At 48.0% G+C, this 71,481-nt stretch overlaps 1 protein-coding gene across 2 annotated transcripts; it reads left to right on the forward strand.

The window, feature by feature from the left end:
* Positions 1 to 4,382: 4,382 nt before the first annotated feature.
* Positions 4,383 to 49,634, forward strand: LOC128842704 (Krueppel-like factor 5). 2 transcript variants are annotated; one of them, XM_054038836.1, is made up of 5 exons: positions 4,383 to 4,693; positions 31,260 to 31,304; positions 35,347 to 36,241; positions 39,125 to 39,184; positions 43,755 to 49,634. In XM_054038836.1, the coding sequence occupies exons 1-5, from the start codon at positions 4,526 to 4,528 to the stop codon at positions 43,931 to 43,933; spliced, it is 1,347 nt and encodes a 448-aa protein (XP_053894811.1). In that variant the 5' UTR covers positions 4,383 to 4,525; the 3' UTR covers positions 43,934 to 49,634. The 2 variants fall into 2 exon arrangements, with proteins under 2 accessions (XP_053894811.1, XP_053894813.1); XM_054038838.1 differs by lacking the exon at positions 31,260 to 31,304.
* Positions 49,635 to 71,481: the final 21,847 nt, after the last annotated feature.

The raw sequence follows: 71,481 nt of genomic DNA on the forward strand, positions 1-71,481 counted from the left end.
TTTGCCACCAGCTTTCTTTTTGTGCACAGGACAGTTCTGGAGTTGTCAGACTAGGTCCATACTGAGTTTCCTAGGTGCTCTAGCAATACAAATAATAACTATTATTGATAACAATAATTGCAAATCCTGCAGTGGGAGGTTTGGATTAAAAATAAATGTTTTCATTGATATAAAAAAAGTCCTGAAAACATTTCTAATAGGTTTTATGCAACTTGCTGTATTTTTAAATGTTTTGATTCTGCCCAACGCTGTCTCTTTAATATTAGAACTTTGACTTATTCAACAAACTGGATTCAGAGCTGTTCTTTAAGAGCATATGAGTACATTGCTGAGTGTACTGAAGTCCAAAGTCTTGCATCTGATATAAGCTATTTGTTTTACATATTTGTTATGTGTTCTGCTGGCGAAAGCCTGGGGCGCTAATAAAGACTGACTGATTGCTTGCATTTTTTGGAAACATTTACGATCAGTGTTTGCATTAAAGGACTGATCTTGTGAGATGCTGAATGCTTTCAGCTCCCACTGAAGCTTTTGCCAGCAGCACGGAAGCAATTCCAGTCTGGGATCAGTCTTTCATCCATGTCAGATGCAAGGTAGCAAGGATTGTCTTCTACCTTCCCTTCCTAAGTCTGACCGCTGAAAACAGAGCTTTAGGGACTTGAGTCCCCTACTGAAATAACTTGGCCGATCCTCTGCTGGTGTCAATCAGTATAGCTCCATTGATTTCCAATGATGTTGATTTACACAGTCCAAAGCACCCTGAGTGGACTGGGGAGTCTGAGCCAGGGAATACAGGTAAAGCTGCCACCAATTCGTAATTGCAATGTGGAACAATATAATCACATTGTAATACTGTGCCTCTGGGTATGTTTACACTGTAATTTCCATCTTGGGTAGATATACCTGGGCTAACTCTGACTGAGTTAGTGCATTAGAAATAGGAGTGTATCTAAGGCTGCATGGATGGCAGGATCTAGGGTTTCAAGACGGGATTACACTTGGGGTGGTTAGCCCATCCCATCACTCACGCTGTAGGAGCTACACTGCTATTTTTAGTCCACTAGCTTCATCAAAGCTAGCGCAGGTATGTCCAGGGAAATGATGCCTCCAGCTCCAGTGTAGACAGACACACTGTGTCACAATGTCCCACCATGGCTATTTTTCCTTCATCTATGATGCTGGGGGACACACCTTGCAATATCACTGGGACGTGTTACATGATGCAACGTCAGAACACAACAGTGTGATGCAAGGCTTTATAAACCTCTAGTTTCCCAGCTTGTTGGTCAGGGCACAGAAGTGTGAAAATTGTGATCGTTCCCAAACATTTTGCTGGCTAGGGACGACTGAACCGCAAAGATTTGGAGAGGCAGTTCAGAGAAGTCGCCAGAAATGCTTGTGATGATCCAACTTTGTGGGTTCGCAAAGCTAGAAACCTTCTGAGAACAAGATTTCCTCTTTTCCTGTGGGAATTCGGATGCTTCTTGCTTCCACATGAGCCAGAAATAAAGGACAACAGCCTTTGCCCATGTGGTTAGTTTGGCCGTTCCTGCTTCTGCACCTAGAAACAGCAAAATAGGAAATGTTATTCAAATCAAAGACTTGGCTTCATCCTGAATGACTGTTATTATGGTAGTTTCAAGGATACTCAGTCATGGATCAGAGCCCCATGTACAAACACAACAAAAAGACTGCCCCAATTAGCTTACAGTTGAAGTATAAGACAAGAGACAGGTGTATGCAAACAGACCGATGGCAGAGCCCAAGGAAACAGTTGTGGGTAATAGTTTGTTCTTACTCTACCGGACCTGGTTGGCTTATATCTGCAATGGTGACCCGGTGAGTAGATCAGGGATGTTAGGAGCAGAACTGGTTGAAACTTTGGGTTTTCTCTATGAAAAGTTCAGAAACAAATGAACAGTTTTAGTTTGCAAGTTTTCACTTTCTTTACCCTGTTTTTTGATTTGGGAAATGAAATGTGTTGAAGCAACATAGAAAAACTCCTTTTAAATGGTTTTGTTTGGAAATGTTTCATTTTAGCTTTGGATTTTCTTTCCTCTGTCTTTCTCATTCTTTTGCTCCATTTTTTCCAGTGGAAAAGTGAGAGCTTTTCCCACACTTCTCCACTGGAAAAAAATTAAAAGTGCAAGAAAGAGTCCCCCACCCTTACTTTCACTTTTAAAACTTTTTTCCAACTTTTTCTGGTGGGGAAAAAATACGAGTGTTTTTTTTCTTCACTCTTTTTTTTTTTAAACCTTTTTCCTCTTTTTCCCCCCTCCAGTAGAAAAATCTAGGGAATAGTAAAAAATCTGGAAGTGGGAATTTTCCCATTATGTTAAAAAAAAAAATCTTTTTTTTTTTGGTAGGCTTTCATAGAATTTAAGGCCAGAACGGACCATCATGTTCATCTAATCTGACCTCCTGCACATCGCAGGCCACAGAACCTCACCCATCCACTCCTGTAATAGACCCAGAACCTCTGGCTGAGTTTCTGAAGTCCTCAGATCTTGATTTAAAGCCTTCACATTACACAGAATCCACTTTTTAAATTCTTGATTTAATGAAAATTTTCAATGAGATTTTTTTTGGAAAACAAAATATTTTCACCCCGCCCCCCAAAAATTCCTTTTCAATGAACCCCCATTTCTTGATTGAAAAAATGTTTAGTCAAAAATTGTTGACCACACTCTTAGTTAGTAGATTACTTTCCAAGATCTGCTATACTCTGAATCTCTCTAGGGCAGGATGGCCTGGCAGTCTAGACTCTAGAGCAGTGGTTCCCAAACTGGGGTTCGTGAACCCCTGGGGGTTCGCAAAATGTTACAGGGGGTTCTCGGGGAAAAAATTCCCTAATGGCGGACATAGCTGTCCCTAGGGACCCCGGGCAGCACGGGGCCAGCAGCCCGGAGCCCCTGGACTTCCAAGAGCTAAGCAGATCAAAGCAAGCAGATCTATCACACTGAGGAGATTTAAACTTCAAGACTCCTTATAAGAAATGGAAAGGGAGGTGAATATTTTTTGCTGTTTTTAAAATTAAATAGGCAGCTAGTATTGTTTTTAAAATTATTATGAAGAACAAGTTTAAGCTCTGTCTTAACGTGCGTTGTTTGCCTGGTCTGCTCAAGATCTGAATGCTTGTGTAGGAGGAACTCTTTAAGTTGGCTTCTTAAATACCTTCATGCTGTTTCACATCTGATACTCCTTGATGAAACGTAGGAGCCTTGTCTCATAACAGGCTTATTCAAAGTGATACAAGCTACGAAAGTGAGATCTTGGAAGAGTGTTGCCGTTTTCATAATGTAATAAAAATACTGTAATGATAAATAATAATTAATAATAAATAGTGTGTAGTAAGCATGTCATAAAAACAAATTTTATATTTCCAAGATCACTGCTTTTATAATTTATACTCAGGTAAAGGAGAAAATCCCTGGAAATATTCATTTTTAAGAGGGGGTTCACGAGACTTGACCTGCTGGTGAAAGGGGTTCACAGGCTGTTAAAGTTTGGGAACCACTGCTCTAGAGCGTTGCTCTGCAGGAAGCCAAGTGAAAGTCCCTGGGCTACGGTCTCAAGATCGCCAACCTGGTGGAACATTCAGTGCCCAAGAAGGGAGCACCGTACATGGCTCCTCTACCTCTGGTTGCTCAAGGAGTAGCACTTATAGGCTCCAAAATGAGTCCTATCTTGGCCAAAAGAGCAGAGCTGTGATGCTGGACCCAGCAGTGTGTATGTGAGGGTGTCAAACCAGTGTGAGCATCCAGGCCCTGACAGGGGACAACAGAACACAGCTAGGGTTTGTCTGCACTAGAAAGGGTTTGCTGTACTGCTATAGCTATACTGGCAAATCCCCTGGTGGAGAAGCAGCTTATACTGGCAAAAGAGGTTTTTTTGCTGGTATAGCTTATAGCAATTCTGTGAAATAAGCCGTACCAGTAAAAAGAGTTTTTTTGCTGGTATAGCTGCATGTATGCTAGGGGTTTTTGCTGATATAAAAATGTTGTGATGAATCACAGCCCAACCAACATGATTATACTGGCAAAAGTATTATACAGGCCTAGCCCTGGACTTAGATTCTCATGCAAGTCTGTCTGTAATTTTCTCTCCCCTTTTCTCTCTCTCTCTCTCTTTCTCTCTCTTACTAGGTAGACCTGCTGCAGGTAACATGGCTGGTAGAAAGAGTCACAGAAAGCAGGGCTCTTTACTCATTGTATCTTGTGTTGCCTTAAAGAGATGTCAGCTGTATTATTGGCCAGAGCAGCGTTAGCTCCGGTCCTGATTGGCTCAGCCGGCCTGTCACTGAAGTTTGCCAGGTTAGTGTGCCTCCTACTTCAGGACAGGTAAGACTTTTCTGTAACAGATCAGACTTCTTAAGGCTACAGTGCACCTGGATTCCTAAGGATTAGCAACGGGCTTGCTTCCGAGTTCTTGAATCCCTTCCAGCTTTGTCCAAAACCATTTTTTTTCTTTTTAGTTTTTGGTTTGTAACACGCTAAGAAGGGGGGGAAAGGGGACTGCAGGAGGGATGAGCAGCAGTGGGCTGGTTCTGAGCACCCCAAATCTTGAAGAAAGTACGGTGTTTACGCAATTAAAACCAGTCACAATGTCCGGGGAGTCTGCTGAAGACACCTCGGTGTTTGAAGACATCAAACCTGCTATAAGGATCTTGGAAAACCAACATGAGCTGGCGCAGGTAAGCGAAAGCCTTAACAGCTCTCCTCACACCTCAGTATCCTTATTGATGTGGAATAATGAGGTATTGGCTGTTGATTTTCAGAGGTTGGTTTTCATTATTTGACATTTTTGTGTGTTGTTTTTTTAAAATTGGTGCTATAAATGTTAAGAGAAAAGCCAGATCAGAATACTGCCAATGAACACAGCCCTTCCCCAGAAATTGCAGCTTGCAAAACAAGCCTAGCATGGGGAAACAAAAGGCCGGATCCTCAGCTGGTGCAAATTGGTGTAGCTCCATTGAAGTCCACGGAACTGCCCTGATATACACCAGATGAGGATCTGGCCCATCAGGGTATAGTTATGAAAATTCCCCTTCTGTGGGTGCTAGACTGGAAAGATTTCAAAGCATGTACTTTCGACAGAAAGAATCCATTGGTCACTAGATGATAAAGGTGTGGATCTGATTTTTAAAGGGAAAAAAATTGCAGTGGGATTTTGTTTTGTTTGGAGGAATTTTAGAAAGTGTTTTCTGCCAGGTGTGAAACAAATGGGTTGTGAACAATAGTTCCAGTCATTTGTTCCGTGCTAGGAAGAAGCCAGTGTGGAAACATTTACGTTCTATAGGAGTTTGTTGAAGTTTGATTTTCATCTTGGAGGAGCAATAGGAGAGTCCCTTTTGTAAAACAGAGATGATCACTAAGGAAAGGCTCCAGGAATGGATACTTTCCTGTAGTTCAGGCTCCTATTTTTCAAATCACACTAGTGGAGACAAGAATGGAATTCTCCTTGAAATTCCCCAGTGCTGCTGCTTCTGTGAACAGCAAGGCCAGAGATAAAGCAGTGGATAAGCTGCCTGGAAATCAGCCTCCAGCCCCCCTCCCCAGAGTCACAAGCAAAGATCCCAGACAGAGAAGATTGCTGAAAAGCTCTGGGAGCAGCAACCCCTCTCGCTCTAATTGCGGGGCCGGTTGTGAAACACGGGCAGTGTCCTGCCGCAAGCTAGGGAACCATTTTACAACGGTCGTTGTATTGCCGCCTTGCTTTTTTGAGATGAAATGCAGGATTCCCAGCGGCCAGCAGTTCCTTCACCTGCCTTTAAGGCAGGTTAGCATCACCCTTTCTTCCCCCTGTCCAATCCAAGTGGAAATGAGTGAGAGTTTTGGAAATGCTCCTTCAAGGAGTTCTTGAAAAGAAGTGAAACCCAGTGGAGCAAATCTCCCCTGATGTAACTTCCCTGATGTTGGTGGGGTTCTACCAAGGGTCAAGTTGTCCCTAAAGAATGAGTCTTCATGGGAAGGTGAAAGGAACTCTGGGATTTGAATGACTTTGGCTCATGGTTTTGAGGCTTGGATGGGTCACTTCTTGGAGCCATGTCTCCTGTTAGTGATTTGCCGCCGTCCCTTAGAGCAGCCTTCCTGGTTGCTCCCAGAAGTGGTGCAGAAAGCGAGGAGGTTGGCGTTGCTCTGTGGTGTCTTGCTAAGTCAGAGTGCTAAGCTGGCTAATGATTAACCCTGGGTGCGCGCCTACTCAGCGCCATCTTGTTGCAGGCGCTGGGAACTAGAATGGGTCTTTGTGCTGGGCCCTGGGAAGGGGGTGGCGGGAGGGGAGCAGGAAAGCTTTTCCTGGATTTGGAGGGCGATCGTGGTTCTTTTAGGACAGGGCGTGGTGCGCCATTGCCCTGGACCTGACTTTGTGTGGGCAGAGAAGGGAGAACCACCAAATAAAACAATTCTGGGTCAAGAGATCCCCCGAGAAGTTATGATTCTCACCTCCGGGTCATGCCAGAATTCTGTCTGGGGATCTGCTAGCTCAGGGCTGCTGGCATTAGAAAAGAGTATGACAGGAAGTTGCTAGGAGGAGTGGACACCACTCATGGCCTCTTTGCTGTGACCTGGTGCTCTGGGAACTCTGTTTTTAAAGTCTAGTGAGAGGGACCCTTCCCTGCAGCCTTTTCCCTGGGTGGCTTTGCGTGTTCTGCTGCCGGCTCTTGAACTGTGCCAGTGATTCTTCTGCTGTCCAGGTGGGAGTGGCATGCAGCCCATCCATTGGGTCTCTACTCTGCCAACCAGCCAGCAATCCAGCCCCACTTCCCTCTGTCTTTAGAGCCCCTGGTGAAGGTGGGGCTGGGGAAGTGTGAGACAATTCAGTGGGCACAGGAGGGAAGGTTGGTGGTGGAGGCTCCAGCTTTCCATACCACCACGACTGCCACCAGCAGTAGAACGTGTGCCATAGCAATGGGCTAGAGGCCAGAAAGCAAAGGGTGCATCTATGGAGCCGTTTAGACCCCAGCATAGCTGGGAGCGCAGAGGGCAGAGGCCAGGAGTGCCAGCCATGGGGTTGATTTCCCCCCCGCCCCCGAGGGTTACTGATGCAATTCCCTCAAATGGTTGGGTAAGGTTACAAATGGACTCAGCAATTTGCAGGCTGGCCTGCTGTCCCCATCCAGCAGCAGGATCGGGGTGGGGGTGCTGCTCCGTGTCCCCCTCCAGCAGTCGGACCAGAGGGGGACACAGCAAGTTGGTCTGATCTCCCACTCTGGCAACGGGATGGGTGGGGAAGCAACATCATCCCTCAGCAATAGGACAAGAGGGGTTGTCCTGGGGTGGCCCTGTATCCTTCTTTGGCCTGGGGATGCCCTGGGCAGGCATCAGGACACAGCACCAATGGGCAGGAAGACATGGTCTAGCACTGAGACGGCAGGGGGATGCAAGGCTGGCCCCGTCTCCCGCTCCAGGAGCAGAACCACAGGGAGGTGCTATCCCCATCCCTCCGCCACACCTCTGCAGCAGGCTGGGTCCTGCTAGATCCTAGGCTGCCCCTGCTCTCCCAACTGCAAACAGAACCACTGGCTGCTCCGAGTGCTGAGTCAGCCCAGTCTCTGTGATATCCCTCAGCAAACTCCCGGGGAGTTAATCTGAGGCAAGGGGCTCCCCTGGTGACCCCGAGACTCCCACAGACAGCTGGAGAGTACTTCAGAGCCAACGCCCTGGCTGGTTGTTAGCTACGACACACGCTTTCTTTAGTGCTCTGCCTGCTGAGGATTTGCACACGCATACCCTCCCCCAACACACATGCATGCGTGCGCACACACTCCCACCCTCACCTCCCACCCACAATGCACATGCATATACACACCTCTCCCAGACACAGCGTATGCATCACACACCCCGCCACTCTACCCACTCCTCTCCCACACAATGCGCATGCACATGCGTGCACACACTTCGAATATGGGGGGGGTGTCACATTCTAGTCATTCTCCCCACTCCCCCACTTGTTTTGTTGCCCCCTACCCCCCCGGTCAAAGCAGACGGGATTGCTGTGCTGGGGAGAATGAGTGAACTGCCCTTTATCTCCCCGCAGAGTTCTAGGGAAAGTTGTTTGGTTGCTTGTTGGGACTCCTGGCCCCACTGCCATCCAATGGGAGTTTTGGCATTGTCTGCAATGAGAACAGAATTTCACCCATGAAATCATAGCTTTGCACTGCTACACACACGGCGATTTCTGCCTTTCCATTCCTTGAAGAACTTTTTTGACTTTTACAGGGATGGGCTTGGGCCATGCAGTTCAGATCCCACGGTAAATGGATCTGGTGGGGAGATGGGTTCATGAATCAGGGTTCCAGTTTGGGGGTCTTGATAGCAATGGGCTAAGAAGTTTGGATCTTGGTTTTGTGCATGTCCCCTTCAGTCCGTGGAGGGGAGGTTGGTTTAGGCTTCATTCTGGGTTAGCTCCATCTCTGATCTGTACTGTTACATCTGATCCTGCATAGTACCAGACATCGCACTTTACCCAATGATTCCAATAGCTTCCGGTGAACTAGAGGACCTCTAACGGGAGAGACAGGTGGGTGTAGCGTGGGGAAGCCCCTTGGATTAAACCTGAGGCATGTTGAGACGAAGCAGGGCTGTGACTGTGCTGCCTCTGGTGAGTTTCGCCAGCTCCAAGTTCAGGAGAAGGAAGCCCCACCCTAGGTGTAAGCTCAGGAAATCCAGGCTCGGGGATGTGCAGGCGGGGGTTAGCCTTCTCCCCTCACGGCTCGGGGATGTCAGCAGGGACGTGTGCATATAGCAATGCTCATTCCGAAGGGTTTCATGAGTTGAGAAAAGAAAAGGCCAGGTTTGTGGGGCTCCTGTGGCAAGCTCTTGCGTTCAAGAACCGAACAAGGATGCGAAGCACAAGGCCCATCATGATTCTGGGGCAGGTTCTCATCTCAATGTGAGGCCAGAGACCAAGACTTTACAAAATGAGGTCCTACTTTAGGCTCCTTGATCCATAGTTGGGCACCCAAATTAGTGCTCTGATTTTCAGTTTCACTTCTCCCACTGACGTCTCTTAGGGTTTGCTGACATTGTGAGCTAGGGGGTGATTCCAGCTCGAGGAGACATACCTATGCCAGCTCATATCGATCTACCATTCTAAAAATAGCAACATAGCTGCAGTGGTACAAACAGCATCAGGGGCTAGCTGCCCAGAGTACTGTCCTGTCCAAAAGACAAGGCACATACTCTGGGCGGTCAGCTCCTCATGCTGCTTGCACCATCAGAGCTAGCGCGGGTATGTCTCCGCGAGCCAGGTATCACACCCCAGCTCCAAGTATAGACATACCCTTGGTTTCAGGAGCTGCTCCAGATCTGCACCAGCGTAAGTGCCACTTCTTCTTTTGATATGGGCTCTCTGGGGCTGATTCCTTCTGGCACTATCTCCCAATGCAGGGCCTGGGAAGGAGGTGGGATATTGGCAGTGATTGATTTGCTGTAGTGGAGGAATGAAGGGAAACCCCTCTCCCACACACAGCATTCCCCTCTCATCTATCTGTTCCCTGGCACTAAACATCATTAATGTCCTAGCCAGGGAATGTATGCCCTCCTACCCTCTGTGGGCTGGAGCTTGATACCTGTATATAAAACACCTTTTGGCACTTTCCTGAGTAAGGACAAAGCATGGGCTTCCTGTGATATTCATGGCACACACACAAGGAAGTTCGATAAAAACAGAAGTACTCTTGCTGGAATATTGGAACCTAACATTGCTTTATTTCTTAGAATTCAGAATGGTAACAATCTCCCAATACCCCCTCCCCCCAAAAAACCAGCGAGACACAAAGCAGGCTGCTCCCCTAAGGCAGAGAGGCATAACTCATCTGTCCTTGCTCTGGACTGGCTGATTCTGATCACATACTTCCTTACAGAGTCACCTGCCCACAAGCAGGACCAAGAAAACCCCAGAGAATTTAAAGTGACTGATCCCAGTTTTAACACCACACTTCCAACACCCCAAGTTTCCCAAGACCCTGGGGTTTGCCGACTGTAGGCCTGATCCAATGCCTGTTGAAGTCACTGGAAAGATGCCTGTTGACTTCAGCAGGCTATGTTACAGTGCCCTAGTTACCTCCCATGTCCATTTCGAGGGAGTGCCCTCAGAGAGTCCACCTCCAGCCTACCCCATCCTGGGAAGTCAGAGTCAGTCAGCTTGTGAAAATGCAGTTCTGCTGGGAGTTCAGGTGCCCTGTAGTTTCAAGCCCCCAGGAGCCACATGAATGTGCATACATGGCACCTTGTTAGCCCTTTGCTTTTCCGCTTGGTGCCCTGTAGGGACAGGGATGGTGCCACCCTGATGCCACAAGCCAAACCAGAGCCAACTGGGCTGACTTCAGATTTCCCAGCCTGGCTCACTTGCTGCCAAGAGCCAGCCAAGAGTTCATCAGTTTCACTGAGCAGAAGACAGGCTATGACTGTACCCCCCACCCCTGTGGCCTTTGGTTTTCATAGGCACTCAGCCATGGTCAGGGCAGGGTCCCAAGGGGCAATAGCAGCAGATGCATAGAGCTATAAAGACCAAGCTGATCCTGGATCTAGGAGGCATCCCAGGGGCTTTTCAGAGCCAAAAGGGGCCCTTTGCAGGAGGAGGCTCAGGTTGGCTGGAGGAGGGGAGGAATTTTGTGGGCTGGCACGTGAGTGAAGTAGCTCTGCCTGCTGTCTGTAGTGGTGGCAGCTCCTGTCCAGCCTGTCTATTATTCCAGGTCCGGCATTGCACAATTGGGAGCCTCTTTTAAAGCCAGGCTGGCAAACACAGGCATCAGCTCTTGATTAGTTTGTTCTTTGATCTCAATCAAGTGAGGAGTTTGCTTCCCTCCCTCCCCACATTGCTGTTCATTAAGTGGTCATAACCCAAGCATTAGGATGATTAGCCAGCTGGACTCAAGGTTACTAATCAAGGGAGCTACCAATGAACCACCAAGGCAAAGCGTCTCTGGCTTGTTTTAAATTGACTCTCATCACCCTCTCTCCTCAGCAGCATCTGGTATCAGCGGTGGCTGAGCAGTGCAGAATGGCTGCCACATCCCCTTTCACAACATCTTGCTCCTGATTGTTTCTTTCACTGTGGGGCTCTAGCCAATAAAATCTCAGTTCTGCCAGCCATCCGGGATGCTGCAGAACAATATAAATCTTGGATCATTTAGCCTATATTCCTGTCTCCGCTTTAACGGAAACATCGGATTTCCCATGCTGGGTCAGACACCTGGGCAATCAAACCCAGTGGATACATCTACACTGCAAAAAAAACCCCATCTTAGAGTCCAGGTTTGTAGGTGTTCCCGCTCAGACTGGACTTCAGCCTCTGAGACCCTCCCCCAGGTTTCAGAGCCCAACCTCCAGCCCAAATGGGAACGGTGGATTTTTTTATACCTAATATCTCTTCCCCAATGATCCAGAGGTATGTGAGAGGCAGAAAGGGTGGCCTAGTAGATAGGGCACCACACAAGCATATAGAAGCTGTGGGTTCAGTTCCAGTGTGACTTTGGACTCATCACTTCAGCTCCATGGGCCTCGGTTTCCCCATCTATAAAATAGGGATCATGCTTCCCTTCATCAAAGGGATGTTTTGAAGATAAAAACCATTAATGCGTGTTAGTTGCTCAGACACTATGGCCTTATGAGGGCCAGAGAAGTACCTAGATTTACAAATTCCTAGTTAACCATGTGATACTGTGTATGTGGAGAGAAGGGCCATGGGCATGAATTCTCAGCCTAGTGATAAAATCCTCCAGCCTCAGTATCAGGCTCTGGGATCTCCCAGGACAGGATGTCCCATGAGGCAGCCATCTGTGTGGAGAAACACTTTTGTTTATTAGTTCTAAATGAGGAAGAGAGAGAGTTCAAAGTTGTCTCATGGTGGGTAGCTGAATAAATGGGAGTTTGGGAGATCCTTGCTTCAGGAGAAGGGGGTTTTCTGAGCTACTCGATGGGAGTTTATTAAAAAGATTGCTCCCAGTGAATGAGTCACCAGGGCAATAATAGACCCAAGACGATAGCTAACACGGCATCTCAGAGCATGCAAAGCTAGTTTTCCTCATGTGTTCTCTCCTGCCATGGGACAGAAGCTAATTTTCCTGCATTATGATCTCTCTAGTTGTGGCCAGTTTTTTCCATTGGAAAATTTTGTCCTGGAAAAACAGCTTTTCGATCAAGCTGGAAGTTGTCACAAAAGATGTTGGGATCAGTCTACATTTTCTGTTTTTTTTTAAATTTAAACAAAAAAAGTCATTTTGATTTGATTTGAATTGAACCAAAACATTTTTGATGTTCTTATTTTGTTCCCCCCATTTGCCTTTTTTCAGTTAAACAAAAAAAGGGGGAGAAAAGGGAGAAGGTGGTCAAAATATAAACGAGAAAAACTGATAGTTTTCATTTCAGCTTGAATCAGATAGAATCAAAGGGGAACTCTTTGTTTTAAATCAAACATTCATGTTGGGGAAAAATAAAAAAAGTCGATGGAAAATTTCAAACAATGAAAATAGTTTCTTTTGTTTGAATGTTTTTGAGGGGAAGAAATGCCGTTTTCCGACCAGTTCAAGTTGTCAGCAAGGTGGCAACGAGTGATGGGCCCTGCCCAGAGCATCGGATCTGAGCTCCTGTGAGCTTGGCTCAGGGTCCAGATCCCCATTCAGAACTCACGGCTTGAGCCCATCTCTAGTGACAGCCCCCATCTGTACTCAGTGCAACAGAGCACGTGGGGAAGAAGAGTCGGGGAGCCCCTCTCCTACCCCCATGCAGCAACATAACAGGCTTGTGAACTAATGGAGAAGAGCCAGTTCTTCTGCAACCCCAAGCGTGGTCTGCGGACAATAGGGCACGGCCACGCCCAACCCCACCAGCTGTGGTGTGCAGCCTATGCCAGTGGGGGAAGAAAGGCTCAGCAAAGCATTCTCAGCCATGCTCTTCCCTCACCCACCAGCCATCCGTGTGCTGGCAGAATGGCTGCATTTATCTCACTTGATCAATTCCCTGCCACTGCAGGGGTCTTGAGCGCTGGGGCACCTCGGTCCCTCCTATTCTCTGCCTGTGGCCCCAAATAATTGAGTCTCCCGGGGGGTGTGATACTGTGGTCTAATTCTGGCCATTGGACTTGATATGCTTGGGTGGCGTTAATGGCCACTGATAGACAAGTCGTACTGGATGTTCTGGAGGTCCCCTCTGACCTTAAAATCCACTGCCCCTTTCCAGCAGCTAGCACCCGCAATATCTGGGCCTTTGTAATTAACAGCAAGCACTCCCCATTCCAAGTGCCCTGGGAATCCACACATAGACAGGTCAGGTCACTCCCTTAGCAATCTGCTTTGGCTGGCCCTGCTCTTTCCTTTCCTCCTTGCTGTGGTTTACACCATAAATGACCTGCCAATGCAGATCAGATGCTTGGCGGACAATTCGGGAGACCTCTGTTTACACCTCAGGGCAGGTAGAGCATAACCAGCTCCCCGCTCCACTACTCAGTGCCTCACCTCTTCCATCTCTATATGCATCTACACTGCGATGTAAGTCCAGGTTAGTAGAACTCAAGTAGCAGACGCTGGGTTTGTTATCCTGGGGCTTGAGTGTCTACACTCATTTGTAATCACAGGTTAGGAATTGTTGAATCCTGGGTCCCAACCTGGGGTTCCAGCGTCTACATTGCATCATGTGGGCCTGAGTCCATCCACCCATGTCCCAGACTTCTTAGCGCCTTCCCAAAATGTGGCCACTCTAGCCCTTTGGTCATGATACAATGTGGGAAAATTTGATTGTCTAGAGGACAAGGAGAGTCAGCCCATGGGATTGTGGAATATTTATGGCAGGCTCCTAGCACACGAGTCCAGTGTGGCTGTGTCTATACTGCAAAGTGATAGGGCTTGAACCTTGGGTCCTGGCATGTCTCAGGCTCAGACCCTCACCCCCATGAAGTCCTGGGTTAGCACAATTTGCGTGTAGATGGAAGGAGAGTTAGGCTTGAGCCTGAGTTCGAATTCTGTGCTTACACTGTAGTGCAGACATACCTTAAGAGTGAGAAGGGAGGTTAGTCCCCACGGTCTCTTCAACCCTTGGTCTCCCTGCTGAGAATGCAAGATGGATGGTGGTTTTGGTGATGTGGCTAGAGACCAAGCCACCAGAAATCAGCCTGAGACACAGTCACGTAGGTCATTGACACACCTCCGATGATACCTGCTGGTATCTTCACCACCCTGGGCTGGGTTTGAACTGGTGGTAGGTAAGAAGCTCCATATCCCTTGCCAATTCCCTAAGACACCCAGCCCTCTTCCTCTTCCATTGTCCCCGTCACATGTTGGACCTGCTCCTGCTCCTTGTCAGGAGTTTGGCCATTGCCTCGCATGGGAACAGGGTGGGGCCCTCTGATTGCACAAGGAGCCCCCCTTTGATTTCCTTGTGGCCTGATGTAATTTCTTGCTCCTGCCCGGATCCTGCAGTGAAATCAGCTGTGTCTGGGCCCCTGCCAAGGGGAATGAGATCATGTGAAAAGGGCTCAGGTTTCCACACTCAGGCAAAGCTTCCAGGAGGAAGTGAACATGTAGCCATGGGAGGAGAGGATGAAGTTTAATGCCTTCCATGCTGAATAGCAGATGGGTCCTGTGCCTCTTCCTACTCTGCCTTGACGGCTTTGATCACCTGGATGGAGGTTCTAGGGGACACCAGTGAGGGCACAAAGTGGTTAATGACCCTGGGTTAAAATGGAGTGGTTCAGATTGTACCAAGCTAGTAGCAATTACCAGTGGATTATAGGAATTATCGAGGGAATTCAATGGCTTGTGCTGGCCACCCAGCTGAAGAGCCAGATTCCACCCAGTATAAGTCCAGGGTCACTCCTCTGACATCAGTGTCAGAGTAACTAGTGTCACTCTGGATTTACATCTGTGTAAGTTATGGCAAAGGCTCAATGTCTACATAGCAGCTGTGAGGTGTAAATTCCAGCTCAGGTAGACGGACACGCGCTAGCTCTGTTTGAGCAAGTGCCTAAGTATAGCAGTGTGGCAGTATGTACTTCGGGGGTGGGGTTGGATAGGATTGTGCTTGGGTAGGTAGCTGGTGCCACCACATGCACACTGCTACTTGTAGGCAGTAGCTTGAGCTACCCGCACTGGAATTTACCTCTCAGCTGCTGTGTAGACGTATCCTATGAGACACCCGCCTGTCTTATTAACCTCTTCCCTGCTGTTAGCACATGCCGTGGCATGCCTGCTCTCAGATGACTCCGATAGCATCTGTGCCCATTTATTGCATGCTGGGAGCTTTGGGCTGCTCTGGCAGAGTGGGGTCCGTGGGTGTATAGTACCCAGTGCACTGATCATGATTGAACGAGGCAGTAGGAGACCAGAGGTTGGGTTTGATGATCTCCCTCAGTAATCATTTCTCCAGAGCTAGAAATACATGCAGTGAAATGTACAGCACCAAACAACAGCAGTGGGGTAACAGCAAGCTCCTGATGTGTGTGGGTGTGGTTGGGTGCTTCACCCAGGCTTGCTGTGTTATGCGGGGACCATTCTCACTCTCAAGGGGAAGTCAGCACCTCTGTTTGCTCTGCAGTCATGCATGGATGGCCTTGAGCATCTCTCTGGGCGCCTGAGCTGACCCCTGTTGAAGTCAATGGAAAGGGCCCCATGCCCTGTGTGAGGGAAGGACGCTGCGATGTGGGTCATAAAATACAAAGGGGAATAAAGGAGAAGGCCCCCAGTGCTCTGAGATATCCCCTAGTGACACCGTGGGAAGTAGGGATGAGCAAGTGATGGATTTTTTAGTTCAGGGGATGAAATGAAAAGAAACAATTGGAAATCTAGTTCAGTTGGAAGAAAAAAAAATATTTTTTTTTTTTTTTTTTTTGTCAAATTGAAAAAAATTCATTTTGAGTCAAGCGAAATTTTTCAAGAAGCCCCAAGAGGAAATTTCTTCGAGTTTTCTGCTTTGTTTTGGACATTGTATGCCTTTTTCCCCTTTTAAAACTGGCCACATTTAAAATCAAAACAGCATTCTGAATTGAAAAGTCAATACAAAATGCTTTGACTCTGCGATTTTTTTCCCCCAACCAAAACTATTTGTTGAATTTCACCTGAATTCGGCAAATAGTTTTGACCCCAGAAAATGCATTTTTTGCCTTAAAAAAACCCAATTTGTTGAAAAAAAATTCACCCAGCTCTAGTGGGAAGCTTGCTCCTGGGTCCTGTCTATCTGATGCTCCAATCTCCCTCAGTGTGGCCCCTACCACTGCAGTGCTTGGAGCTCCCTTTGGCCCCACCTAAGCTGATCTGAGCTCCCCTTTTCTGATCCATCCTGAGTCTCACTTGCTTCCCCCACTGCTCAGAACTCACCCCTCCACTCTACAAGGAGGCCTGGGTTGTGAAATGTGGGACAGAAGGGAGCAGACGAGGTAGCAGGAAGGAGTTCAAGGAAATGAAATGGCGCTGGAACAAGATGTTCTCAGGTTCTTTCCTTGGCTGGCGGACTGAGCCATTATTGGCACTCCAGATCAAGGCACCTGATAATGGGCTTTCCCAAGCCCTTTTCACAAAAGCCGTGTGCAAGGTGTCGCTGATCAGCCGATGACTTCAGCGCACAGGGAGCTGGCTGGTCCTTACCACTGTAAATAATGAGGCAAGTTTGGCCTTAACCACTTGATCCTGTCCTAGCTTTCACTAACCATTTTGTAGTCTTCTCCCCCCGGTATCTACATTAAGTGTGCTGTGCACTGCTGGCTTTTCATGGGGTTTGACAGCTCCAACCACCTCTGCTCTTAGGGGCTGGTTCACGGGACTGTATTTTAGTAAGGAATAGATTGCAGGCTTTCTGGGATAAGGACCAATTTCTTTTGTCCTGTGTTTGTACAGCACCCAGCACAGGTGGGTGTGGACTGGGTCCTTTCGGTGCTATGGTAATACAAAAAATAATCCTCATAAACGAATGCATATTATACAGACCATTATGCCACCACATATTGTACAGGGCAGTAGGATGAGGCTGTGGATGAAGTTAATTAATGGGACAGCTCCATTTTCAAGGTTCTGTCTGGCTTGAAGGGCAGTTGAAGAGTCACCGGTTTAGTTCAGCGGTCTTGATGTCTCAGCGTTGCATCAATTTGTGGTACTATTGCATTGCCACATCATGATATAATGTGGCCATTTGCTGAGGCAACGGAAAATTAGATTTACGCTCATTAGCTAGATAAACTAGTGATTCATAATGATTTGTAAGGGCCAAATGCTGCCTTTAGTTACACCTAAGTACTCCACTAGTACTGGGTGGATAGCTTAGTCCCAACGCTCCCATTGGAATCACAGATTTGCACCTGTGTAAATAGGAGCAGAATTTGGCCAGTGGGAGTCATTTCCACAGGATCGATGTCTCGGTCATTTATTTGTAAATGCCATTTAATCTCCTAATGTACTTGGCACTATTGATCGAAATGTGTGTGACTCTGCATGTGCTCACTGGCTGAGAAAGCAGGGATGTAGGTCGTACTAGGCCTGACTGTGCTATAGAAACATGCATGCTTCTGAGATCGGTGTGTGCATGCTGTTACCATGATATGCCACAGATGGGTAAATTTTATACGTTGTGTGGTGCTGGCAGCCCTTGTGAGCTGTTGCGCTTCCCATATATGCCGGAGCAGATCCTGACTGTGCAGAGATGGAAACAAAGAGCTGGGAAGGGATGGGAGAACCAGGCTGCCTGTTATCTGCCAACACAAATTGAGATTTGCTTTTTATTTTGCTGTACTGGGCAAATGTTTGTGGGCCTTATTCTCCTCTCATGCTGGTGTAGCTCAGGAGCAAAGGTTGGCGGAAAATGTTTTTCCCATCCTGCAAATGTTTTCAAGATTTTGGAAACATTTCCTGTGGAAGGAAAAGTCAAAAGTTTGAAAGCTTTAATGAACTGAAAATTCTTAAAAAAAATTGGTTCAGGTCAACTGAAGTGTTTCATTCTGATAATTTCAAAACGTTTCATTTTGCTTCCAATCGTTTAACTTTTTTTGGTACTATTCTTAGCTAAAATTTGAAAGTGAAGTCGTTTTGAACTGGGAAAGTGAAATGATTTGTTTAAAAAATGGCAAAACAGCAAATTTTGACAACTTTGAAACTTTTCAAGTGGAAACATTAGTCAGAGCTGACCCTCTCCTGCAAAGTGGTTCAGTTTCCACAAATTGGGACGTTGGTTTTTTTTAAACAAAAAACTTTTGTCGGAAATTCCCAACCAGCTATAATCAGGTGTAAATCCCGAAAAAGGGATGAATTTAAACAAAAGGGGAATCAGGACCATGAGTTCAGATCTGAACCAGCCCTTACAGGAAGGAGGAGAGGAGGCATGATTTCCATGGGGAAGGAATCGCGCTTCTGTTCATTCAGCACAATGAATGTAGTTTATTCATATTCAAATATCACCAAGCCAAACTGTGGACTGCAAGCCATATACACTTGTCCAATTGGTATGCGGCAAACTTGGCTCTCCTTCTGTAGGCGTGGACAGCCCCATGCATAGAGGGACTGGTGCAGTTCTGCTGTGTCCCACCTTGAGGGCTCCCAGTGCCACAGGAAAAGCATGGAGGGCACGAGAAGTTCCCGAAAGCTCCAGCATCCGCTTCATAAGAAAAGCCGTGAATTCCTGCTCTGTCTTAGCATTCCCCTTGCAACAATGTTTCATAGGGAAACTGCTGCCTTTCCCTGCAGGCTGGCTACAGCACTGCAGGAGCACGTGACAGGAGGATGAACTAGGCTGCATTAAGGCTCTTACCATAATTCACTACAGGCCTGGCTCCAACTCTCACTGAAGTCCGCTGGAGCCTTTCTGTTGATTTCAGTGGACTTCAGATCAAGCTGTAGCTGGGGGTTGACGGGAGGAAGCAGAAGAAGGCTTGAGATGTGGCAGTTTTAAACTCCCTCTCCCCTCCCCTTCCATCGCCCCAGGAACCTTCCTTTTCTGGCCCCTTTCAGGCCATCTTTCCAATGCAAATACTAGTTGGCAGCTATGGAATTTTGTTCGTACTCCCAGTTTGTAAAGTGGGAGCTGGCAGAGGCTGTTGGGCCACTAATCATGCCTGAAAAAGGCAACCAGGCTCATGGAGTGGAGACAAGGGGCTGTAGGAGCTCAGGGACCTGGAGGAGCTAAAGGAGGGGGAAAGTTCAGATAGAAAACACAGTGCAATAGATATGGTGACAGCTGTCGAGAAGGGGCAGGAACAGAGTCTGGTCTCAATTTACACCAGTGTGAATCCAGGGAAGTTACTCCATATTTGGCCTGAGATCAGAATCTGACCTCCCAGTGAGCTTCCCCCACCTACTGTTTATATTAGATTCATCCTTCCATCAGGAACTACTTTTCAGAGTGGAAGGACATGCTACATGGCTCCCACTGAAACCTGCCTTTCAAAACTGGTTTTAAAAAAGTAAATATGTTTCTAACGAGGCAGCCCTACTGGAGCAGAGGCAGTGTAGTCTAGTGGGCAGGCCACTGGCTGGGATGTCAGGAGACATTCTGGGGTTCTGTTCTGGGCTGTGCTCTTGGGCAAGTTTCTGTATGTTTTGGTTCTCTGCCCAGCCTTGGTCTGTCTGTTTAGACTAAGCTCTTGCGGGCAGGATCTATCTGTCACGATGTGTGCGTACAGCCCCCAGCATGATGGGGCCCTAGTCTTGGTGGGGGCTGAAAAATAACTAATAACAGAAGCGTGGTACGCTCCAGCTGGCTGCAGTGCTTTAGCGGTCCCTGTCACAGGTGATTGACGGCATCGAAGGCTTTGACCCCATGCAGCTCAGTGCATCTACACCAATGCTCTGCTAATGTGCGCTCTGCCAGGGCTTGGGGCAAGGAAGATGCCAGCTGACTTGGGTAGGCTGGGGATCAGGCCCATAGTGACCTATATTAGCTTAGAGATTACAAGAGCCTGAACTTACATTGGAAATGATTCCTTTGGAAAGTCTGAGCTGTGATTTCCTGTCTTCCCAAATGCAGGCCTCCTGGGGATCCAAGTATTGACCCAGGTTAATGCTTTGGTTCCTTCTGAGGGGCTTAGCCTGGGGAACGATGAATTCTGAGAAGGCTTCACCGCCTGTCTGCCAACTCCCTCAGCTGTGTATTCTGCATGAGAAGTGTTGTTTGTTAGTTCTGGAGGACCAGCCAGAAGCATTTGCAGTCATGCCGTGTGTGTCAGGGAGAGGTATCTTCCACAGTGAGATGAGAGAAGATACTGCAGATCAGGGCAATAACAGATTTGGAACAGGGTTGCTGCTAAGAAATGGCCCAAATAGCCAGCCCTGGAGATGTCCAAGAATCATAAGGGTGGGGAAAAAAGGTTGCTTAACAAACCCTGCATTAAAAGATTGCTCTAGTTTCAGCAGGAGTTAATTCAGGAGAGCCCCAGGGCCTGGGCTACACAAGAGGTCAGAGTAGATAGTCACAGAAGTCCCTTTTGGCCTAGATTGAATAATGTCGGACAAGTAGGAAGTCCTCTTCAACTTGGGGATAGCAGAGTCTGCAGTTGTGCTAATGTCTGATAGGAGGTGCCCCTCAGTCTGGTCACTTATCTGGAATTAGGGTTACCATATCTAACAAATAAAAAAAGAGGACCCCCCACGGGCCCTGCCCCCGCCCATTTCCCCACCCCAGCCCCGCCCCAACTCCGCCCCTTCCCCGCCCTAACTCCGCCCCCTCCTACCTCCCACTCTCAGCCACGCGGAAAGGGCTGCCCGAGCGCTACCGGCTTCACGGTTTGCCGGGCAGCCCCCAGACTCTGCGCCCCCGGCCGGCGCTTCCCCAGCACAGCTGGAGCCTGGGAGGGGAAGCGTCCAGCCGGGGGCACAGGGTCTGGAGGCTGCCCGGCAAACTGTGAAGCTGGTAGCGCTTGGGCTTTGGGCAGCCCCCTTGCCTCCGGACCCTGCGCCCCCATCCAGGCACTTCCCCTCCCGGGCTCCGGCGGCGCAGGGTCCGGAGGTATGGGGGCTGCCTGAAGCCCGTAGTGCTCAGCTCTTAAACAGAGCCGAAGAGTCGGGGAGGAGCAGAGCCGCCGCGGCCGGAGGCTCTGCTCCTCCTCTGACTCTTCGGCTCTGTTTAATAGCCGGGCTGCCCGAGCGCTACCTGCTTCAGGCAGCCCCCATGCCTCCGGACCCTGCGCCCCCGGCCGGGCACTTCCCCTCCCGGGCTCCGGCGGCGCAGGGTCTGGAGGTATGGGGGCTGCCCAAAGCCCGTAGCACTCGGCTCTTAAACAGAGCCGAAGAGTCGGGGAGGAGCAGAGCCGCCGCGGCTGGAGGCTCTGCTCCTCCCCTGACTCTTCGGCTCTGTTTAAGAGCCGAGCTGCCCCAGCGCTACCAGCTTCGGGCAGCCCCCATGCCTCCGGACCCTGCGCCGCTGGAGCCCGGGAGGGGAAGTGCCCGGCCGGCGGCTGGGGTCCGGAGGCAAGGGGGCTGCCTGAAGCCCATAGCGCTTGGGCAACTCGGCTCTTAAACAGAGCCGAAGAGTCAGGGGAGGAGCAGAGCCGCCGCGGGAGGGGAAGTGCCTGGCCGGCATTTTCCCGGACATGTTCGGCTTTTTGGCAATTCCCCCCGGACGGGGGTTTGAGTGCCGAAAAGCCGGACATGTCCGGGAAAAAGAGGATGTATGGTAACCCTACTGGAATACTTCATTAAGAAGACTAGGTTGTTTTCCATAGATACAGACTACATCAGTGGCAACAGCCCAGGTTCAGTACAGCCACGTGTAACACAGAACAAGAACTCGATCCAAGCCGAGGGCCTGTTGGGCTGCTAATGGAGGTCTTAACAAGCCAGTTATGGATTCACGGTTGTTTCTGCTGCCTTTCTCAAAGCCCCAGTCAAATAGGTCCTCTCATTTTCTGTTTGGCAGACGCTGGAGCTTGGACCTAGGGTTCAGAGCTTGGATTTGGACTGGGTCTTCTCTGTGCACCAGCCTCATCGTAGCTAGCAGCAGATTTCTGAAAAATAGCATTTGTTAGGAAATTTCCCCCGTCCTGCCTACAAAAGCTGAACACCTCTGCCCGACTCCAGGCTTTTGAGGGTTTTTTTTAGGCTCTCTGGGTCTGCATGCACGAGTTTCCTACCATCGCCAACTAAATCAGGGGAGCTAATGCCTTTGCAGATGCTCCATAAACTTTGTTGCAGAACATAAATGTGTGGGGTTTACCCTGAAACTTTGACCCAGATCTTCAAAGGTATTTAGACTCCTAACTCCCAAACCTGGAACAAACCTTTGTAAGGTGCCCATCCTAGGGTTTACAACCATGTTAGCTACCTCCATTTAAGTGGCAATCCATTAACTCAAGGTAGAAAGCTGTAGTGTGGTCATCACCCCAGGGGCCTTGTGTAGACTAGGGAACAATGTGATTTTTTTATATCGAGTTAGCAACCCTGAGGTAAGTAACCCCACTGGAATCCCCTGTTAGCACTTTGGGTAGGTCTATACCGGGTCCGCCGGTAAGCAATCGATCTTCTGGGATCGATCCCAGAAGTGCTCGCCGTCGACGCCGGTACTCCTGCTCCGCGAGAGGAGTACGGGGAGTCGACGGGGGAGCCTGCCTGCCGCGTCTGGACCCGCGGTAAGTTCGAACTAAGGTACTTCGACTTCAGCTACGTTGCGTATCGTAGTTCAAAGTGGGGGGTTAGTGTGGACCAGGCCATAGTGTAGACACAGTTTAACATCTGTAAAGTTGTGCTAGCTGGCTGGGGTTGATAGGTGGAGGCTGTAGTGGAGAGACGCTGATTTATGCCAGCTGAGAATTTGACACATTAACTTCAATGGAACTGTAGCCAATTTACACCAGCTGGGGATCTGGGCGCATTGATTGCCTTGGAACTATGATGATATACACTGGCTGAGTATTTGGCCCTCTGTTTGTGTGTGCGGAGTTGCTTGAAAGGAAGAATCTCAGACTTTTCTCCTGGTAGGCAAGGCTGCCTGTGCTATCGCTAATTCTTATACTCAGAGAGTTCTAGAACAAATGAAGCAACAAACAGAAACTGACTTCAGTTGAGGTCAATATCAAGACTGAATGATCAGAGATGCAAATATTTGTACAGGTCAATATTTAACTAGAGGGACAATAAATGCTGATACTGAACCAAATCTGTATATAAATACATTCTATTAATAACACACATTTTTAAAGGGATGCTGCCAAGAACTTGTCATGGCTTCTGATTGATGTCTTTCCTTCCTATTGTTGGTAATTCCTTTTTAGGAGCTTGGAAACTGTGTTCCTAGCAGGTGCGTGTGCGCGAGGGGAAAGCGGTTGTACTGTAACAGATCCATGCCTGCAGACAACAGACTTGGGTCCAGATCCACAAAGGTGTTTAGGCTCCTAACTTCTGCTGATTTCCATGGACGTTAGGCGCTTACATACCTTTGTGGATCTGGACCTGGGTTGCTGTCACACACACACTTGAAGAGGTGGGATTAGAACCCTAGTCCTTCAGCTTCAAAACAACACGTCTTTCCTATTGGAACTAAAGAACAGCTTCTTTTGTTTGCACTGGTCCTGAATCTTGTATGTGGCCTAGCCACTAGAAGGAATCCTCACTCATACACACGGAGGGCCAGAACTGTATCGCTTTAGCACCTGCATAACTTTATTCACATCAATAGTCTCACTGGCTTCTGTGGGTCTACTCGGGTGAGTAAAGCTACACCCATGCTTAAAGGCCTTGTCTGCTATTTCCCTTTCCCCTGCCCTTTGTCTTCCTTATCTGTTGAGACTGAAAGCTCTTTGAGGCAGGATTTGTGTTTGTACAGTGATTAGCATAATAGGGGCCTCTTGTTTGTCAGCCCCTAGGCACTACCACAATAAACCATCATCATCATAAAGGGTCCTGAATGAAAGACTGTTGATGACTTCCCATTCACTTCACCAGGCTCTGAACCAGGTCCTATGTGTTTGCAGGAGCAGGTTCAAAGCTGGTATCATGGCAAGCACCCTATGGCAAATATGTTGGGTTGGAGTGATCAAAAACCTGGAGGAATGCTGAATGGCTCTTTTCCCCCACTACCAACGTAATAATCCCTTTCTGTTTTTAGCAGACATTGATTCCCTCCGTCCTGCCGTCCTGCCTGGGTGCTGAAAACACCTGATGTTGCTATGGCTGTTTGTTAGTTAACAACTTCAGCTTACACAGCACCTAATCATCAAGCCAGCAACCTGAACTGATCAGCACAGTTCTAGGTACTGTGATCATTGCCTGCTGTTGCTGCTGAAACGGCAGGGGGAGCACAAGCCATTGTTTTGTGTGTGTCCCCAGATTAGTCAGTTTTTAAAACACGAGATTGCATGATGAAAGGATGCTTTAAATTTTCTTTTCTAAACGGGACTAAATTGGACTGACTGGATGGCCCTGGAGAAAGGATGTGATCTTGATTTTATGGAACATTCTACCTCTAGGGCACTGGTTTGAATCCAGACTGAGACAGCAGCACCAAATTGTTCCTGTTTGGTGGCCAGCATGAATTGAATTGGTGGATTTCAGCCCAGGTCGTAGTGGATAGCCATCCTGGTCACTGCTTCTCTTTTTGGCTATCTCTTTGGAGAGGCTAAGGGTCACGTGGCACATAAGTGATCCACGTGACTCAAAAATGACATTTTAATATTTGAGAAAAATTTCAAAAGAAACGAAATGGTATGATATGGTTTTGTACAAAACTGTTCAGGGATTTTTTTGATGATAAAATTGGAAATGAAAATTTTATTTTCTTAAGTATTTTCCCTTCCCCCTTTTTTGGGGTGGGGAAGGGCACACTATAATCTGGTGGCCAAAGCCCAGTAAGTTTGGGTTCTGCTCCTGCCTCTACAACTGACCTGCTGTCTAGTCTGGGGCAAGTCAATTCACCTCTCTGAGCCTCAGTTACCTCTGGAAAAATGGGTCTGATACCTACTCGCTGGGAGTTGAGAGGATGAATTCATTTGCTCTGTAAAAAGCTTGGCGATTCCCTGATAGAAAATACTAAAGGCTTTCTCATTATAATCATTTCTGGAGTATGTCTCCCTGCAGTATCTAGGCACCCCAAGCATTGTTACTGTCAATAACCCCATCCCAAGCTAAGCACTTGGCAGTGAGCCAGGGAAAGGGTTAAATCCTTTTTCTCTTTGTGGCAGGCCGAGAGGAAATGATTGACATTAAAGCACCAGGTCATTGACTTTTCATGTAATTGAGGAGAACTTAATGGGTGACTAGGTTAGCACATCACTGAGTCCTCATCTGCACTTTCCTCAGTCAGCCCAGGGACAAGCAAAGCAATCATGCATACAAACAGCTAGAGCTGGCCCCAAAATGGTTTTCCATCCCACAATAAAATTCCAGATGTTAAATTTTGTTCATCCCAATTTGGGAAAGTCCAAAATTATTATTTTTTTTGCAAAACAAAATTCTGAAAAAAAAATCCATTTGGGGGTCAATGAAAACATTTTGTTTTGATTTTGACCTTTACTTAATTGTATTTTATTGTTTAAAATATGTAAACTAACACCATTTCAAAATGAAAAACCGGAAGCTTTTTGCTCTGGAAATATCAAAAGGGGAAGTTCCAACACTTTAAAAAAGGCTTTTTCCTATTTTTATTTTTCAAAATGCAGTTTCATCACAATCTGTACGAGGATGTGAAATATTTTGGTGTAGTAGAAACAGCGTGTTCCAAGGGAAAAGTGGGTCTGCTGCATATTTTCCAACCTGCGCTAGTAACAGCCTCTCTAGTGAGGGAGTGAAGTTGTTTGAAGTTGTGAAGTTGTTTGAAGACCTGCGTTGTGAGCCAGCTGCTCCTGTGCTTGCATTCTTCTCCCGATACACTGCAGGTTGCAGGCAAGTTGTGGGAGCGGCAGCAAAGCACTGCGTACTCACCTCCCTGCGAAGGTTTGGATAATGCCCACTTCTCTGCGATTCCTGGCATGCGTAAGGAGAGAGCCCTTTTAGGAGCATTCTGCTTTCAGGTGGCTTTTGTCACACTCCCGCCTCATCTTGCCGTGTGTGGGTACGTCCACATGTGAGCTGGAGGTGTGATTCCCACCGTGGATGGACGTATGCTCGCTAGCGTCAGTTGCGCTAGCATGCTAAAACTAGCAATGCAGCCGTGATGGTGTGGGCAGCAGGATGGTCTAGGCTAGATTCCCAGTCCATGCCAAGGGTCTCAGATGGGATAATGCTCGGGGTGGCTAGCTCATCCCTCCTCCCACGCCACCACGGCAACACTGCTCTTTTTAGCACGCTAGCTCAGTCACAGCTAGCACGCTTACATCTACCCAAGTTGGAAGTGATCACCTCGTCTCCAGCGTAGATGTACCCACAAAGCTGGGCTCACGCTAGTGTGCTAAAAAGAGCAGTGTGGATGTTGCGGCACCGGTGCACACTCTGGGTAGCCCCCTGATCTCAACTACAACACCTACACAGCTATTTTTAACGTGCTAGGTCAAGCCCTGCTAGCACGAGTCTGTCTGTCTGGGCTGGGAGGCTGGCTCCCCCCTGCAGTATGGGCGTACCCAAGAGAACAATAACAGTTAAGTCACAGGCCGAAAGATCCCATTCCTTACAGTATGCTGCTGTGACCAGGACTCTAATCTCACCATTCCAGTGCCATGGGAACAGAAAGCCTAATTCAGCTCTCGCTTATTCCACCGGGCTCAGTTACTCTAGAATTGGAGCAGAACGGGGCTCAGAGATTTTGCTGGAGGAGAGAAGATTCCTGAAATGTATAGTGCATTTTGGAGGTGGGAGGGGTTCTTGTTGGAAAGAAAGAAAGAAAGAATCATAGGGTGAGAAAAAAGATGCCTCCTTCTTATGGGACTAGCCCAGAAGAGGCAACCTGTTCTCCAAGGAGGGGATAGAGGACGTCAACTGGTTGACTTCAGATCCAGCATCGCAGAAAGGAATTGTTTCCAGGAGGTCTCAAAATCCAGTCTGGATCTTCTGCCTCCTTATTGCAAGAGGAGCGGGAGTGAGAGGGTTCTTTGTCCTTGCACTACCCACCCCTGCCCTGCCTCTCTTACCAGTACAGACCCGGTTATCCCGCACTTTCAGGTTTGTGGGAATTCATTGCCTGTGAATGTGCAGGAGTGAAGAGTGACAGTGTTTATGCAACTTGTTGAGCCTGAGCATCCTGGCCTGGCTGATGGAATGAGTTGGGGGGGGTGTGTGTGTGTGTGCGTGTGTGTGCACGTGCATTATCTCAAACATCTTCCAGTTCTGGCCAGAAAACATTCAAGCCAAAACATCATCAGTAGTCCCTGAGCCCTTGATCCTAGGAGGTGCTGAGATCAGGACCACTGACGGATTGGGCCCAATGGCACTGGCATGTGCTGTGCTTCTAATTCCCAAGCAATGGAGCACCAAGCATAAGGAAATGAATGGAAGAGGTTTTCAAACGACTCCGTTGTGCTGTTCCGATCGATAGGTCATAGGGTGATGGGTTCGGATGGACAGTTACACTAGGAAAGGCTCATGCTGCGTCTTCCCTTTGTCTTTAATGGAAGCCATTATCCATGTCACTCACTGACCCAGCAGCAGAGACAATTTTATGTTTGCCTTCCAATCCCTTGGCTGAATAGCTCAGGAAGAGGAAGCAGAAATCAAACTATGGATTTCTGCTGGATGCATGTGGTGGGATTCGTGTTGCATGCCTCTGATGGGTTGGTGATGCATGCTCATCATAGGATCCATGTTGCATGCCTGTGATGAATGTGCGATGTACACTCATCGTGGGATTTGTGTTGCATGCATATCATGAGATTTGCGTTTTCATTTTCGCAATGGGGATGTTTTGTGCTTTTAGGCTATTTGACACCCTTACCTGCTGTGTTTGTCACTTAACGAGGTCAGTCGATATACCTGCTTCCTCTGACCCATAGCTCCCTCCAGCTAGTGCTAATTAGTCTGAGGAGTCACAGGAAATGGCATGGATGGGCTAGAAGAAAATCTATCACAGGGCACCTCTTCCTCTGTAGGGCTGATTTGTTTGGAAGCCCAGGCATAGGCGCCGACTCCGTGGGTGTTCCGGGGCTGGAGCACCCACGGGGAAAAATTAGTGGGTGCTCTGCACCCACCGGCAGCCAAGCTCCCCTCCCCACCCCACCTCACCTCCATCTCCGCCTCCTCCCCTGAGCGCGCTGCGTCCCCGCTTCTCCACCTACCTCCCAGTGCTTGCCACCGCAAAGCAGCTGTTTCGCGGTGTAACAAGTTCCAGGAGGGAGTGGGGAGGAGCGGGAACGCTCAGGGGAGGAAGTGGGGAAGAGGCGGGGCCGGGGTGGGGATTTGGAGAGGGGTTGGAATAGGGTCAAGATGGGGCGGAGTTGGGGCGGGGACTTTGGGGCACAGGCGGGAGGGGCGGGGCCGGCAGCAGAGGGGGTTGAGCACCCACTGGCGCCAGCAGAAGTCGGTGCCTATGAGCCCAGGGATGTGTTTGTATCTTAGGGCCTTACATTGGTGGCACAGTTCTGAGGTAACTGCATCTCTGATCCCCTCCTGGAGGGCCCCCCAATTAGGTCACAGGCCTCAAGTTGGCACTGTTCTTGGAGCAGAGTCACACAACTCTCTACCTCTGGATTTTGGGTGCGGTTACTCCTGCAATTCACTGTAGGTCTGACATTAGTTCTGTTGTCTCAGGGTCAATGACAGGGTTAACCAGTGGCCAGCCAGCCTGCATAAAGCAAAGTACTGTTTATTCAGAACAAAAGCGTTCCAGGGAAACCTATCAGAAAAACAACAAACAGCTTCGATGCAGGCCGAGCTTACCGGGGGGCACTCATCTTCCTCCTGGAGACCCTTGCAAGTTTCAAAGTACTTCAAGCCTCCTCACAGGGTCTGGTTACAAGCAGGTTGGATGCCTGGCTGCTGTCCCTTTCCATTAGTGCTTTGGTGGAGCTGTGGCAATTCTGCACATTATGGACCGGACGTAAGACTTTTAACTGCACTTGTCTACCACCCTGCCAGCCCTGGATTCAGTCAGCCATTCTGGCTAAGCCATGCTTTGCTTTTTCCAGAGTGCCAACAAAAGCTTGAATTTGCTGCATTCATCTGTTCAGATTGCCCCCTTGAAAGGGCAGGGCTGGCTAATATAGCTGAGGGCTTGAAGGACTCCTGTCTTCACAGGCAGCATTGCCTAATGGCGCTGACAGCTGGAGAGCACGAGTCCCTGATCTAACACTTATTTGCTGGGTGGCCATGGGCAAGTCACTTGTCTCTTGTTTGCTCCCATCTCACAGACAGACAATGTTACAGCCTGACCTCACAGGGGTTATGAGGATTGGGGAATGGCTTCTATGAGCCTCACACCGCTATTCTTGTCTTTGCTCCCTCCCCACAAGTCTTGTTCCTTTCATAACCTCTGTGTTCCCAGCCTGTTTATTCCCAAATAGAAAGTGATCCGTTTCTGTCTGGGAAGCCGGGGTCACCAAGCTCCGTGGGGTTTGGCATAGCAGCTTTCCCCATCGACCTGAAGAATGTCCGCCCCGGGCAGCAGACCCACCCAGCAGCCCCACAAAATCCCTCTTTGTCCCTCAGGGAGGATTAGGCCTCTTAAGAGAAGTGAGAGCCAAGGCCTGCTGAGCAGGCCGAGAACCAGCTCCCAACTCATCCGACTGGTTGGTTTATCCCCTGGATGTGCATTGTCCACAAGAAAAGCAAGAAAAGCTCTGAAGGTGGCAGATCGGGGCAAAGCAGCGTAATTCCATACTCTGCCCCCAACCCCACTCTCCAAACCTAAGGATAATGGGTTGCCCACATTCTACAAGGAAGAAATGGGATTTACTGCTGGGCTTAGAAATGCGCAGCATTGATGCCCTCATATTATAGGGCGGGGCGAACAGCAATAGTAACCACTTACATAATGATTTTTAAACATCAGCTTATCCTCATAACCCTCATCTGCCCGGAAGGGAGGTAAATATTATCACCCCCATTTGACATGTAGAGAAACTGAGGCAGGAGGGATGCTGAGTGACTTGTCCACAGGCTCAGTCATAAAAACTCATGGCTCAAAGGAGCTGGTGTTCCATTCTGAGCCCAGGATCTATCTGGTGTTAGCTCTGGGATTTGAATGTATCTCCCTGGCTCGCAGTTCTGTGCTTAGAGCACCAGGCCACAGCTCTGAACACAGAGTACTAACTTATTCCTCAAAAGTCTAGGGCAGGGGCTCTCAACCTGGGGGTCATGATCACTGCATTCCCAATGTTACTAAATGGGGAGGGGGATCCCAGTTATATCCTGGCTGCACAGGCAGGGGATTTGGGAGTGCTGGTATGGAAAAAGAGGTGGTGGTATGGGAAAGGACCATTGATCTAGAGGATTCCTGACTATGGTTTAAAACTCTGAAACCTCCCTCATGACTTGATTGTTTTATTTTGAATTTTTCGCTGGATCCTGCACAAGGTAAATATGTTCCTTAGGTAATTTTGCCACAGGAATAAATGTAGGGACATTTGTGATATTGTCACAAGGTAGAATTTTGTTACAGAATTTCCCCCACAAAAATTCACAATTTCTTGCAAACAAACCCACCCTATTCTAGAACATTTTCCATTTTGTGTGTGTGCATATTTGCAAAGATTTGCAGCCTTGCCAGAAGCATTAGGGAAAACAAATGTAAATTGATTCCAAATGCATTCAAGCAGTTTGGAGTGGAGTTTCAAAGCAACAGGCATTAAAAAACAGACCATGCAAATTACAAAGGAGACTTTTTTCCCTAATTAAACTAGTCTTGGGGTCAGTTGGGTTCAAGACCCCCATCCTCTGGGAGATGAAGGCAGAAGCTGGGGTCTTGGCTGCTGGTGGGGATTGACTGGGGGGAACCTGCTGACAGCAGCTGGGACCAGATGGAGCCACAGGCAGCAGCCAGTGGGGTTATTAAGCAGGGGCAGTGGCTCTCTAGCTCACTGGCTCTTGTGTGTGTGTGTTTGGGGCTTCTGATTGGCCAGTGGTACCAACGACATCGGGAGAGGCTGCTGAGGCACAACCAGGCATGGAGGGACAGGCCCCCGGTGCACATGCAAAATGGCAGCTAGCATTAAGAAAGCCTCATCCTGTTCCCTGCACCCAGCTAGCAAAGCACACAGAGCTCTGCAGGGCCCTAGTGTAGAGTTTTTCTCTCCAACAGCCAGGCCCCTGGCACGTCCGAGTCATTCATACCCTGAGCTTCCATGGCCGCATGGCTGCTCAGCAGGGCCACTGGGTTTGGTACAGTGTGATAAGTGGCCCCCGTCTGGGGATAAAGTTCCATAGGATGCTGAGTCTCGTGTTTACTATGAACTGCATCATGACTGCCCAGTAACAGGCTGTGTTTATTCCACAGCTTACCCCACTGAGGATGGAGCAGCGAATGCCACTTACTATGGAGGTGAAGGTTTTTATTATTCTATACATGCGTATTTCTGCCCCCCATAAAGCTAACTCGGGGTAGTGGGCGCCTTTGTGAAATGCAGCTGGTTTCTCCTTAGCAGATCCATCCCCGGGGTTCACTAAGAACCAAATGAAGGGCCAAGAGACTGTAAATAGAGCATGCTGAATTCCCTGCTCCCTGTCCCTCTCCCCACCACACTTGATGCAGTACACGCTGTAGATGAGTTGTACCGCTGATTGGAAGGGAAGTCTCGTGATGAAAGCTCTGGCTTGGGGCTTAGGAGATCTGGTTCAGTTCCTGGCTCTACCATGCTCCCCATGTGACCACAGGCAAGTCCCTGAATCTCTCGCACCTCTATGCTCCAGCTGTAAAATGGGTTCCACCTACTTCCTTCTCCCTCCCTCTGTATTGTCTGTTAGGAGTTCTCCGGACAATTTTTTTGGTGGCTTCAAAGTGCAGCCACCATCTCTTGCTGGTGGCCACTCTCAAACTTTTCCCTAAAATACTTAATTAGCTGTAGGAAAACCAAATAAATAGGCACATACACACATCCAAATCACTGTAATTTACTTATTGCTAACTAGCGAGTCTGTTGTGAAAAGTGATATTAACCAACATATAAGTATCACTTTTCACAGCAGACTTACTCAGCCCTGGACAAATTAAGCCCTGGATGGAGGGTTGGGGCAGGCAGCAGGGGCTAGGGGTGATGGGAGTGGGTGGGGAGCTGGAGCCTGAAGCCCCACAGCCAGAGCCCGAAGCCCTGTGTCCAGAGGATGGGACCCAGGGACGACGCCTGAAGCATGCTGCAGGAGACTGGGGCTGAAGCCCAAAGCCTGAGCCCCACTGCCCCTGGGAAGGTGGGGAATTCACCAGCTGTTTGTTCCTCCAGCGCTGTGCCTCAGATGTCTCCAGAGGGGGGCAGGGCCCAACCCCTGCTGGCGGCCCCAGCAACCAACACCAGGGCAGTGCAGCCAGGAGCACTGGGGAAGGGCTGCTACTTTGTCCCCCTCATCCCCAATCACAGCCCAGGAGGCTCTAGCCGCAAGAAAAGCCCCTGGATGCTGCATGCGGCCACGGTGGCCGCCTTTGAGACACGCTGGGGAGGGGAGTGTCTGTTATGATGTTCTTGTAAAGTGCCTGGCACAATGCAGGCCTAGTCGTACAACAGTAAAAACACGCTTCCCTGGGAGCCAGGATAGAGCCAGTGTCCAAGTATGGCGTTGGGGGGCACTTCGATGCCAGGGGGATTGCCTTTCAGATGACACACAAAGGGTGTCCTGGCAACTACTCCAGGTTCCACTGCACTTTACAGGAGCAGGGGCTAGCCCCGGGATTCTGCCCATATCTGGGCTCAGGTTATCCCCTTCTGCTGGCTATAGATGGTGCTCCAGCTGAGCCTGGGTACAGTATTCTTCACTTTCTGTCCCACACAATGGGCTTGTGGCGCGCTGCTAATCAGCTGCCACATCCCACTCCTGAGCTGGCTGCATTTCAGTAGTGTGAGAGGTAGATTCGGTTGGCTGCATCTCCTTTGGGGGCAGAAGGTGCAATATAGTGTTATTGGTGGTTCGGTGAAGGTTGCAGAGGCGAGGTGGGGGTTAGGGAGTCCCTGTTTGAGAATGCACAGGATTAAATAGAGCAGCATGGAATTCATGCACAAAGACACAGTGTCCCAGATCCTCAAAGCTATTTAGGTGCCTAACTCCCATTGATTTAAGTGCATTAGGTACCTAAATACCTTGGAGGATCTGGGCATCCTTATGGAAACCTCTTAGAAAAACTCCTTTCCCGTAAAGTGAAGGCAAGAAATCAAAATACCAGAGATAAGGGAAACTTAGAAGTAAAATATGTCTGACACCCACACTTCCCTCCTCCAACTCCCAGGCGAGTGGGTCATTTCATTGCTCAGGTATGTGTGGCATTCAGAGGCGGAGGGAGAGCCCCTGGTACTGCCTAGCAGTGATCTGATTCCTGACTCTAAAAGTAACAGGCTGGAGTGGCACATAGTGCAGAGGAAACCAGGTGAGAGCAGGCAGCACTCCAAGGGCTCTGTGCAATCTTCACCCAGGGATGAGTCCAAATAGGAATCATGGATACAAACACTGTGGAAATTGGGATTCAGATCCAAACTGCAGCTCGGGCATGTCTTTAGAATGAGCCCAGCCCCGATGCCTGAGTGCGAACACCTCTGAAACATCAGAACAGTTCAGAGTTTGATCCAATTCTAGATTTGCACTTTGTGGCTCTGGTCCATATTGTCTGTAACTGTAACACAGGGTGGTCCCAGACCAAAGGAGAGTGTTTGAGCCCATAGCACCTAGGGGAATAGCTCAGGCATTTAACATGAGCTGAACTTGTTGGGGGCAACAAACTACCCCTCAACCCCTTGCTTTGACAATGTCCCCTCTAATGACAGCTGGGAGCGTTCCAGCACATCTGGCTTGACAGGGATGATGTGCTGATAACACCAGACAGGTGGGTAGAACACTTCTTGCTAGTCTAGGTGCAGCCAATGGCAGCCTAAGGTCACAGTGCAGCCTGTACAGTTCTGCAGCAGCTGCCTGTTGGAGATTTCAGGTCCCTGCCCAACTGCTCTGATCAAGATGGAGCACTGCACGCTGGGACTTGTAGTGTCAGGGAGCTGCCTCCATTTTAAAGCAAAGGGCGGCTGCAATTCTTGCTCCATTAAATACAAATTAGGCTTGGTTCTAGCTTCCTGGCGCATTGCCAGTATGGCTGTCAATTGGGCAAAGTCTGGGAATCTTTTGAAGGAGATATAGGCATATCTTGTGCCATATAATGTGCAGGATGGATAAAACACCTTGGGCCAAATTAGTCTCCATTGACGGCAGTCAGGTTGCACTAGGGGAGACTTTGGCGCATAGCGATGCTGTTCATTGCTGCAAAGCCTTCTGGCAGAATGCACAGTGGGTGGTGATGAGATGAGCGTGGTTTCTTGCAGTATTCAGTAGGCTCTGCAGGCCCATATCTGCAGGGCCCAGAGAAACTGGACTGTTTCGCCAGCTCTATTACATATGAGTGAGTATATGAGGTCTATGTAATGAGAATGACACATGGGTAACCACATAATTAAAGGCTGCAGCTCCATTAAGGAGTATTAGTGGTAGTATCGTTAACCACAAAGACCAGAGCTTGAGTCGTCAGATGCTAGGGGTTGAATTTCCTAGTACACTGCTGCCCTTAGACTGTCGAATCAATGGGAACATGTCCAGAAGATGCTCTGTCAGATAGGAATCATGAAGGAATCTGGAGTTTGATGATATTTGTAAACATACATAGAAAGTCATAGGACTAAAACTCTGCTCTGTTGTATTACAGATGTGAAAGTTTCATGGGGAGAGAGAAAATAGACCAGTTTCTCTTTTATTCTAGGCAGTTTCAGATTTAGGATCTCATGTGCTAGTATGAGGCGGACGTGTTCCCAGGACTGTAGGCAACAGTTAAAACCAACCTCATCCTCTTATTTTCAAAGCATTATGAAGGAACAATGAACCAACTGAGTTCTCATTAGGTTTTATACAGTTTAAAGGAGAGTTGGGCCCAAATCTCAAAGTTCAGATCCTAACTCCCCCAAGGTTTGAGGGCACTTGGATCTGGTGCTCGGACTTAGGCTCATCAGCTCTAATTTTAAGTTCTCCCCCTCTTATTATTTATATAGAAAAATCTAAATCCTGGCCCTTCTTTATTTGACTGCATCCCTTTCGCTGTTGTTGTGTTCGCTCCCTAACTACTTATGCATAGCTCATCACTGCAGTATCCAAGCACCTAACACCCATCTTATCCTCACAACAGCTAGGGCAGGATTATGCCCATTTCACAGCACGGGGAACGGAGGCACAGACTTGAGTAAGTGCTTTGCCTAAGGTCACACAGGGTGTCAGTGGCTGAGCTGCGTTTCTGCATCCCAATCCATTATCCTTTCCTGCCCTGTAGCCACCCACCTATCTTAGCCGCACACATCACCGTAGCGTCTGAACACTTTATTCAAGAACTCTTTCTTTTGTTCTCCTCATAGGCACGTTCTGAAATGGACAAGTACCTCTCCAGTCAGCTGATGCCAATTCCAATGGTGCCAGACAAGAAGTACCGTAGGGAGAGCGCCTCTGTGGTAGACGAGTTCTTCTCAACAGAGAAGCCCTCCTCCACGCCATACAGTGTGAACATCAATGTGATACTGCCTGACACCACACACCTGCGAACCGGGCTCTACCGGCCAGCCAAACCCCTCACCCCATTCCCACAGATCAAAACAGAGCCTGGCACCAGCTTCACCCAGCCCTGCTCATCCACGGCAGGCTCGACGCAGACGCTGCCGGATTTCACCAGTGTCTTCAGCATGCCGCAGTCGGTGGCGGTGAACAATATCTTTATCAAGCAGGAGATGCCCTCGGAGATCCCTTTGTCTGGCAGCCCGCAGCAGGCCCAGCTTTACCAGATGCCCATTGGAAATGGTGATGCTGATGTCGCCACAATGGCGCCCTCTACTGGCAGCACCACAGCCATCAACACCATCAGCGGCGTCACCATGTCCACGGGCAGCGCCATGCTCCCCAGACCCATCCAGCCTGGCGGACAAGTGAAGCACTTCCAAAATGTCTCCCAAGGTCAGGGGAACTTCAACATCACGGGGCATTTCTACCCTGTCCCAGGACTGAGCCTGCCCCCTTCACCTCCAAACTCACAGCCTGGCAGCCCTGAGAATCAACCCGAGCTCATTAACACCATCTCGCCCCCACCCTCCTACGAAGCCACATTTGGATTGAAGCTGATACAGTCGTCCCAGATCCCCACACTCCCAAACGGTCTCGGGACCCTCTCCCAAGGGCACATTATCATGCCAACCCCCAAATACAACAGACGCAATAACCCAGAGCTGGAGAAAAGGAGGATCCATCACTGTGATTACCCAGGTATAGCCATGGCTGCTGTGTTGGTTTGGTGTCGGAATCCTTTCCTGATGGGCGTAGATCTAGCCTGTCTGAAATTTGCCATACGTTTGTCCAAAATGTCCCCTCCTCCCAAAGTTGTTCTAGGTAGCTGATTGACATCCTCCACCTCAGAGGTGGATGCATTGTAGTGGTGGGCTATGCAGTGATATCTATGTGAATACTATATGGAAGGCGCACTGTAGTATCTGTGAGAGGCATAACACCACTAATACTATATTGGCTCCAGATCACATGACATACAGCTTATCTCTGCAATGGCCATCAAAGAAGCGGTTTCAGACTTTGGAGCCAAAATTCTCCTTTTGATGCAGCTGGCTATTAAGCCTGCATATGCGCTATTATTTCTCATGTGGTAGATTGTATGTTGAAGAAGAGGGGACATGATAAAGATATAAAGAATAATGGATTCTCCAGAGGAGGTAGATCAAGCCCTGCTATTTACCCTTTGTCTTAATAAATGTGTTTGTAAATTGGAGAAGTTTCAGAGAAGAGTTACGAGAAGAATTAAAGGATTAGACAACATGCCTTCATGATAGACTCAAGGAGTTCTATCTATTTAGCTTAACGAAGCGAAGGTTAAGGGGTGACCTGATTACAGTCTGTAAGTATCTGTTGGGGAACAAATATTTAATAATGGACTCTTCAATCCAGCAGAGAAAGGTCTGGCCAGACAAATTCAGACTGGAAATAAATTGTCAAATTTTAATAGCGAGAGTAATTAACCAGTGAAGCAACTCATCGTTGAAACATTCTCACCACTGCCCATTTTTAAATCAGGATTGGATCTTTTTCTAAAAGATCTGCTCTAGGAATTGTTTTGGGAAAGTTCTCTGGCCTGTGTTATACAGCCGGTCAGACTACATGATCACAATTGTCCCTTCTGTCCTTGGAATCTATGAATAATCCAAGAACATGGGGGCATTCAAGGAAACTGACAGGCAAAGCATTGAAAACTGATAGAAGGAAATGCTTGTATTAACACAATACCAAATAGCTTGTGGAACTCATTGCCACAAGATATCACTCAGGCCAAGATGTTAGCAAGGTTCAAAAAGGAATATCTAGAGTTACAATAGTTGTGGTTCAGAAACAACCAAGAGTTTATGAGTGGTCTTGTTTAGGACACTCCAAAGTTAGGGGATGTTCAGATCCAAGGTTTTGGTTTAGCCCACCATAGAGGGGCCATTAGTAAAATTCAGTTATAATTCCAGTTTCCCTCAAAGTTTAAGTGTGTTTAGATCTGGTCCCATCTCTATCTGATAGAGATCAAAGGAGACCTGGTTTGAACCTTAGCTGCAAAGGTGGCTCATGTAAACTGTCACTACAAGTTCCAGCTATGAGGTGGGGGAGACTCCACTAGTCAGCTGCATTTCCTTGGGGCATCTGAGTACGAGGCTGGTAGATGCAATACAGCAATCTCTCAGTCACCTTGGTTTATGTATAGCAAACTTCAAACAAAGAAGAATCAATCTGATCTTGATAAAACAGATTCCTGGCAGAGGAAAAAATAGCCCTTAAATTTTAGGGAAGCTGAGGTCTGAACTCCAGAGAGAGCATAAAAGCTGGGGAAGCTGGTGAGGTGCCAAACTCAAAGAATTTGGAGTATGGCTTCAGTTCCGATGAGCACTAAACAGCTGGATGAATCTGATGTTTAGCTGAACTATCTGCATGTTGTGAATAGAGCTGATTGGAAAGCAGAATTTCCATCCCATGGGAGATTCTGACATTTCAACATTTGTTTTTCTTCTGATTTGGAAAAGTTGAATTTCAAAATTTTTCATGCAATCGAAATTCCAAAAGGTTTTTGATACAGAAACATCAATATATTTTGTTTCAATTATGTTGAAATAAGGTAAAGACATTTTGTTTTGATAATGTCAAAACAGTATAATATATTAATTATACAATATATAAATATAATGCAATACTAAAATTAATCTTATATTATAAAAGTTGAAATGAAACAAAATAAAACAATAAATCAAAATGAAACTTTTTTATTTCATCGAAGGGAAACATTTAGCAATTATATAAAAGACATGAGAGAGTCGAAATGATAAATTTTGGCACTTTTCCTCAAAAATATCATTGAAATTGACACATTTATCCGAAATGTGTTGATTTAGATGAACCTGCATTTTCTGACTGAAAACTGTTCCTTTGACATTTTTTCAGTCTGCTCTGCTCTTGAATATTGAAAACTGGGCCAGCGCTTCACAAAATTGCCAGTGCTTTGTACTTTCTCATATATCATCATCTTCTGCTGGAGCTGGGAATACCACCAAAAAGAGCCTTTCTTGCAGTATTTTGGCAGTGATTCTAGAATCCAGAAAGTCAGAGGCAATGCAAAACTGTCAAATAATAATGCAGAAGTTAACATTTTTATGCTACCTACGTACAAGGTTCAGATTGAGCTTGGGATGAAATCTTGGGTCTGATAGATTTGGTCTTATTCAAACTGATTCTTCCATCCCCAGTTAAGACGCGTAAGTGTTAGGATTGATCATACTAAGGAATATCACATGGGGGTCCTGTTAGAAAGTTTGGATGCTCCTTTGCATGCCTGATTTGCCATTGTTGTGCACTCCTTGCTGCAAAAAGCTCTCAACTTGTGGGTGAAAGAAACTTGTCCTTCCCCACTGACATACGCAGTCTTCAATCTGAACAAATGTCCTTGTTTAGCTGCTATAGAAACAAGCCTTACACAGGTACTAATTTACAAACTATTACACACAGTTCTTTTCAATCCTCTTTCCTTCTCACAACTCAGAACCTTGGTGCATGTATTTTAAATCTTTATTAGAATTAAACATTTTTCACCCTGTTTCTGTTTTGTTTTTACAGGTTGCACGAAAGTTTACACCAAGAGTTCCCACCTGAAGGCACATCAGAGAACTCACACAGGTAAGTGTACACCTGAGTCTGGCATAATACTTGGGCTCTCTCTAGCCATGGTATTTTTATACCATACCCATCATTAGAGTGGTAGCTGTTGATTTCAATGGTATTACTCCAAGTGCAATCTGATCGCTAACACAGTGAATACAGTTAGATAAACAGATCTAGTGGTGTTTGTGGAGGAACCAATCAGAGAGATCTAGCTGTGTTTGAGAGAACAAAAGACATACCAGTTGCAACAGAAAATCGGTAGCTGTACACTACAGTGCATGCTTGCCTATCCATGTGTGTGTGATGCCTATTAACTACTGCAGAGGATCTAACTATGGGCTGGTCTATATGGTGCAGCAATGTGTGAACTCCAAGGGTCTGATTTCTAAAGCACACTAAAATGTTGCACAATAATTGGTCTGTGTAGATGCTGCTGGTGTGAACTAAAAGTTCCCTAATGTTTCAAATAGCACTACTTTAAAGCACACTAGGGGGATTTTAGTGCACACCAGCAGGACTAATTAATGCGTGACACGTTAGTGTGCTTTAGAAATCGCATCCGCACATTACCCCACTGTGTAGACATGCCCTGAGTTACCTTTAGATACCTCTTGCACCCGGCTGGGGTATTGGTTCAATACAGACTTGGGGAGGAGTCCCACCCATTGCATTCTGTGCCCTCTGCATTTACCCTGGAGGTCTCCCATCTAAGTACTAACCAGGCCTTGCACTGCTTAGCCAATGGGATTGCAGCCTGAGGTAATTGGGCGCATATACACAGTGTATGAGGAGAAAACAGAAGGGGAAGGGTCATCCCCTTTGTGAATTGTTTCCCCTTTGAGCCAGGGGAGAGTCCTAGGGTTCGATACTCTGGGCCCTGAACAATTAATTAAAACAAAACATATTCAACAGTGCCCCAGCGTTCCCTGCATAAAACCAGCCCCCGGCCCCTCTCAGCGCAGGCAGGCGGAGGGCTCCTCCGAGGACAGCCTGAGCCCTTATCAGATTCTTGGCCAGTCCCAGAGCCAGAGCTCCCCTCATAAATCTCTTTTATAGAAGTGTTGATCTTTACTGGGTGCAATTAAGCTGTCCCTGGGGTCACTTTTCTTTTTTTATGAGCAACGAACAAATCACAAAGCAAGTCCCAAGCCTGGGAATCATTTCTCCCACCTGGCTCCGCTCCTATTTCATCTTATCAGGCCCCTGAACAAGGCATGAGGTGCAGTATTTTCTCAGCCGTGCGCCGTAGAGGCGCATGCCGTAGAATGCCTCAGGAGGAGATGGGAGGAAAGAAGGCCAAGAGCTGCATCCAAGCTACCATGGGCAGACAGTAGTAAGGAAGGGCACTGAGTTCCCAGGGAAGGAGCTTCAGAATGGGGAGATGATAACAACCATCCCCTCTTTACAAATAAAGAGCTCTTCTCCTGATCCCAACTAGGTCCCTGCCCTTGCCCATTAGCCCTTCGCATGAGAGGTGGGTAGCCCTCAAAAGTTGTCTGAACCATTGTGCAGTGATCCGATGAGACAAACCCCAGCCTCTCTCTGGAGCCATTTTATTGGCCCTGCTTGGGCCTGAGTTTGACATGATACCACTTCCTTCCACCACCTGCCTCAAGATGCCCTCTTCATGGGGCAGAGGGACAAAAGAGGATGTGCCTTGAACTGGTAGAGAAGTATTAGTGGAAGTAGCTAGGGGGAAATCCAGAATGGTGGAGGGGAAGCCATTGATGAGTCAACTATATTGGGAGGTTATGTAGCAGGCAAGTATTCCCCAGGCACAAGCTCAAGGCCGCCATATTCAGCCTAATGAGTACCCAGAAATCTAGAGTGGAAAGGCCAGAGTATTAACCCGCATGTTGCATCCCACAAGTAGCATCCCACAAGTCGCTCAGTCACTTGAAGGGTTGTTAAAGCCATTTGGGATAACCCACCCAATTGGATCTAGCCTGGGAAGTCTATCAGGCCCAATTACAAACACCTTCCCCTGTGGTTTGCTTGTTGCTATGGTCTAGGCCATATCAATCTCCAGGGGACACCATTCATTGCCCTGGCGCCATTGTGCGATTAAATATATAACCCACTGGCCGCTCACCCACCTCCCGGGGATCGGAATGCCAATTGGGCCCATTGTTCCAGCCTGTCCTGCCGTGCTGTCCTGGGGGAAGGAGCCAGCTTGCGGGACAATGGAAAGCATTTTGTTTCCATCCTGGAGATCAACCTGTTATTGTTTGAAAGTAAAAGGCCTTGGTGGGGCTGACCCAGCCAGATGACCTGCCTGGGACAATGGCTGAGTCTGAGCGGGGCAAACCTCGCCTTTGTCTTTCAGCTTAGAAAACTAATAAAGACGCCCACAAACCCATGTGATCCTGAGAATGCCATAAAATTTCCCAAGTGCTGCTTGTAAATCGAGCTTAAATTCTTATTGACCTGAGCCATAAACATATTTCTCACACCTGGCAGAAAGCTAAGGTGCTTTGCATTTCTTCACATTCTGTTTGCTGCTGGGTTCACGCCTCATTCTGTGTGTGTGCATGTGTGCATGGGAATGTTTATGTGGGGGCATGCAAATGTACACATATACTTGTATACAGAAGCTTTCTGTGCATGAAAACAGACATGTTTATGAGTATGTGTCGTATGTGCCCAGAGATGCATGTCTCTGTGTTAGCATGCATGGGTTTGTGTGTGCATGCATCATGTGATAACTTCGTATGTGTGTGCGAGAGCTCTTGTTTGTGTGCATGCACAGATATGTGTATACTCAAATATGCATGCCTGTGTCTGTGGGCACATATGATGTGCACCCATCCTGGGGCATGCAAATGCATGTTGCCTGTGTACGTGCACTTGAGCTGTTGTTAAGTTCTCCATAATTGGCCGATGAAATGGTAAATATTTGAGGTCGGGAAAGTCAGCACATTCCATGAACTCTGCCTGCTTGCTCAGACTGTTAAAGAGCGAGGACTAATATTTGAGGGGACCACGCCCTGCCAAAGCGTGGGCTGCGGCACTCAGTCCAGAGTTCAGCTCAGCTTCCCGGGCTGCAGCCACTGCAGGGTGTGGCCAGTCTGTCCAGATTTGGAGAAGAGCCGGGTTAGGCTGGCATGGGCTTTTCCACACAAGCTCCTGGCTGACTGAGACACTTCCCCATTTGATCTGCAGGATAAACAGGGAGGTGGGGACACTGAGACACAAAAACACACTGAAAAGGTCCTGCAGGAGCTCTTCTGCACATCAAAATGTCAGTGTGACGGGCCAATATAGAGCAGGTTGGAATGTGAGGTGGGGACAGAGTTCTAGGGGAAAATTAGCTGGAAAACAAAAATCTTTGGAATCTTCCATGGAAAATGTTGATGTTTCATCAAAACTCAAAGCAAAAATGCCCAGGGACTTTGTACAAAGCACTGCAGCCTGACCTGGCTGAGCCTGACTCAGTTGCCATAGGCATACCCTCATCTCGGAGGGGAAGCTCACGGTATGGAGAGTGACTGTTCAGGTACAGCTGAGCAAGAAGGGTTAGGGATCGCCCAGTGAGTGACTGTACATGTCATAGGAGAACATGCCTACATACCACAATGATTAGCTAGCTAGATATGTCCAGGGATGGATGGTTGGACAGAGGGGTGCGTATGGGGATGGATAGATGGATGGATGGATGGATAGAAGGATAGATGTTTGGGAGGCAGGATGGATGAATAGTGGGGGAAGGATGGATACATAGAGGAGTGTGTATGGGGATGGATAGCGAGATGGGTATGTGTAGGGATGGGTGGATGGTGGATAGATAGAAGGATATGTGTTTGGGAGGAGGTATGGATGGATGCATAGATACAGGAGGAGGGATGGATAGATACAGGAGTATGTGTAGGGATTGATGGATGGTGGATAGATAGAGAGTGGGGTATGTGTGTGGGTAAGGGATGGATGTATAGAAGGTAAGGGATGGATGGATGGATAGAAGGATATGTGTTTGGGGGGAGGGTTGGATGGATAGATAGAGGAATGTGTATGGAGATGGATAGCTAGAGGGGTATGTGAAGGGATGAGTGGATGGTTGGATAGATAGAGGGGTACGTATTTGGGGGGAGGGATGGATAGATAGAAGAGTGTGTATGGGGATGGATAGCGAGAGGGGTATGCGTAGGCATGGGTGGATGGTGGATAGAAAGAGAGTGGGGTATGTGTGTGAGGGAAGGGATGGATGGATAGATATCTAGAAGGGAAGGGATGGATGAATGGATAGCTAGAAGAGAAGGGATGGATGGATGAATAGCTAGAAAGGAGGGATGGATGGATAGCTAGAAGAGAAGGGAGGGATGGATAGCTAGAACAGAAGGGATGGATGGATGGATTGACAGCTAGAAGAGAAGGGATGGATGGATAGCTAGAAGAGAAGGAATGGATGGATGGATAGCTAGAAAAGAAGGGATGGATGGATGGATAGCTAGAAGGAAAGGGATGGGTGGATGGATAGCTAGAGGAGGATGGATGGAGACTGACAGATGGATGCCTAGACAGGTAAGTATTGGACACTGGTGTGCTGCTCTGGTGCACACTGTAACCTCTGGTCTGTTGCCCCCTGCAGGAGAGAAGCCATACAAATGCACCTGGGAAGGCTGCGACTGGCGCTTTGCCCGCTCCGATGAGCTTACCCGGCACTACCGCAAGCACACAGGTGCCAAGCCCTTCAAGTGCCTAGCCTGCGGGCGCTGTTTCTCCCGCTCCGACCACCTGGCTCTGCACATGAAGAGACACCAGAACTAGTGGCAGAGTTCCTGCCCCGCCCTTGCCTCCCTTCCAGGAGCAGCTGGGACGCCTTCCTCTTGGACGGATGACTCGTCTTGTACATAGGAACAAAACCGTGCTGTGATCAAATGGCAGCGTGTGAGCTCTGTGCACGCTTCCTCCTTGTGTCCTGTCACCAAGGTACTCTTAGGTAAAGGATGATTAAAACTATATCTGTATCCTGGCCAGGATCCCACTTCCTGACCAGGAGATGTTCCTTGGACTCCAGGACTCTCCCTTCCAGTGAATTTGCTATTTATTTTTCACTCCGAAGCAATTTTCCCTTTTGTCAAACTCTTTGGAGCCTTTCCTTCCCTTTTGGGGTCTGCCTCTGGTTGGGAATGAGCAGAAATATGTCGGGCGGATGGGCCGCTGGGCTAGCCAGCTGTTGGGAGGGCTTTATCAAGTTCTTTCTGGAGCCTTCTTGGACTGAGCTATTCCATAACCAAGTTGCCACTAGCAGTGTAGCACACAGGCCATCCAGGCCATGCAAGAATAGCAGTGAGTGTCCATGGCTTGTTTGGAAAGTCAGGTCTTTAGTCTTCACCCCTGTGGTTGCAAGAAACAAGGGCAGGAAAACCTATCCCAAGAAGTTCCGCCACAGCTGGGACAGATCCCAAGCAGACAACAAAGCCATTGTTCATGCTCCACTGAGACCACCTGATATTTCCTGCAAGAGAGGTGGCTTTGGGTCATGAATTCCTATATTTCTTTGCCAGGCATGTCCAACATCGAGCCCTTAGCATTTCTGCTTGGAGGATGGTTTTGGCTTCTGCTCTCTCTGTTGTGAGAACCAGGCTGGCTTTCAGAGGCGGGAAGTGGCCAGTCCCCATGAAGAAAAAAAAAAGAAGACACACTGGTTTCCCAGAATGCATTGTGCCTTTGATTTCCAAGGATACATTGAGTGGGGCCCCCCGCAGGCCTTGAACACAAGAGACTGGTCATTACAAACCACTTTTTCCTGTTGCCATTTGTGCATTTTACCACATTCAGAAAAGCAGCTTTGAAAACAAACTTGTGCAAACTGTGATCATGTTACCTACCTCACAGGTTCATGGCCCCACGCTCTCCAAGGAGCCTTCACTTGTCTTCCTCAGAACACCTCGATGTGCAGCGTGCAGGGGAGACCCCGGAAGCACATAAAAAGTTAAACATGGGCAGAGTAAGAATAGGCTATGCCCATTGAAACTGCAGCAATGTAGTAGATAAGAAACAAATCAGGACACGTAATCAGCCTAGCATGTTCAACAGTACTTTGATTTTTCCTGGCGAACAAATGTAAATAATGTACAGACAGTGATGTGTGATAGAAAATCAACCAATAGGCAAAACCACATGGGCTGTGGAGATTCTGGAAACTTTATCCCACCTGCAGCCTACAAGTCAAATGTGGCCCATCGCTGCCCTGAAGGAAGCCAATCAAACTTCTGGTGAACATAGCCAGTCCTGTATGTCTGTCCAAGAAGATACAAGGGAGGGCAGATGTCAGGGCTTGTGCCTGCTCGTTAGTTACTGAGTTAGGTTTACACATGCATTACTGTAGGTGTGCCCCTGGGATTCCTGGCAAGCTGCCCACAAAGTCTCAATGTTTGGGCTGTCCCTGATTCAGCGCTTTCTAAGCAGCTTATCTCTCCAGTCCAGGGGGCACATGTTAGGCCACATCAATTACCCAACTGCAATGATTCATTGGGATTAAACTTCAGTGACCTCCAGATGTGCAGGCGGAGCTGGGAGCGGAGCAGTCTCTGCAGAGCTTGGCCCTGGGTCTGTGAACAGGGACACGGCTCATGTCTTGGCTTGCTGAGCTGCATTCCCTGGGCTTACCGGCTCTGACTTGATTCTGCTCTTCAGACTTGCCAGCTCACCTGAGTTCCTTGCCAAATGGTCTGGGAAGCTCTGGTGGCTGTGGTCCTCCAGCATGCTCCCTGCCTGCCTGTCCCGCCTTTCCTGTTTTGACCCTGACAAATGGCAGACGCCCAGTCAGGGCCTCCAAAGCCAGGCTTGAAAAGCAGTCAGAAAGGATAATCATAACTGGAGCCAAAATAAACGAGGAAGGGAGCCTGAGGGTGCAACTCTGAATTGCACCCGCCCCTTTCTAGGGTATTTTGGAGGCTCCTCCATGCACCGCCGTCAGGGGCTGCATTTCTTTAATAAAAGGCCCTTGTTATAATACCAGGATCCCTGGGGAATTGATATGTGCCATATGTTTATTGCTGTAAAGGATGCATTATTTTATCGTGTACTTTGTCAAATAGGTGTATACGTGTGCATATATATGTGAGTGTGTGTGTGTGTGTATATATATATATATATATATAGGGTGTGTGTGCATGTGTGTGTGTGTATATATATATGGGGTGTGAGTGCATATGTGTGTGTGTTTAGGGCAGCCTCTGCTTCATTGGCACAGATTCTGGTGTGCACAGGAACATGGCAATGAGGTGGTGGTCCTAATTCTCCAGTGCTCAGTTTATAGGGTTAGTGGCCTCTGATATACAAGAGATCAGATTAGATCATCTAGGATTTCTGGTCTTCAACTCTGATGCTACGGTTCTCTGTGTACATGGCTCGTTCCCTTTTAGTTCATGACTTGCTTTAAATGAAGCTTCATAGTAAGCATTTAATCCTGAGCTCTGACCAATGCTATGCCAGCAAACACCATGTCACACCAGAGCATGGCCAATCCCAGGCATGCCGTTTTCTGGGCTCGGTGTGCCCTGAATCCATCAATGAGATGCCTCCCACTGAATCTGTACTCCATCAGTTGTGCCAGCAGGCATCCATTTGTAGAGAGAGGTTCTCTGTGTGGATCCTACTGTATCACTGCAGGGTGGGGAAGTTCTCTGTGCACTGAGAAAGGTCTTGCTGTTGAGAATGTTCAGGCCTTCAGTACTGCATGCACGCACACACACACACACACAGAGTCTCTGTCATTTGGGATTATCTAAACTGGAAGGCATTTCATTGTAAGACAACAACACATGTTTAACCAGTCACATCTCCTGGCTCCTGGAAGTTAGGGCTGGGTGGATGGATTGGCTGGGAACCCAAACTAGCCATGTTGGAGCCTGTCGAGCCCAACCCAGTGTTGGCTTGGGTTCAGCTGATATAGCATTACGATATATTGAACCTGTAAGGCCTTTCCCACCATCCCTGTTGCTCATGAAACTCCTCCGCCCACACGCACACATTCCAAATATCCACAACACAGGATCCTAGTGATTAGCAGCCTGGTTACAACAGTTCCATAGAATAGGGCAGCTGGAGAATGCAACATTAGCAAATCAGAGTCATGACTCTCACTGTTGGGCTACGTGTTGACCACATTCCACCGTCTAGCTGTGTGGGCAACCCTCATGGACACGTTGAGAAGAGTCGCATTCTGTCTGTGGATTTGGGGGAGTATGGAGCCCGCAGTGTGAAAGGCTGGTGGGAGATCCTCTGATAAAGTACCACATCAGCTGCATTATGACAGCACAATGAGGGAGTGATAAGTCTTTACCTGCAAAGGGCTTTGTTGTAGCAGCCTTAAGACTGGACTTTGCATGGCGTACTGTGTGCTTTTGTTTTTTGTTTTTAAATGCTAAATTTCAACAGAATCAAAGGAAAATTTTCCTGCAAAAGAGATGAAAAGCAGGTTAAAATGTGAAATATTTTATGCCTTGGACTTCATGGCTTTAGAGCTGAGTAAGAACCAAACTCTGCCTCTTCCTCCCTGTTAAATCTCTCACACCCACGCAGTGTCATGCCGACAGTGGAGGACTAATGGGCATTACCTATTCACTGGAGCGGGTAAAAAACGGTCATTCGATTTGTTTGGTGGGAAATGTCATTGTTTTCAAAATTTCCTGATGAGCCTTTTTGGGGCGAAAAAGATTTTGTTTTTGAAAAATGGTTTTCGGTAAAATGGTTATTTTAAAACAAAAAATTTAAAATTAGTTTTTTGAAAATCAAATTGTTCCCTCAGAACTGAACCAAACCCCATTGTTTTTTAAACTGTATGTTTTTGATTGAAAATTGAACTAGTTTACTGAAAAATATCTGGATATTATTATTACTTTTATTTTTGGGAAAGAAAATAGAAAATATCTATTTTAAAAATGTTGGTCCAAGAGCCATTTTTTCATCAAAACAATGCTCTGCTCTTCAGTTGATCCCCAAGAGAGACATGCTGGGTCTTTGGATGGGGCTTGATAGCATTTGAGGAATCTGCATACTCCAGAGTGGTTTTTGGATAGTGCCTCCTTGCTAGGTGGAGCACCATTATAGAAGGTCTTTGGCTCTCATAGCCAACTGGCATGTCTATTATTATTCCCAAAAGAAACGTAATAAGCCCAGATCAACACATGGCCATGTCATGGGGCACTGAGAAGAGTGGACCATCAGAAAGTCTGGGAAGAGCACTGGGGGCTATTTCTATATTCTAAACACCTTGGGACACAGGACCCACTAGCTGGATTTCCTGAACTTCCTTCAGAACAAAATATTGGGGCGTAAATGTCCTCTTTTCATTGTCGTTTGTGCTTCTGAGCATGTAACACAGCAGAGGGATTTTGGTAAATAGTAGGGAATGCTGTACAGATTTTTGTATGTGGATTTGAAGCAATTGTTTACTGTATAATATGAACACACACCAAATCGGGACCTGGAAAACTGTGGTGGAAGGTTTATTTTCTGGATATGTTTTTGTTTGTTACTTTTAAAAAAATATTAATTCATCCGCTATTTTGTAATAAAATTATCCTGCAGGGAGGGCTTTTCATTCTTCTATCCCCACTCCAAACACCATCCCAGCACCCAGCTCCTGCTTCTTGCTACCTGCCTTAAATACCGTAACCAAGTTGCTAACACGTCTCACTGTGGACAAATTCCTGAGATCAAGAGACACAGTTTTAAGGCTTGTAGTAACTTCATTGCTCTCTGCAAGTGGGTTGGGGGTGGGCTCTTCCACTCAAGTTGGTGAAAAATAGCAGAGAGGTGCTGAAGGAGGCGCTATTTCCTCATACCACTGAGCTATCTAATCCTGCCTGTAGCTGATGCTTTGGAGGAAAGTGGAACTTCCTTCCTCCTCAAATGCATGCGACTGACTCTGCAACACTGTGTAGGGAAAAGCAAGAGAGAGAATTCCTCCCAGCCCTTCACAGGCGACCATCATCCAACCTGAAGCATGATACTTGATCACCCTTATCCTACATTGTGTAGCTACGAGTGGCGTTAGGTTTTGTTAGAACATGCAGCATGGAAAAGCAGCTAAAGGGTTAATCAGCATTTTAATCTCCCCCCAGACTTGGGCCCCCTCGTGCCCTGAAATGAGCATATACACGGTGAGGCTAACGGTCCCTCATGGAGCCGTCTAAAAGACTTGCCACCCTGCCCAGACAAAGCATGTTTGCTAACATTGACCTCCAAGGCATACACCTCTCCTGGCTCCTAAAATCCCAAAGGTGACTTTGCAGGAGCAGTCTCCCAAGCAGCTCTCTTTATTGGGGGATTCTGAGGGGGAGGAGGGCAGAGGGAATAAAACCCCTTCCTTGAGCAAAAAAAAAAAAAAAAAGAGAGCTCAAGCCTGAGCTGATGGGTGTATGATGTAATGGGTGTCCTGGATGTTAAACTCAACGTGTACATTATTATTATTTTTTTTTTACAAAAAGGAATGAAATAAACAGATCTTTATAAACCATGCCCCCGTGAGTGTCGCCTTCCTTCTCCTGCTGGTTCTTTAGGATTGCTTTGTCCAGCTGGAATATGGCATTCCTCTCTGTGCCTCTCCTAATCAATTTCCCAAAGGCATGGTGCATTACGCCTCAGGGCGCTAGGTAAATGCCCAGATAACAGACACACTCGGGCTGTCGGTACTGCTTGCACAACAGAGACATTGGGTATGTCTATACTGAAAGCACAGGGTTCTGGATGGGTTTGTCCGGCCCATGCTGAAGTGGCTTCACTGCTCTGGCCCCTGAGTTACCTAGCTTGCTTGGGTATGTCTACTCAAATGGTAATCACGCCCTTTGATGGCATGATAGACGTACCCATGGACTCAGGCATGTAGGAATGGTTTCCATGGTGTCTTTTTCATTTCTGAACAAGCATAGGGGGGATCTCCCATGCAATGGTCCTGCCATTTCTCTACTGCCTTTAAAGGACAGAGAAAGTGTTGCATTAAGAGCACCGGCAGAGAGGACGGATGGACTTAAGGTTAAGGTCCTAGACTGGGACTTAAGAGACCTATTATAGCCCTATCTCTGCTGTAGATGTCCAGTGTGACCTTGGGCAAGACATTTAAACCTGTGAGGGCTCACGTCCAAAAATAGAGGCCCTCTGAAATAATGTTTTTGAAAATTTTAGCTTTAATTGCCTCAGTTTCCCCATCTGTAAAATGGGGATAATGACACAGCACCCTCTCACAAAGGCATTAGGAGGCAAAATCCATTAATGTTTGTGACATGCTCGGATATGACAGAGATGGGGCCATAGAGAGGACTTTAACATGCTAGACGCTCACTGTCTCCTAAACGAGTCAAACCCCAGCTCGCTCTGTATCTCTGATTGCCTATGGGAGGAGAGCTGCTGTCTATGCACAGACATCTACTTAGGAGCCACTCATGCTGAGGGGACTGCTCAGTCAGGCGCCAATATTCTGAGTCTGTATAACTGGGGGCAGGAGGACACTAAATGACAGGGCTTGATACTGGCTCCTTGGTTGAATATATCAAGGTAGCAGCCAGCAAAGCTGATTTTTATCAGGAGTTGTACTGTAGTGTTCCTCAGAAGAACAAGAGCATTCAAAGCACAGCACGCCTCCCTCCTCCCCAGCTGGTGACAGTGTTTGACTTCAGTGAAAGGCCAGCGTGGAGAATAGATCTCCATGCACAGATTCCTGGATCGTTCTTCTAGCTCTGCCACTGATTCTCTGGGATATGGTGCTGAGATCCCAATGTGAGGGGCCTCACTGACAGATCGACAGATGAGATGAATGATCTGGTAGTAAACGGCTTTTATTATTCATTCCCCTTTATATTTTCATTTTCCCAGTGATGTTATGAACAACGCTGGGTGAATCTTCCATGAAGCCCAGAACCATGAGGCGCTCGTCAACTTTGACCATGGATAGAAACCTGGCTGTGTTCAATACAAACTTTTCATTGACACTCAATGAGAACCTTGCCTTGTCTCTGCAGAGGGACAGTCATTCAGAGGCTGGGTTTCTCTTGGGTCTGATGATAAAGTCGGTGACAGATGGTAGGGCTTCAAAGTCAGCCAAATCCTGAGGAGCTCTTGAAAACCTTGCCTATGCCACCTGCAACGAACCAAAACAATTTGCTTTGTGTTTTCCCTTTGCCAGAGGGGATACAAAAGAATCTAAACTTAAAGCAAAACTCAAATCTACTGCTATTGCCTTCAGAGAAGCTACACTGATTTACTCTCTGCATTAGAGCTTGAAAAAAAAAGAAATGGTTTTTCCCATCACAAGAATTTTCAAGAGTTTTTTTTCTTGTCCCAAATTGGGATGTCAAAATCTCAAAAATTTTCGTGAACCAAAAATACCAAAAATTTTTGGATCAGCTTGAGCAAAACATTTCCTTTTGAGAATTTTGAAAATTTTTAAGCTCACTCTTTTTTTTACATTTCTTTACATTAAATTAATTTAAATTTCAAAATGAAAAGTCGTTTTGAACCAAAAAATTGAATGTTTTCATTTTGTTTTGACGATTTTGAAACTTTTTAAAGAAAAATTTGTAATTAAGAAATTTGTCAAAAACCAACCCTTTCTACGAAGTTTCAGTTTTGACAAGTCAACATTCTCCTACCAAAAAAATGTTTAGTTGAAAAAAAACTACCCAACTCTACTCGGTCTTGGTGAAGACTCTAGTCAGTAGAGCAGTTCAGAAAATAGAATTTCTATGTGCCAGGAAATGCTGAGATTTAAACATTTATTTTTGTCTCAAAAATGGGACAAAAAGTTGAAATATCCACCATTTTCAAGGAATTAAAAATTCTATTTGGAAATGTCAAAATGAAAAATGTGACCATTTTTGATCAAAGCAAAAGATTTGGTTTACAAATGCCAACATTTTTTGATATTTTTCACACTGTGAAATAGCCAACTATTGATTCAAAATTAAATGTTTTGTTTTGAATTTTCCTGGCAAAAGATCAGAAAACAATGTCAAAATCATCATTTTCCTCCAAAAGATTTAGATGTTTGACCAAACAAACCAAAACACTATTGCACTGGGAAGATTTTTGGGTCAAAAATTTTCAACTTCTTTAGTATTTATACTGTTTTAGAAGGAAACCTTTTTAGGAGGCTACGAAATGTAGCTTTAGACTCTTCACTTGTGGTTTTTATAGTCTTGTTTATAGTCTTCTGCTGCCTTATTTTTTTCCTTCTAGTCTTTCTCTTTCTGCTCCATTTCCAGGTTGAATAGCGACTTGCAGAGTGACTCAAGGAGAGAGAGCTGCAAGAAATATTAAGGAAGTTTCTTTCAGTCCAAGGCAGGCAAGGGAACTAAACAAGTCACTCATAGTCAGTTGCCTGGAATCAGAAAGGGCCAGATCCTCAAAGTTTAGGCTCCTAACTTCCCTTGAACTGAATAAGAGTTAGGTTCCTAAAGACCTTTAAGGAGATGAGCCAAAAATCCTCTTGTTGTGTCCTTACCCCTGCCTGTGTGAGCATCTCAGAATGAATGAAACTCATGATTTAGGTTCTGCTCTGTCATGTTGTCCTCACTATGGTCATGTGAATGGTGGGGAGTTGAGATGCTACATTTAGGAGATGGTGCAAGATCCTTAGCCTCATCTCTTGAAAATGGCCTGTGGCTCTAGGCAGATGAATACTAAATATTCTCACTCAAGATCGCAGTGGAGAGACTACATCTTACTGTTTATTTTATAAAGAGTGTGTTATGGCTCTGACTTATATGGTGCTTAGGTCCCTTGGTGATGACTGCTTAGATACATAGACAGAGATAGATGCAGAATGTAGTATGAACTGGGATGATTGGCTAAGACATGACAAGCTGGTAGTAAGAGACTATGCAATGGTGCGACATCTGGCCAGACAGCTTACAAAGAAACTGGGTTTTATAGGGTTACCATATGTCCAGATTTTCCCGGACATGTCTGGCTTTTTGGGCCTCAAATCCCCGTCCGGGAGGAAATCCCAAAAAGCCGGACATGTCCGGGAAAATAGGGAGGGAGGGGTCGTGGGGCTTGGGTCCGGGCCGGCGGTGCTCGGCCGGCGGCCGGGGCCGGCAGTGCTTGGCCAGGGGCTGGGGCCAGGGCGGGCCGGAACCGGGGCCGGGCGGGCCAGAACCAGGGCCGGTGCCCCAGGGCCCAAGCCGAGCGGGAGACGCCGAGGCCAGAGCCTCTTGGCCTGGGCCGGCCGGCTGCCGGAGGGAGCCGCTTGGCCGGGGTGACCGGACGGGGCCGCGCCGTGCCTCGCCCCACCCCGCCCCAGCCCCAGCTTACCTGCTGCCTCCCTGTTTCAGGCTTCCCACGAACATTTGATTTGTGGGAAGCAGGGGAGGGGGAGGAGCAGGGGGGCGGAGCGTTCAGGGGAGGGGGCAGAGTTGGGGCGGGGACTTTGGGGAAGGGGCGGGGGCGAGGAAGGGGTGGAGTTGGAGCAGGGTTGGGGCGGGGCCGGAGTGTCCTCCTTTTTTAAAATTAAAATATGGTAACCCTAGGTTTGAAGGTACAGGAGAAGGAGCATTCTGTTCAAATCAGGAACCATTCCTGGTAGGTTTCAAGGCTACTTCTCAGATTCGGAGTACTCCTGGTGGGTGAAAGGGAGCACTGGAGCTCCCAAACCAGCAACTCTGCTTGTGCTTAATTGGCTGCATTGCGGCTGCAGAGATATAGCCTCTCATTTTGCTGGTATGGGAGGACTGGAGCTGTTCAGCAGAGTGTATAGAAAAGAAACACAGGAGTTCCCTCCAGAGGCAAGGTCCCTTCATGGGAATCTGTGCCCTTGTGTTATCACTGTCTGAATCTGAGTAATCAAAATCCTCCACGATCAAAGTTCATCTCTTCCTGACCCCATCTCTTATCTATAATGATGTTTCCTAGCCTGCTTTTCCTAAGTGCCCTGGAGTTCCCAAAGTAACAGCCAAGTCATCACCAGAGTGCAGCTGGAAGACATCCGCTGAACTAAGGTTTGCCCGCAGTGCCCTCTGATTGCATGAACTGCCTGTGGCTAGACTGCTGTTGGGGCAGAGTTCTCAGCTGAGCACTGGGTCATGCTGAGGTTTTGAACTGCTAACCCCTGTGATTCCACAGGAAACCTGAAAAACAAGAAGAAAGCAAAGGTGGGAAACAGTGTCTTTCTGTGCTCAGAGTCAGGGGTTCCCACAGGAAAGGCCAACAGATGGGGCAGGTTGGCATACCCTTCACTGCTGGAGACAGGGGAATGAACTGGTAACACTGAGTCTGGTGATCTCATTTATACAATACCTGAAACCACCCCACAGGTTGCACAGTTGACAAACTCTGCTCAGGGGAAACCAGGACTGGAGCAGGGTGGGGTGGGAGTGCTGAATTGAGATGCATTAGCAGAGCTGTCGGTGGGCAGTGGCATAGCAAGAGGTGCTACTGTTCAGTTTAACTGATTTTTTTTGATGTGGTCTCCAGACTCCTTCTCTATGGGCTTTTACAGAGATGAGTTATGACATGATCTCCCAGCGCTGCTGGTATGAACTGAGCATGTCTCATATTCATACATGCCTGATCCACACAGCAAGAGGCAATCACATGCCCATACACCTGAGCACTATATCAAACCTCCCTTTCGGGCTGGCGGTTACTGCAGCACATCATTTGCTTATCAACTACTCTGCTGGCTTTATGCTGGATATAGACCCCTACTATTTCTGACAAGCTCGCAAGAACCAGTGAATAACTGGAAGATCTGAAGTGACCCAAAGAAAGTCTAGAGGGTGAAATATATCACATGTGAAATTGACTCACTCCTTCCTCTAAAGAGCCTCCTGGAAAACCTGGAAATGCATTCACATCGGAGACAAGCGTGTTTTGTATGCCTCTGGCTTTTGATTGGTTTGCTAGGGACCTGGATCTTGCAATGGATGGAAAGGATCCAAACTTTCCTAGAGTATTGGTGTGTGCATTTGGATTGGGTGTCCAATTGCTGAGCTGGGGCCTGCTCCTGCTCCTATTGGGCCAGATTTGGATACCCTTACGCAAGTTGAGAACTACTTCCCTCTTCCAGTACTCCCATTCATGTTGGTGTGTGTATGCAAGGCATAATGGGAGTGGAATGATCAGAACCACGCCCATTGAAATCAACAGCAAAACTCCCATTGACTTCAATGGCCGAGGAGGAAGATAGATTTTCAAAAGTACCCAGCAGTTCCTATTGAGAACAATGGAGAATTTCCCCCTCCTGTCCTGCCGCCTCCTATTTGAAACCAGTGGGAGCTGCTGAATGCCTAGGACTTTAGAAAATCTAGCCACTAGTGACCAGCTGCAAAGCTAAGAACTGCAGCTGATTTTCCCCAGAGTTCAGAAGTGTTTACACCAGAGGATTCTAGGGTTTGAACCCATCCCAAAATTCAAAGGAAAAGTCAGTCACAACTGCCCAATTTTGCCTGGTTTGCGATCAAAGAAATGTGAAACTGCCACTTCCACAAGGTTTGTGACACCAAACTATAATAGGTTTGCTGTACACTCGACCTGAAACTCATCCCCCGGATGTGCTTGACAGGTCCATGAACCTTAATGACCTCCTTCAACACACCTGGGTTAAGGTTCAAATTTGTTTGAGAACCAGCAGCAAGTGGCTTTGGGTATTGTAAAGGAAACTAGCTCTATCTATCTGTGCATGTCTACAGCAGTGCTCACTGGGATAAGCTGTATGAGCATGTATGAAGTAAAGGGTACTAGTTAATAGGGGTCAGGATTTCAAAATAGCTTAGTACCCAACTTGCACTCAATTGGCTGAGCTCTTCCAAAAGTCTAGCCACTGGTTTTGATGCCTAAATGGTAGCTGAGCTGCCAGTTTAGAACAGGGTGGGAATTTTTTGACACAGTTTTTTCACTGAAAAATATGGATTTATCAAAACCCAAATGGTGCATGGGAAAGGGTCATTTTTTGACAAAGTTTTGACTCGCAAAAACGGTTAAAAGAAGAACATTTTCAAACATTCTGCACTCTCATTTTCCCAATGAAAAACTCCAGTTTGCCGCTTTGAAATGACTTCGTGTTTTGAAAATTAAGCTAATTACAACTAAAAAAGGTTTACACCCCCACCCACCCACCTACCCAATGGTCGAAATCTAAATGAAACATTTTGATTGACCTGAATTAATTTTTTTTTTTCAGATTTTCAGTGTAAAATTTTTCACTTTGGGATTTGGGATGGGAAATTTGTTCAGTATGGTAAAATTTTTCACAGGACGAGAAAACCATTTCCCACCCAGCCCTGCTGCCACTGTTGCAACAGATTCTGCTGGGTGCTGAGCTCTTTTGAAAGTCTGTCCCTAAGAGTTCTGGATTGCTGTCAGATCCTGGAGCGCCCCAGGAAACCTTGGATCAAATCAAAGGAGGACATTTACAGCACCAAAAAATTACCAGCCTTTGCTGGGCATTTTTGCGGGTGTCCCCACTCTTGGGAGAGATGCCTTTCCTCCGGGGTCATCATATCTCAGGAGGGATAGGAATGAGAGCTCCCTTTCTGGAGCACATGTGAATTTTCTTCTGCTATGATGCTTACATCAATGGCAGCTGCTTCTCTGCCATGGTGACAGGATCCTCGCTGTAAAAGTTTCCCCTTTGTCCAGCACTGTAGAAGAAGGGTTGTTCTTTTTTTCACATTCTCAGGATTTTTACTTCATGAACAAAGGAAAATATCAGGTTCTTTTTTTTTGGATGGGGGAGAAAGGGGAGGATCAAAAGGAGGCAGCTGTGGTGACAGAATGTTGGCAAAGCTCCAGATGTCAGAGCCCAAGAAGATTGTATTCTGCCCTGGGATCACTATCTGACCTGCTCTTTGGCATGGGGGTAGCTTTACAAATGAAATGGTTTGACCTATGGGGAGAGGGAACATGGAAATATGGGTGGGTGGGGGAGGGATGGTGAAGAGAGATACAGGAGGAGGTGGATCTGATTTCTGAGAGAAACCAAGGAGTAGACAAAAGACCTCAGGCTTCCTCTACGCTACCAAACTAACTAGGCTGAAGTAAGTCGCCTTGTGTCAACCTATTTGCACGTGTCTATGTCCAAATTTATCTCTGGTGCTGCCTGCCCACCTGCCCAAATGGCATTGAGCCAGTCACTGCATTGCAAGTGTAGCCATTGTGAGCTGTGTGGCCATCACAGTCCTCCATCAGCTGTCCCACAATGCCCCACCGTGACTGCGCTGGTGGGTCACGGTGCCTGGAAGCCTCCCCCACATAGGCGTAGGTTGACTGGTCTATTTGGGGACGGGGGTGGCACACATACATGCATGCTGAAGCCGGTTCCCCTGGCTCACTGGGTCTCTCCCCCACCTGGAGTGGTCGCTGGTCTGCTAGTGCTGGGGGATGGGCCAGCTTAATGGGGGAGCCCCAGCTGCTGCTGAGGGGATAGTGCATGCTGGGCTTCCCCCTGTCATTCCCCTATCCCCTTCTCTTTCCCACCCCCTCCCTGGCCCCATCCCCTCCTCCTTCCCTTCCCCACTGCTCCATCCTCTCCCCTTTCCTCTGCCCACCCCATCCTCTTTCCTCTCCACCCTGTCCCCTGCCCCCTCCCACATTCCCCTATCCCCTTCTCATCGCCCGTCCTATCCCATCCCCCTTCCTTCCCCACTGCCTCTTCCCCTGCCCCACTGCAGGTACTCACCATTGTACAGAAAACAGGGCACCCAGCACACATAGAAGGGGACGATGACTAGAACTAGTTTACAGGAGGCAGCATCCAGCTGCAGAGGCAGTAAGCACCTTGCAGGAGAAGCAGCTCCATGCCACCCCTTCTGCTCCCCTGTTTGCTGGGAGAGGGGCCAAGAAAGCTGGAAACTGGCTGGTGGGAGGAGCAGCGTGGGAATGAGAGTCCTCTTTCCCATCCCCGGTAGGACGAGTAGAGAAAGCCCCGGACAGCTTGGCATTCACAGAAATTGGGGGAAGTAGCACATGAACTTGTGTGCCCCCCCAGCCTCACCTCTTTTTTTAGGGGGGGCAATGCATTCTGTCCCCCCAAACTATGCCCATCCTCTCCCACCCCTTAAAAAAAACCCAGGTATTTTTAAAATATTTTTTCCTGATTGCCCAGCTTGGTGAGCACACCTAGCAGCTCTCCCTTGTTGTGTGCAACCGCCTACGCTGGCTCCACACACTAAATGTGCTCCAGCTGGCCATACTGACCTGTGGTGCACCACACTTTGCATTGACACAAGCACTTTTGTGCCCTGTGCCATGAATCCATTTCTCTGTTCAGCCTGGAGAAGGAGATAGGGCCACTTCCCCCTGCCCCAGTGCAGAAACACACGAGGCCTCAATACCAACAGCAAATGTGAGCCCACATGCTCCAGCATAGGAAGGTGACTGCAGGCAGAACTGGAGTCGCTAGGGAGGCACTGAAAATGGCAGCTGTGATGGTCACATGCTCTTGAAGGGCCTGGGCTGAGCTTTCCACAGACACTATGCACCCAACGCACTGAAATGCAGTGGGATGTGGGTGTCTACGACTCCTTTGACAATTCCAGCCCTGGAGTAGCAGGACTAACAAAAGAAAAATGTGGCTTTACTATGGAGAACGGGACTGGGTGGCCATCGCTGGGGCCTGGTGACCTCTATTTAGCCACACAGCAGGCACAACATGGGCAGTGGTGATGCCAGCTTTTGCCACAATGCTCCACCAGTGGCCTTGTTCTCCAGGGTGACAGGACTACTCACTAGAGCTGGGGTGAAAAAAGTTTCAGGTTGAAGCAAAAATGAAAATTTCTTCAAATGGCAAAAAAAAAAAAAAAAGGGGGGGGGACAATATGTTTCACTTTGACAAAACTGAAATGTTTCATGTCGATTTCAACCACTCGTTACTAGTTCTGATTTTTTTTAATATAATTAATGAACAGTTTGAAATGAAAAGTTTCAAAGTGAAAATTGAAAGATGTCACTTTTTTGAAGGTTTCTTCCCTCCTCCACCCCATCCAAATCTGTTTGGCAAAATCAACACACATTTGTGTAAGGTTTTGGTGTCATGGAATCGGCATTGGGTTTTTTTGCTGTGTAGCGGGGTGGTTACCCGCTCCTGCCCAGAGGGGTTTAAAGACAGCCCTGGGAGAGAGCTGGGGAAGCAGCCGCAGCTGGGCCACACCCTAATCAGGCCTCAGCTGGCCCTATAAAGGCAGGGAAGCCAGGGGCAGACACAGTCTCTCTCTAGCTGTAGAGGGAGATGGGCCTGGCTGCAGGGAGCTAGAGACAGGGTACCTGAGTGGAGCAGGGCTGGGGAAAGGCTGAGGAGCTGGGGAGCTCCAGCCTGGAAAGAAGGCCAAGGAGTACTGGGGGTTGCAGAGGGCAGCCCAGGGGCAGGGCCGGCACCAGCTTACCAAACAGGTGCTTGGGGTGGCCACTTCAGAGAGGGGCGGCACATCCAGCTATTTGGAGTGAAGGACCTCCCGCTGAATTGCCGCTGCAGATCGCAATTGCGGCTTTTTTTTTTTTTTTTGGCTGCTTGGGGCGGCCAAAACCCTGGAGCCGGCTCTGCCCAGGGATAGGCCAAGGCAGCAGGTCCAAACCCAACCTTGTCAGTGATGAGTAGGTTGATACTGCAGTCTGCCCCTGGGCATGGGGCTAGATGGTGACTGGCAGTAGCCTTATACTGAGGTGAGGTGGGGATAGTGGATGGGCCTGAAGCAAACACCTAGATTCAAACAGCCCCCAGCTCTGTGGAGCTCACACATGGTGGCTGCGGCTGCTTCCTACAAACCCATCTGCAGACCTACTGCTGGCTCTACAGTTCCATGACAGCCATGCGCTGGGCCACCAGGTCACAGGCAAGGCATTGAAAGCATGGGAAGGGCAAACTGGCAGCTAAACTGCTAGGCAAGGCCCTGCAGGCGCAAGCAGCGGCGGCCTGAGAAAGCAGAGCCCAGGCTGTTTGTTTAGCCTACATGGCACACAGAGCAAGGGTTGGTGGTGACCAGTGCCGTGCTGTCAGGATTACATGTCTGCATCGTGCGGCATGTCTGTGCCAGACACCACGCAACGGGTTTAGCAGCATGTGTATCGAATGCTATAGTTCCAGGAGCTAGGGCCAGCATATACTGACAGCTCCAGCACCGTTCCCCTGGCTACAGGTCTGTGCCTCGTTTGGATATAGTCGCCCTTTATGGCTAATCACGCCCTCTGTGGGGTAGGAGTAATAACAGATTCTCTTCCTCAGGCAGCAGCGGACTAAGGGCCTGGGCCTTCTCCAAGCAAGGTCGGTGTGCATTTTAGCCCTGACTTCAGACTGAGCATAGACTTGAGCCCAGTGCGAATACCGTAAAGGGTGCTAAAACACTGCCATCCCAGCATGCTTTGCACTGGTGAGATGTCAAATGCTCCAGAACCACGCTCAGCCTTTGATACCCCAAATCCCTCTCTGCCCCCAGCTGCAAGCAATCTGGCTAGCTGTAGAGATGAGCAGGCCAGGGAAGCTGGAAAGCAGAGGGTCAGAGGTCGGGAAGAGATGTGCTGGCTGATGGGGCAGGTCGAGGGGTTAGAGGATGAGGCACGTCCCAGCTCTGAACCTGTCCACTGACATTTGCATTGTTTTGATGCCTGCAGCCACAACACCAGCATGGGAAGAGTCTGAACATTCTAGGAGCAGTCCTCCAGGGCCTGAAGTGGAAGCTTTTCCTGTGGCATAGGGCTGTCAACTTTCTAATTGTAGAAAATCCAATACCCTTGCCCCCTGCCCTGCCCACTTCCCTGAGGTCCTGCCCCTTCCCCAAGGCCCTGCCCATCACTCACTCCATCCCCACTCCCTCAGTCACTCATTCTCCCCCACTCTCACTGACTCATTTTCACCAGGCTGGGGTGAGGGCTCCAGACTGGGAATCATAGAATACATTGGTCTACAATTTTTGAAAAGTCGTCTGCTTCAGAGATAAAATGTGCTATTTATTATGTATTTTGATGTGCTGAATTCAAATATGACAATTAAAACAACTGGGTATTGTTTCTAAGATATTTAAGTTTTTACATTTTATATCTATGTATATTGTGTAGATAGAGTTTTAATCATAAATTATAAACCTAGGTCTTTTCATGTGTTTATGGTTGCTTTACATGATAATATTTCACCTGTCCTGTTTCTGTAATACTTTAAAAATTAGCAAAAGAGTTATATAAATAAAATTTATTATGAAACAAAAGGCAAAAAACTATTATGCACATAGTTTAGTCCTATTTAGTGTCTACTCGGCGCTTCTTGGCTTGTCTCTTGTATTCATTAAATGGAGCATCTCTTGTGACTGTCCAGCAATAGTCTGCAAGCATTGATGGGCTCCATTTGCCCTGATAGCGTTTCTCCATTGTTGCAATGTCCTGGTGAAATCGCTCGCCATGCTTGTCGCTCACTGCTCCGCAGTTCGGTAGAAAAAAATCTAGATGATACATTTTTTGCACTATCTTTAGTGACATGTTGCAACCAAGGCTTTTGTATGCCTTGAGGAGGTTTTCCACCAACAACCTGTAGCTGTCTGCCTTGTTGTTTCCAAGAAAATTTATTGCCACTAACTGGAAGGCTTTCCATGCCGTCTTTTCCTTGCCATGCAGTGCATGGTCAAATGCATCATCTCGAAGAAGTTCATGAATCTGATGACCAACAAAGACACCTTCCTTTATCTTAGCTTCACTTAACCTTGGAAATTTTCCACGGAGGTACTTGAAAGCTGCTTGTGTTTTGTCAATGGCCTTGACAAAGTTCTTTATCAGACCCAGCTTCATGTGTAAGGGTGGTAACAAAATCTTCCTTGATTCAACAAGTGGTGGATGCTGAACACTTTTCCTCCCAGGCTCCAATGACTGTCGGAGTGGCCAATCTTTCTTGATGTAGTGGGAATCTCTTGCGTGACTATCTCATTCGCAGAGAAAAGAGCAGTACTTTGTGTATCCAGTCTGCAGACCAAGCAAGAGAGCAGCAACCTTCAAATCGCCACAAAGCTGCCACTGATGTTGGTCATAGTTTATGCACCTCAAAAGTTGTTTCATGTTGTCATAGGTTTCCTTCATATGGACTGCATGACCAACTGGAATTGATGGCAAAACATTGCCATTATGCAGTAAAACAGCTTTAAGACTCGTCTTCGATGAATCAATGAACAGTATCCACTCATCTGGATCGTGAACGATGTTGAGGGCTGCCATCGCACCATCGATCTTTTTGCAGGCTACAAGATCAACTTCCATGAAGAAGAATGGGACAAGATCCTTTTGACGGTCATGGAACATGGAAACCCTAACATCACCTGCCAGGAGATTCCACTGCTGTAGTCTGGAGCCCAACAGCTCTGCCTTACTCTTGGGTAGTTCCAAACCCCTGACAAGGTCATTCAGTTCACCTTGTGTTATGAGGTGTGGTTTAGAGGAGGAGGATGGGAGAAAATGTGGGTCCTGTGACATTAATGGTTCAGGACCAGAAATTTCATCCTCTTCCTCTTCCTCGTCTGACTCAAGTGAGAATGATTCTGGTGCATCAGGAACCGGCAGTCCTTCTCCGTGGGGTACTGGGCGTATAGCTGATGGAATGTTTGGATAATGCACAGTCCACTTTTTCTTCTTTGACACACCTTTCCCAACTTGAGGCACCATGCAGAAGTAACAATTGCTGGTATGATCTGTTGGCTCTCTCCAAATCATTGGCACTGCAAAAGGCATAGATTTCCTTTTCCTGTTCAACCACTGGCGAAAATTTGTTGCACAAGTGTTGCAGCATATGTGTGGGGCCCACCTCTTGTCCTGATCTCCAATTTTGCAGCCAAAATAAAGGTGATAGGCTTTCTTAACCATAGTGGTTATACTGCGCTTTTGTGATGCAAAAGTCACTTCACCACAAACATAACTTCTGCTATCTGCACTGTTCACACAAGTACGAGGCATCTCTGCTCGCTTTGGCTAAACAGAAATGTGTCCCTTTGCAAAATCAAACACTGACAAATAAGAGAGCACGACACTGTATGATTTCTAGAGCTGATCTAGGGCAATTTGTTCAGCAGAGTGATGTAAGCTTCTTTATGATTGCATCATCCATGACTTCTAGGAATAACATGATGCAATTCATATCATGTATGACGCAATACCAGCTTCAGATTGCATCATTTATTGTTTTGCCTAAAAAGCAAGTACTGTCCAAACCCAGTCATAGATTTATTCATAGATCCAGTCAACGATGTATTTTAGTCATTTCTGGTTTAAACTGAGATCCCTTCCCTTTATAACTCACTTATCCTCCGCCATTCCCAAGTCAAGGGTCGTATATACTGACCCAATAGCATATCTTGAAAACTTGAGCCAATCAACAATTTTAAGCATCATTTTCGTTCTCAGTGACCCAGAATTAGTAAAGTTTGACTACAGTTATTTCAGAAGCATTTTGGCTGTAGAGCAGTGATATCAGAGTTGGAAGGGACCTCAGGAGGTCATCTAGTCCAACCCCCTGCTCAAAGTAGGACCAATCCCTAGACAGATTTGTGCCCCAAATTGCCCACTTAAGGATTGAACTCACAACCCTAGGTTTAGCAGGCCAATGCTCAAACCACTGAGCTATCCCTCCCCCTGAGAAAGTAGTTTTTCACCCCAGATGGGACTTGAACCCACAATCTGTGACTTAGAAAGCCATTGCCTTATCCATTAGGCCACTGGGGCTGAGCTGTTTGATATGCAGGAGGGGGTTCCGAGCTGGGGCAGGGGGGCAAGGCTCAGGAGGGGGTTTGGTTGGCTCTGGTTGGTATGATTCGTGGAGGCTCCAGGAGGCACTGACCTCAGGCGGCCCTGGCATTTTCCAGGGATGGAGGAAGACCGCACGGCTCTTGGGAAGTGGTGGCATGTTCGGCTCCTAGGTGGAGGGGCAGCCACCAGGGCTCCACGCGCTGCCCCCGCCACAGGCGCCACCACGAGCGCCAGCTCCCATTGGCTGTGGCCACAGCGTTCCTGGCCAATGGGAGATGCGGAGCCCACACTTAGGGAGGCACCTGCGGGCAGAAGCAGCGTGCGGAGCCCCCCTGGCTGCCTCTCCACCTAGGAGCCGGCCATATTACCTGATGGAGCTGGCAGGGTCTCTTTTCGACCAGGCGTTCCAGTCGAAAACTGGACGCCTGGCAATCCTAATGTGGCGGTGCAAACAAGGGCAAACTCACTCCACCCAGCCCAAGGAGCTGTGAGACTGAGCATGGAGCAGCCTGTTGCGTGGCTTAAAATAGCTTCTCTTGGAGCAGTTCTAAGGCACTCCAGGCTGCAGCCACCCTCCAGTTGTGTCTGCCTGGTCAACCTGGGAGGGGACTGAGTTCCTACTGAACTCAATGACCAAACGCATTGTTTCAATGGGTGCAGGGTTGGGCGGAGGGAGCAGAGGAAGGGAAGAGACCTGCACCTCCCCCCCCCCACACACACACATGTGCTGCTGAGTTCCAGAAGTTCCAGGGCTTGCAGCTGGCTTAGTATCCAGCAGTCCCATGCCATCCTAGTTCCACATGGCCCTTCTGGGATCTGCTCAGCTGATTGGCTTGGCTCTTGGGTCTCATGGACAAACCTGTGGAGTGCTGGAAATTCCCTGGAAGTCCAGCTGGGAGCTGTTACCCCGGTGTGGGGAGTTTGCTGCTGCTCTGTCTTCCATGAGCGAGAACAACAGCCGTATGAGTGTGCTGCACATGCCGCCACATTGCATCTGTGGCTCTCTGCGGCCGCCAGTCCCAGCAGGCTGCAGTTCCAAGAGGGTAGCCTTGGTGCCTTTGAACAACAGACATAAAAGCAAGGGAAGTTACTCCATCCAACAGGGCCGGGGTGGGGTGGAGGTAGAGGAAATAAATAATCTCCCCTTAGGAATGGCTAAGTGAGGAGTTTCCTGGGCATCCCAATCTCTTGCTCTGTGGGAGCACTTTGCTTTTAACGGGACCACAGAAACAGGATTCAAACTCAGGACTCGCCATGGGTGATTTTCAGTCACTCCCAACATTTGGGGCTATTTGGAAAATAAAAATATCTGAGCCTTGTTATCCACAGGTCTCAAAGCGCCTTACAACGGTGGGTAAGAAGCATCCCCATTCTGCAGACGCAGAAGTGGAGGTGCAAAGAGGAGAATTAGCGCTAAGTCACACAAGTCAGTGGCCAAGCTGGGACCAGAACCCAGAGCTCTTAAATCTGAGCCCAGAGCTCTAGCCATTGGCTGACTCTGCTTCAAATCTGAGCCTCTTTATCTTGAAAGCTGAGCCAAAAACAATCTCATGAGGACAAACTCTCTTGTGAGCTCTCTGGCTCAGTGAAAACATCAGTCCGAGGTGTGGTGTGTGTTTTGCTTCTGGTCTCAGCTGGGATCAGGTGGAGAAGAAGTGGGTATACGAGATAAACAATGGCGCTGGGCTCCGTGAGCTACAGAAGAGTTGGGATGTGGAGCTAGAGCCAGCATTTGTGGCTCAGTCCAATTTCTAAGAAATACTGGGAGAAAAATCAGGTTTGGCTTAAATTTGAGACAAAGGCTCAGGTTGATGCATAGGCCTTGTCTGTGGGGCTGAGTCTTAGTGTAGCTGCACCTGTCCAACCCCCCAGTGTAGACAGGAAAATTCACTATCAGCCCAACTTGCCCCAGTTTCTAACCCTCCTCTGCTGCCAATAGCAGCTGTGGTTTCCCCTATTTCCATGAAGGGGTTTGCTCTGGGCCAGGCCCCAGCCTACTGAGGTCTGAAATCCTCAATAGAAACAAAGCCTTATTCTGTTTACATGGATTCAGTCATCGCCACCAAGTTCCCCAGCTCTGGTTCCTCTCTGCTATGGAGAGAGAGCGCTGATAGCACAGCCAGCAGAGAGCGGCGTCCTAGTGAACCAGAGGGTAGGAACCCAAATGCAAACAGCATTGTGATGGCACATTCATCACAGGCCGTTTGGCCTTTCTGGGACAGCCGCGGGCTATTTCCTCTAGCGATGGCCCACTCCCGCCCCTGTGTTCAGAATGACTTTCACCACCAGCTGCAAAGCCACAGCCTGAGCTGCACTGCCTGCTTGACCTTGTTTGTGTTTCGGCGATGAAGCAACGCTTGCTGTAAACCCCCTAGTTTGATACTATTAACTGATCTGAGCAGTTATGGGGCTGTTAAAGCTGGAGGAATGCCAGGGGCTTCAACGCTCAAGGACAGGGAAGCAGTGCTTGGAGAAGGAATATAAAGCAAGGCAAATACCAGGGGGCAGACAGAGCAGCACAGCAGATGACCACAGCCAACAGCATGGCATGGTATTGGCAGAGCCGAGTTAACCCTTTAGGGAATCCATTCCAGGGGGAAGACAGAGCCCAGAAACTCTGGGAGTGGTTTGAAGAAGGAGCGCTGCTTTCCAAATGGATCCACCGTATGCTTCGTCTAGGGTAACTGTGTATTTTAATAGCACCTAAAGGCTCCAACTGCGACCAGGTCCCATTGTGCTGGGCGCTGTACACTCAAGACAGTCCCTGCCCCAAAGAGCTTGTAGACTAAGTGGCCAAGACAGCTAAAGCTGTGAGAGGAAGTGACTCACCCAAGAGCCACGAATAAAACCCAGGTCTCCAGGATAGCACCCTAGCCACTGAAAAATGTCTCTCATGGCAGTGTGTTTCTTGGAGGGGTTTAGTCATCAGGCACGGTGGGTGCTCTTTAGCACCTTTGGAAAAGCAAGACCTAGGCCTGGCCGATGAGCTAGCAGGCCCAAATAACAAAATCTGAACCTTGATTTCTCCACTGTCCAAGGGCTGTTATATGTAGAGGAGGCTCCTCTACACAGCTCCAGCCCCTCATTTCCCCCAAGCAATGAGGATGGCTTTTCTGCGTGGAGAGCTCTTTTCTATCATCAGGGCTTGTCCACACAAGGACACCCAGGAAAATTAATCCAAATTAACTAAAGGTGTGAATTTCAAGTGGATTAGTTAATCTGCATTAAACCACTACATGAACATACTCATTCAGAATTAAAGTGGCCTTAATTCAGCCTAGTTTAACTGAGGGTATTTCTACACTACAATGGCATAGCTACAGGGCTGCAACTGTACTGCTGTTGTGTAGATGTTTCCTATGCCAATGGACAGGGTTTTTCAGTCAATGTATAGAATCCACCTCTTTGAGAGAACTCTTGCATTGACCTATCTGCAGCTGCATTGGGGTTTAGGCCAACCTATGTTGGCACAGGGTGCAAAATTTTTCACTGCTCTGAGCAATGTAACTAAGTCGATCTAATTTTAGGTGTATACCAGGCCATACTTCCAAAGTGAAGTAAGCTAAACTGAATTGAAGCCACTGTAATTCTGACTAACCGCATCCACACAGGGATTTAATGCGGTTTAACTAATCCACTTCAAATTCACATTTGTAGTTAATCTGGATTAATGTTCCTGGATGTCCCTGTGTAGCCAAACTACACATGTCAAATATCATCACAGTATCATGCTACAGGCTGGGTGCACCCAGAGTTATGGCTCTAACATCTTAGCTTCCCCCACAGAGCAATGGCTGGCAGAACACAGAATCTAGTAGAAGGCAGCAAGGTACAGGGTTTCTGATGCAGCCGTGCTCTGAACTTTCCCCACTTTTTAACAGCGCTTTTACATTTCAGGTGTTACGGGTGCCTGCCAGTTAGCAATGCCAGCTGAATCATTTTCAAACTGAATTGACAAAAAATCTCCCCCCAAGGTTGCTCCGTTTGATGTTTTCATGGCCCAGGCTGTAAAGTTATCCATTGACTTGGGAAAACACAATTAACTGCTCTGTGAAGAGAGAGAGCAGCTCAACGGGTTATTCAGGTATCTCAGGAACTCAGTGGGGGTCGCTGAGGGCCATCAACCAGTGGCTACTGGTGCTCTGGCTACACCTCTGTCTGGGCCCCCACCAGGTTATGGCCCAGAAACTCATGGCTGGGTGGTCATTCTCAACTTGGAATTAATACTTTTTAATGACTGAAAGCTCTTCCAGGCAAGGACCGGTTCTATAGCTGAGTTTGTACAGTGTCTAGACCACTGGGGTCCCAAATGGGGCCTGGGGTGTTTTAATATAATAGACTGAGATGCCAGTCATGGGTGCTGCAGTACCAAGTGGCCAGGAATTGCAGCAGGAAGCCAATGCCAGCCTAATCAGCCAGGAGTTGTAACATGTGCAAGTAAGACTCCTCCACCAAATCTCCTAACACAAGATTGCAACATCTTCTGCGTTCCGTATTCCCAGCCTCAATGAGGATGTACGTTGAGAGTTGCCGAATGACACGCCCATTTCCTTCAGGGTGAGACAGGCCCAAAGCAAAGGCCTGGCTCAGAACCCCTTTACCTTTGGGGGGTGGGGGATTGAAAAGGAAATCCCAGTGTTGTGGCTCAGGCCCATTTCATCCCATCAGCATGAGACCCAGTTCAGCCACTGCTGGGGAGATATGGCGGAGAGACACAGATGATGTGGCCTTTCGTACAGCGACTATCACATTGGGGTTCTGGGCTAGGGTCCCCAGCAGCAGAGTCATTACACAGAAACTAGAGTTTTAGTCTGTTTAACTGGGCCTTTATCTGTCTTTTCCGATGGTTATAAATCCCTAAAGCCTCCCAGGTGGCGCCGACCATGCAGCCAACACAGGGGCTGGGCAATTAAAGTTAACTATTACCCAGAGTGACTTTTTATTTGGGGCAATAAAGACCCCAGGAAAGTGAGGGAGAGGAGGAAGGCTCGTTTATTTCAAGATCCCAACAGCCGTGCAGCACAGAACAAGCTCAGCAGCCAGCGCCTAAGTGGTGCTTAAACAAGATTAATGTTTAAGTAATAGACAGCAAACAGTGTATTGCCTCTTTGGCTGAGCGCCCACCTGGGCCTCCCTGCAAAGGCGGGGGTGGGTGGGGGGAGGAGAGGAAATGCCGGGGCCTAACTGAGTCTGGACAACACAACAGCCGGATTACAAAGAGCCACAGTGGCCAGAATTCATGGGGCAGTCCCAATTTGCTTTATCTATCTGAGCTACTGATAGAGCTCTCATGATCATAGGCTCAAAGCACCTCGCCCTCTGCTGTACTTACCCTCACAATCCTGCTGTACTAGTAGCCCCATTTTACAGATGGAGAAACTGAGGCCCAGAGACATTAAGCCCTTCAAAGGTATTTAGGCACCTAATGGCCACTGAAATTTATAAGAGTTAGGTGCCTAAATACCTTTGAAGATCTGAGCCTAGGAGACCTGCCTGAGGCCAAACCGGGAGGGTGCAGTAGAGTGGAGACCTGAAACCGGGTCATCGCATGCTAGAGCTAGTTCCCTAACCATTGAACCATCCTGCCTCTCCTTTATTACAAGAGCCATGGCTGGCTATCTGAGCACGCTTGCTGTCGGGGAGTGACTGCAGCTTGTGTAGACAGACCTGAGCTAGTTTTAATCCGGTGGGAGAGGAGAACCAGGCACTCAGTGACTCGGAAGTCAAGGGAGAACAGAATGGCCAGTAGGAGGGAGCGATCGCAAGGCTGTGGAGGATGGAGCGCAAAGGAGGCGGCTGGGAAAAGGCCCTGCTAATTGACTGGCTAATTACTGATATTGTTTTTATTACTAACGTCTTGCTGCAATAAATGATCAAATATAATGCAGATTACGGTATCATTTATGGTTCCAGCCGCTGTTTGGCTTTGGTCACATACCATTTCCAGTTACTCTGCATCTGGCCAAAGCCTTAATTAGCCATAGTAGGCCCCGTTTGAGTCGTGGATACACCAATGTAGATTCAGGGAAGGTTTATATTACTGCTTAAATCTATCTAATTTATGTCATGCAGGCAGGGCCGGCTCCAGCATTTAAAGCCGTGATCGGCGGCAGCAGTTCAGTGGCAGGTCCTTCGTTCCTAGAGGGAGTGAGGGACCTGCTGCCCCCGAATTGCCGCAGGTGCCGCCCCTCTCCCTTGGCCGCCCCAAGCACCTGCTTGTTAAGCTGGTGCCTGGAGCCGGCCCAGCATGCAGGGCTGTGAAAAAGATCCTCTCCCCACCCCCCCGCACGAGTGATGCAAGTTACAGTGACCTAAGCGCTGTCCATACCAGCGCTCTGTTGGCGGGACACACTCTCCCGCCAATATAGCATCTGCCTCTCGCAGAGGAGGAGTAATCATCGGCATATAGCATCTTCACCAGATGTGTTACAGTGGTGCAGCTGTGCCGATGTAGCACGTCTAGCATAGACCTGCTCTCAGAGTAACACCAAGTTTGCACCAGCGTAAATGTGAGCAGAATTCGTCCCCGATCACAGGGAAAAATTCTGTGCTCAGAGGTAAATTTGGAGTAACTGAAAGCAAAATGTGGACCTTTGTATCTGGAGATGGAAAAAGGTCTGTTAGGTGCTTTCTCCACCCCCTTCTTTGGTATGCCCTGCGTTAGACCTTCATGCTTCCTTTAGTATTGGCATAGATGTCACCATGTGCTGGGAATTCCTTTCGCTCTAGGAGGTTTTTCTCTGCCACCCATCATCATAGTAATGCACATTAACAGATTTACCCTCACAGCACCCCAGAAGGTAGAGAATAGCAGTACCTCCAGACGGGGAGTTGAGGCACAAAGGCCGAGGTTTACAAAAGTGACCAGTGATTGTGAGTGCCCAACCTGAAATGCCTGAAGGGGCCCTGATTTCAGAGGGCAGGTATTCAGCACATACTGAAAACCAGGCCACTGGAAGGTGTATTGGGATGGACACCCAGAAGCTAAGGGGCACCCAAAATCACTAGTCAATTTGGAAAATCAACCACACAGCTTGAGTGATTTGTCCAAGATCACACAGCACCTGGGAACTGAGCTGAGATCTCCTAAGTTCCAGTCCAATGCACTAACAAGCCCATCCTATAGGAGTTAGCATTAGGTTCCTAATTTCCCTATACACCCTCCCTTCTCCTCTTTTGTCTTTCACCACCATCCTTCTTCTGCCCCTTTCCCGTGCTCTGGCTCGTGTGTGTGTGTGTGTGTGTGTGTGTGTGTGTGTGTGTGTGTCCATCCGTCCGTCCCTGGGTTAGCGTAATGTTATCTTCAGGAGTAGATTCCCCTCTTGTTGGTCCAACAGAATCTGGGTCGGTTCTAGGGTCCCATTACTGGAGGCACGTGGCTATTTTGGAGTCCCGGGATGTTGCTATTTTAAAAATGAACATGAAAGCGTGGTGATGTCCGTTACACAAATGATGCAGCAGACAGAAGTGCGAATAACAAAGCCTCTCATTGTCACTGCTTAGCACCGGCTAATTTATACATGTTTTGGCTTTTCTGACAATAGTTTGGAGCCCTTTGAAGGTCATGGGGGAAGGGGAGGGGGTGGATGTCCCCTTCATCCCTGCCCCAGTAGTGCCGGGTGTGAACTGAACTGGACAGTGATGCCGCCCCAGCTGCTGTGTGC

The sequence above is a fragment of the Malaclemys terrapin genome, chromosome 9, assembly GCF_027887155.1.
Source record: "Malaclemys terrapin pileata isolate rMalTer1 chromosome 9, rMalTer1.hap1, whole genome shotgun sequence".
Taxonomy (NCBI): Eukaryota; Metazoa; Chordata; order Testudines; family Emydidae; genus Malaclemys; species Malaclemys terrapin.

Bases quoted from the DNA above. Each gene is read 5' to 3' on its own strand.
- LOC128842704 (XM_054038836.1), top strand. From the start codon at position 4,526: ATGAGCAGCAGTGGGCTGGTTCTGAGCACCCCAAATCTTGAAGAAAGT. The intron at 36,242-39,124 runs GTATAGCCATGG...TTGTTTTTACAG, and splicing joins CCATCACTGTGATTACCCAG to GTTGCACGAAAGTTTACACC. The intron at 39,185-43,754 runs GTAAGTGTACAC...TGCCCCCTGCAG, and splicing joins ACATCAGAGAACTCACACAG to GAGAGAAGCCATACAAATGC.